The following is a 72,089-nucleotide window of genomic DNA, read 5'->3' as shown; positions in this document are numbered from 1 at the left end:
AAAAAAAAATATATATATATATATATATATATATATATATATATATATATATATATATATATATATATATATATATATATATATATATATATATATATATATATATATATATATATATATATATATATATATATATATATATATATATATATATATATATATATATATATATATATATATATATATATATATATATATATATATATATATACATAAAATAAAATAAATTTGTACAAAAATACGTATACAAAATACACATTAAATAATATAAATACGTTTAAAAATATGTATACAAAATACACATAAAATAATGTAAATTCGTTTAAAATAAATAAAGAAAGAAAATACCAATAAATTAATGTAAATTTGTATGAAAATAAATATACAAAATACACATCAAATAACGTAAATTTGTATAAAAATATATACAAAAATACTCAAAAATAATTTAAATTTGTATGAAAATAGATATACAAAATACACATATAATTAGATAAAAACTTTTTTAAATATATATACAAAATACACATCAAATGTTAATTTGTATCAAAATTAATAACCAAATACACATTAAATAACGTAAATTTGTATAAAAATATACATAAAAAATACATGTTAAATAATGTAAATACGTATGAAAAATCTAAATAAAATTCATATAAAATAATGTAAATTCGTATCAAAATAAATAAACAAACTATAAATAAAAAAATGTAAATTTGTATGAAAATAAGTATGCAAAATACCCATACATAATGCAAATTTGCATAAATATATATACAAAAATACACATTAAATAGTTTTAATTTGTATTAAAATAAATATACAAAATGCACATACAATAAGGTAAATTTGTAAGAAATATATATGCAAAATACACATAAAATAATGCAAATTTGCATCAAAATATATACAAATACACATAAAATAAAGTAAATTTGTTTAAAAATACAAAATAGATATTAGATAATATATATATATATATATATATATATATATATATATATATATATATATATATATATATATATATATATATATATATATATATATACAAAATCCATATGAAATAATGTAAATTGGAATCAAAATAAATAAACAAAATACGTATAAAATAATGTAAATTTGTATGAATATATATATAAATTACACATAAAATAACGTAAATTTGAATAAAAAAATTGTATATATCTAAAAATACATATAAAATAATTTTAATTTGTATGAAAGCAAATATAGAAAATACACATAAAATAGGTAAATTTATATATATATATATGTATATTATATATATATATATATATATATATATATATATATATATATATATATAATATAAATATATATATATATATAATATATATATATATATATATTTATATATATATATATATATATATAAATATATATATATATATATATATTATATATATATATCTATATATATATATATCTATATATATATATATATATATATATATATATATATATATATATATATATATATATATATATATATATATATATATATATAGATATATATGGCCGAAGTGATAGCGTACTGGACCCACATTCGCCGCGTGATGGACGACGCGGGTTCGAATCCTTACGCTACCACTCGGATTTTTCAGTCACCGCCGAGTGGCTTAAAACTACCCACATGCTGTCCTGAAAACCACCCATTAACCCGGACTCTAGAGGAAGACGTCCAAGCGAATCAAGAACGAGTTCCGGGGGGCAGCATGAGCCAATGCAAGATGGCGCCACTATAAACACTCGCCTGCGCCAGAACGGGCTGGGCCGACCATCAGGCCCCACCTGGAAGATGCCTTGGGCCGACCATCAGGCCCCACCGGGAAGATGCCTACCGGCGCAATAGGCAACTACGTAAAAAAAAATATATATATATATATATATATATATATCTATATATATATATATATATATATATATATACATCTCTCTCTCTCTCTCTCTCTCTCTCTCTCTCTCTCTCTCTCTCTCTCTCTCTCTCTCTCTCTCTCTCTCTCTCTCTCTCTCTCTATATATATATATATATATATATATATATATATAAATATATATATATATATATATATATATATATATATACTACTTGAACTCTAAAGTGGAGCACATCTTGACCCACTCTCCCCTCGCTGAAATCTATATCCTTGGAGGTTTCAATGATCACCCCCAGATTTGGCTTATATCCTCTTTCACTGACCAGCCTGGTGAACAAGCCTACAACTTTGCTATCCTCAACGATCTAGAGTAGTTGGTCCAGCACCCTACACGTATTCGCGACCTTGAGGTGATTGTCTCTGGAATGGAGGGATGTATTCCTCGTGCTATTTCTACGCCTCATGCTAAAAAGCCTTGGTTTAATCACACATGTTCTCGTGCTGTCAATGATAGAGAGGCAGCTCACAAAAGGTACTAGAGTTTTCGAACTAATGCTAACCATGAACTTTACATTTCTGCCCGGAATCGCGCCAAATCTACTCTCCGACTAACCAAAAAGTCTTTTATTAATAGAAAATGCCAAAACCTTGCTTTCTCTAACTCTTCCCGTGACTTATGGCATCTACCCAAAAACATCTCCTCCAACGTAATTTTTTCATCTTTCCCTCCACTCCTCAGTCCTGACGGCAACACTGCCGTCTCATCTATCTCTAAGGCTGAACTCTTCTCTCAAACTTTTTTTTTAAAAACTCCACTCTGGACGATTCTAGGCATATTCCACCTAGTCATCCACCCTCTGACTCTTTTATGCCTGTTATAAAGATTCTTCAAAATGATGTTTTCTATGTCCTGTCTGGCCTCAATCCTCAGAAGGCTTATGGACCTGATGGAGTGCCTCCTATTGTCCTAAAAAACTGTGCCTCCTTTCTGTCACCCTGCCTGGTCAAACTCTTTCGTCTCTGCCTGTCAACATCTTCTTTTCCTTCCTGCTGGAAGTATGCCTTCATACAGCCTGTGCCTAAGAAGGGTGATCGTTCCAATCTCTCAAACTACCGTCCTATAGCTTTACTTTCTTGTTTGCCTTCAGCATTTGAATCAATCCTTAACCAGAAGATTCAAAAGCACCTTACCAGTTCTGATCTTCTATCTGATCGCCAGTATGGGTTCCGCAAGGGGCGTTCTACTGGTGATCCCCTTGCCTTCCTAACTGACTCTTAGTCATCCTCTCTTAGCCGTTTCGGAGAAACCTTTGCTATTGCGCTGGACATATCAAAAGCTTTTGATATGGTCTGGCACAGATCTTTGCTTTCCGAATTACCCTCCTACGGTTTCTATCCTTCTCTCTGTACCTTTATGTCCTGTTTCCTTTCTGACCGTTCTATTTCTGCTGTGATAGACGGTCACTGTTCCTCCCTTAAACCTATTAACAGTGGTGTCCCACAGGATTCTGTCCTATATCCCACTCTCTTTCTGTTGTTCATTGATGATCTTCTTTCCAAAACGAACTGTCCTATCCATTCTTACGCCGATGACTCCACTTTGCATTACTCAACTTCTTTTAATAGAAGACCCACCCTACAGGAACTTGACGATTCAAGGCTGGCCTCAGACCTTACTATTATTTCTGATTGGGGCAAGAGGAACCTGGTGTCCTTCAACGCCTCAAAAACACAGTTTCTCCACCTATCCACTCGACACAATCCTCCAAACAACTATCCCCTATTCTTTGACAACACTCAGCTATCAAGTTCTTCAACACTAAACATCCTCGGTCTATCCTTAACTCAAAATCTCAACTGGAAACTTCTTATCTCATCTCTTACTAAATCGGCTTCCTCGAGGCTGGACGTTCTGAACCGTCTCCGCCAGTTCTTCTTCCCCGCATAGTTGCTATCCATTTACAGGGGCCTTGTCCGCCCTCGTATGGAGTATGCATCTCATGTGTGGGGGGGGGGGTCCACTCACACAGCTCTCCTTGACAGAGTGGAGTTAAAGGCTCTTCGTCTCATCAGCTCTTCTCCTCATACTGATAGTCTTCTACCTCTCAAATTACGCCCCCATGTTGCCTCTCTATCTTCTATCGATATTTTCATGCTGACTGCTCTTCTTAACTTGCTAATTGCATGCCTCCCCCCCTCCGGCCGGCCCGCTGCACACGAATTTCTGCTCATGCTCATCCCTATACTGTCCAAACCCCTTATGCAAGAGTCAACCAGCATCTTCACTCTTTCATCCCTCACGCTGGTAAACTCTGCAACAATCTTCCTTCATCTGTATTTCCTCCTGCCTACGACTTAAACTCTTTCAAGAGGAGGGTATCAGGACACCTCTCCTCCTGAAATTGACCTCTCTTTTTGGACATTCCTCTGACCTGTATTCAGAAGCAGTAAGTAGCGGTCTTTTTTTCATATTTTTCTTTACGCCCTTGAACTGTCTCCTTGGCTGTAAAAGAAAAAATAAATAAATATATATAAATATATATATATATATATATATATATATATATATATATATATATATATATATATATATATATATATATATATATATATATATATATATATATATATATATATATATATATATATATATATATATATATATATATATATATATATATATATATATATATATATATATATACACATATATATATATATATATATATATATATATATATATATATATATATATATATATATATATATATATATATATATATATTAGGGTAGGCGGTGGCCGAAGTGATAGCGTACTGGACCCACATTCGCCGTGTGATGGACGACGCGGGTTCGAATCCTCACGCTACCACTCTGATTTTTCGGTCACCGCCGAGTGGCTTAAAACTACCCACATGCTGTCCTGAAGACCACCCATCAACCCGGACTCTAGAGGAAGCCGTCCAAGCGAATCAAGTACGAGTTCCGGGGGGCAGCATGAGCCAATGCAAGATGGCGCCACTATAAACACTCGCCTGCGCCAGAACGGGCTGGGCCGACCATCAGGCCCCACCTGGAAGAAGCCTTGGGCCGACCATCAGGCCCCACCGGGAAGATGCCTACCGGCGCAATAGGCAACAACGTAAAAAAAAAAAATATATATATATATATATATATATATATATATATATATTTATATATATATAGATATGTATATATATATATATATATATATATATATATATATATATATATATATATATATATATATATATATATATATATATATATATATATATATATATCTATCGATATTTCCACGCTGACTGCTCTTCTGAACTTGCTAACTGCATGCCTCCCCCACCTCCCTGCTGCACTCGACTTTCTACTCATGCTCATCCCTATACTGTCCAAACCCCTTATGCAAGAGTTAACCAGCATCTTCACTCTTTCATCCCTCACGCTGGTAAACTCTGGAACAATCTTCCTTCATCTGTATTTCCTCCTGCCTACGACTTGAACTCTTTCAAGAGGAGGGTATCAGGACACCTCTCCTCCCGAAACTGACCTATCTTTCGGCCACCTCTTTGGATTCTTTTTAGGAGCAGCAAGTAGCGGGCTTTTTTTTATTAATGTCTACTTTTTTGTGCCCTTGAACTGTCTCCTTTGCTGAAAAAAAAAAAAATATATATATATATATATATATATATATATATATATATATATATATATATATATATATTATTGTTTTATTCTTTTTTTACGCCCTTGAACTGTCTCCTTTGCTGTGTGTGTGTGTGTGTGTGTGTGTGTGTGTGTGTATATATATATATATATATATATATATATATATATATATATATATATATATATATATATATATATATATATATATATATATATATATATATATATATATATATATATCAGTGGTGGGCACCGATAACTTTTTTTTGCTGTTCCGATCCCCGATCATCCGATCAGTTTGGGGAACTGATCCGATTTCGATCATCCGATTGTTTTTTAAGTATTGCTGTTCCGATCACCATTCCGATCACCCGATCATAAAAACTTATAATAATTACTATTATTTTTTTAAATAATAATTACATGAAACACCTATTTTATGCGTTCTTTAAGTAATAATGTCAAATACGTAATAAATTAATTATTTGCTTATAAATATCTTTATTTTTCCTCTTTCTTTTGGTATATAGGACATGGTAAAGACAAAAATGTTATCTTAAATTGTTATTTTAGGCATTTATTTAAGTCTACTCTTTTTATTCAATATCTGAAAGTATGAAAAAGGAATTATGTTCGCTATTTTAACTTTTGTTTGAAGTTGGTTTAGATTTTTGACAAACATTTTTCACTTTTTTTATATTTTATCATTGATATCTAGGAAATATTTTTTTTTTATTATTCAATAAAAACGAGCGGTAGTGATCATTAATTATTTCCTATCCTTCCTGATTAAATAGCTTTCTGAATAAAATATCTTGGTCCATAAATAAATTAGTTACAAGAAGAACATAAGCATTAAGGTTTTGATTTTAAGTGAGCCGGTGTTGTGTCATCTGCCATCCACGTATCCTCAGACATCCCATCCTGATCTGAGCATGTGCGGAACCCGATGTTTACAAACACAGTGTTGATAACGTAGTTTGTCCAGGCAAGATGGCGGCAAGACAGCATGGCAGCTTTTATGGGAAAATGGCCAAATTCAAGAATGACATGGACCCCATAATTAAGATAACCTACCATTAAATGCAGAGAATCCGAGAAATATGACCATCAATCAGAAGAAAGTGTAGGTTATCTCATTTATCATATATACTGACATACAAGGTTTCAGGTTATCTCATTTATCACATTTACCGACATACAAGGGGTGCAGGTTAACTCATTTATCACATTTACTTACATAAAAGGTTTCAGCTAACCTCATTTTTCACATTTACCGACATACAAAGGGTTTTGGTTATCTCATTTTTCACATTTACTGACATACAAGGGTAGGCGGTGGCTGAGTGATTAGCGTGCGGGGCCAGCATTCATCGCGACATGGACAATGTCGATTTGAATCCCCACGCTACCACCTGGGATTTTTTAGTCACCGCCGAGTGGCTTAAGACTACCCACAGGCTGACCAGAAGACCACCTATCATCCTGCTTTCTAGAATAAACCCCACAAGCGAATCAAAAATGAGTTCCAGGGGGCAGGATGAGCCAAGCATAACTAGCGCCACTATAAAAATTGCCTGCGCCATGACGGGCTTGGGCAGACCACCAGGCTCCTGAAGAAAGCCTACTGGCGCTATAGGCTGAGATGTAAACAAAACAAAAAGTTACCTCATTTATCACATTTACCGATATGCAAGGGGTGTAGGGTACCTCATTTATCACATTTACCGACATACTAGGGGTGTAGGGTACCTCATTTATCACATTTACCGACATTTAATGGGTGTAGGGTATCTCATTAATCACATATATCGAGATACAAGGGGTGCAGGTTATCTCATTTATCACATTTACCGACTTACATGAGATGTAGGTTATCTCATTTATCACATTTACCGACATATAAGGGGTTCAGGTTATCTCATTTCTCACATTTACCGACATACAAGCGATTCAGATTATCTCATTTATTACATTTACCGACGTACAAGGAGTGTAGGTTATCTAATTTCTCACATTTACAGACATACAAGGGGGGGTGGGGGGTAGGTTTTCTCATTTCTCACATTTACCGACATACAAGCGGTTCAGGTTATCTCATTTATCACATTTACCGACATACAAGGGGTTCAGGTTATCTCATTTATCACATTTACCGACATACAAGGGGTGTAGATTATCTCATTTCTCACATTTACCGACATACAAGGGGTGTAGGTTATCTCATTTCTCACATTTACCGACATACAAGGGGTTCAAGTTATCTCATTTATCACATATATCGACATGGAAGGGGTGCAGGTTATCTCATTTATCACATTTACCGACATACAAGAGGTGTAGGTTATCTCATTTATCACATTTACCGACATACAAGGGGTGTAAGTTATCTCATTTATCACATATATCGACATACAAGGGGTGTAGGTTATCTCATTTATCACATATACCGACATACAAGGGGTTCAAGTTATCTCATTTATCACATATATCGACATGGAAGGGGTGCAGGTTATCTCATTTATCACATTTACCGACATACAAGGGGTGCAGGTTATCTCATTTATCACATTTACCGACATACAAGGGGTGCAGGTTATCTCATTTATCACATTTACCGACATACAAGGGGTGCAGGTTATCTCATTTATCACATTTACCGACATACAAGGGGTGCAGGTTATCTCATTTATCACATTTACCGACATACAAGGGGTGTAGGTTATCTCATTAATCACATATATCGACATGGAAGGGGTGCAGGTTATCTCATTTATCACATTTACCGACATAAAAGGGGTGTAGGTTATCTCATTTATCACCAAAGCTGGGCGCGTTACTGGATATCGGGTAGTCCGGTACCGCTCCTCCGCACCTCGAAACACATATAGTCCGTACCTGTACTTCCGCGCCTAAAATTTTTTCACTCGTTCCGGTACCGCACCTCCGCACCTCCGGTACCGTACCCAAAACTATTAAAGCGCGCCTGAAAAATCTAGTCCGTACCTTAAAAAAAAGAAATACAAGGCAATACTGCAGCAGCATTATTATTATCATTATTATTATTATTATTATTATTACCATTATTTTTGTTATCATTATTGTCATTTTAACGCATAGAATCTCCACCACCTGAAGTAAAGTACCTACTTTTACACTCATCATAATTATCATACCTCAGTACACATGCAACACCGGGCCGTAAATCTGAATGAGTGACGTCACTCAAGTGGCGGGAAAACATGCCCTGCAGCACAGACCGCGTAAACGACCGGAAGTATTACTGCAGAGCGCGGACTGTTTGTCGTTTTCATTTTTTTTATCCTTGAAAACCTCAGGTGCGGAGGTACGGACTTAAAATACTGCCGTTCCGCACCTGTTACTTCCGCACTTTTGAAAAACTTTCCGCACTTCGGACCTCCGCACCTCGTTTAAAGGTCCGCAGGTCCGGAGGAGCGGAGGTGCGGACAGAGGTACGGAAGTGCCCAGCTCTGTTTATCACATATACTGACATACAAGGGGTGCAGGTTATCTCATTTATCACATTTACCGACATACAAGGGGTGTAGGTTATCTCATTTATCATATAGACTGACATACAAAGGGTGCAGGTTATCTCATTTATCACATTTACCGACATACAAGGGGTGTAGGTTATCTCATTTATCACATTTACCGACATACAAGGGGAGCAGGTTATCTCATTTATCACATTTACCGACATACAAGGGGAGCAGGTTATCTCATTTATCACATTTACCGACATACAAGGGGTGTAGGTTATCTCATTTATCACATTTACCAACATTCAAGGGGTGCAGGTTATCTCATTTATCACATTTACCGACGTACAAGGGGTGCAGGTTATCTCATATATAACATTTACCGACATACAAGGGGTGCAGGTTATCTCATTTATCACATTTATCAACATTCAAGGGTTGCAGGTTATCTCATTTGTCACATTTACCGACATACAAGGGGTGCAGGTTATCTCATTTATAACATTTACCGACGTACAAGGGGAGCAGGTTATCTCATTTATCACATTTACCGACATACAAGGGGAGCAGGTTATCTCATTTATCACATTTACCGACATACAAGGGGTGTAGGTTATCTCATTTATAACATTTACCGACGTACAAGGGGTGCAGGTTATCTCATTTATCACATTTACCGACATACAAGGGGTGTAGGTTATCTCATTTATCACATTTACCGACATACATGGGGTGCAGGTTATCTCATTTATCACATTTACCGACATACAAGGGGAGCAGGTTATCTCATTTATCACATTTACCGACATACAAGGGGTGTAGGTTATCTCATTTATCACATATACCGACATACAAGGGGTGCAGGTTATCTCATTTATCACATTTACCGACATACAAGGGGAGCAGGTTATCTCATTTATCACATTTACCGACATACAAGGGGAGCAGGTTATCTCATTTATCACATTTACCGACATACAAGGGGAGCAGGTTATCTCATTTATCACATTTACCGATATACAAGGGGAGCAGGTTATCTCATTTATCACATTTACCGACATACAAGGGGAGCAGGTTATCTCATTTATCACATTTACCGACATACAAGGGGTGTAGGTTATCTCATTTATCACATATACCGACATACAAGGGGTGCAGGTTATCTCATTTATCACATTTACCGACATACAAGGGGAGCAGGTTATCTCATTTATCACATTTACCGACATACAAGGGGAGCAGGTTATCTCATTTATCACATTTACCGACATACAAGGGGAGCAGGTTATCTCATTTATCACATTTACCGACATACAAGGGGTGCAGGTTATCTCATTTATCACATTTACCGACATACAAGGGGAGCAGGTTATCTCATTTATCACATATACCGACATACAAGGGGTGCAGGTTATCTCATTTATCACATTTACCGACATACAAGGGGTGCAGGTTATCTCATTTATCACATTTACCGACATACAAGTGGAGCAGGTTATCTCATTTATCACATTTACCGACATACAAGGGGTGCAGGTTATCTCATTTATCACATTTACCGACATACAAGGGAGCAGGTTATCTCATTTATCACATTTACCGACATACAAGGGGTGCAGGTTATCTCATTTATCACATTTACCGACATACAAGGGGTGCAGGTTATCTCATTTATCACATTTACCGACATACAAGGGGAGCAGGTTATCTCATTTATCACATTTACCGACATACAAGGGGAGCAGGTTATCTCATATATTTATCACATTTACCGACATACAAGGGGAGCAGGTTATCTCATTTATCACATTTACCGACATACAAGGGGAGCAGGTTATCTCATATATTTATCACATTTACCGACATACAAGGGGAGCAGGTTATCTCATTTATCACATTTACCGACATACAAGGGGAGCAGGTTATCTCATTTATCACATTTACCGACATACAAGGGGAGCAGGTTATCTCATTTATCACATTTACCGACATACAAGGGGAGCAGGTTATCTCATATATTTATCACATTTACCGACATACAAGGGGAGCAGGTTATCTCATTTATCACATTTACCGACATACAAGGGGTGCAGGTTATCTCATGTATTTATCACATTTACCGACATACAAGGGGAGCAGGTTATCTCATTTATCACATTTACCGACATACAAGGGGAGCAGGTTATCTCATGTATTTATCACATTTACCGACATACAAGGGGTGCAGGTTATCTCATGTATTTATCACATTTACCGACATACAAGGGGAGCAGGTTATCTCATTTATCACATTTACCGACATACAAGGGGAGCAGGTTATCTCATATATTTATCACATTTACCGACATACAAGGGGAGCAGGTTATCTCATATATTTATCACATTTACCGACATGCCTCATTTACCTCATTTACTAACATACAAAGGGTGCAGGAGGAAACTTTCATATTTCAAGCAAGCTTCAAATTCAAAACATACGTCAACATCTACTTTTAAAAAGATTTAAAAAAAACTCAAGTGGGACATATCGCGATAGGCAGTCGACAAAGACACGGTACCGTGTCGCAATGGACCGTATTGGCTATACAGCCAGCGCCACACGTGGCCACTCACTGAACTGTCAAAGCAGTACTTCCACAGAACTAAAGTTATGTACTAGAGTGCGTCTAAGGCTGCCTCCATGATATAAGGCCTTGGTGCCGCCACCGCTCCAAGCCAACGACTGCACACACTTTACTCCTACCCGATTTCCTGACTACTATTTGACATGGAAAAAAAAAATTATATCGGGCAGGAGTGAAGTGTGTGCATTCATCGGCTTGGGGCGACGGTGGTATCATGGCTGTGTATCCCTGAGACAGCCTCAAACGCACTCTAGTCTATAACTTGAACTCTATGGAACATTCACCTAAGAGTTGAGTGGCCACATGTGGCGCTTCCTGTATAGCCAATACGGTCCATTCATCAACCCTTTGTTTGTAAACAAATCCCGCGCATGCGCAGATTGGATGGGATGTCATAGGATTCGTGGATGGCAGATGACATCACACCGGATAGGACACGTAGCAATGGGTTTAAGTTGGATAAGTTCAGGTTCAACAAAGACATAGGCAAAAATTGGTTTACCAACAGTGGTGGGTGAGTGGAACAGACGTAGTTAAGTCATGTGGTGAGCGCCAACACGATAGATACATTCAAGAAGAGGTTAGATAAGTTATTGGATGGGAGAGGTATGGGGTAGGGATGGGCAAGTACCGTTAATTTGAGTACCGGTAGTACCGGTACCGAAAACTCAGGTACCGTTAGTACCGGTACCGGTACCCGAAGGAGTATTTTTTTATCTTAATGACTTCTGATGAAATTCCCAAATAAATTTCCTGTAAAGAAAACTCTCTCTCTCTCTCTCTCTCTCTCTCTCTCTCTCTGAATGAAGTGAATATTTATTTTTTCGATAAAAAAAATAGCATGTATAGTTATTATGGATGTACTCGATCATAGTCTAATAACAATAACAATATTTATTAGCAACCTAAAAAAAAATCGGACATGAAGAATTATCAATAAATCCAATAAATAAATCCGAGCAATCTGGTACCGGTACCGTACCGTTTAGCTGGTACCGTTAGTACCGGTACTGGTACCGGTACCTGCCCACCCCTACCTTCCATAATTACCGCACTAAAGGTAACCATCACATCCCCCGCTAGTGTAAAGATCCTTGTCACAACCCAGAACGAGTGTTCACTTGTCCTGAGGCTTGTTTCAACATCATTGACAACCGCTCGGAAATAGCCAGACGACCACCCCGCTACCACATTACCATCTAACCAGTGGCCGTCAGAAGGAATGTAGCGTTGCCTTGAAAAAAAAGACGTTACAGTAAATATGAAATGTTTCACCATTAAGATACAGCAAGTTTTGTTTATTTATTTTGTATTTATAAGGTTGTGAAACCAACATTAATTTTCATAATATTCCCAATAACAAATGGATATATAACTGTGTTATTGTTCCTAATAAACAAATGAATTGGGGCTCCCGTGGTCCCGTGGTAGAGTCTGTGCCTTGCGTTCCGGCGGGGTGCCGGAACGTATGGGTTCGAGACCTGCCCGGTGCAATGGGGTGGAAAGGTGGTCTCTTTCCGACACGGCCGTACCATAAGGCAGCCTCTAAACCTTCCTCTTCCTCTTCCCTTAAACGGTGTCCCCTTTCTGCCGGATACTATAAGGTGATCTCGGCCCCTTCCTCCGTTACGGCTTCTTCCGAGTTGGGTTGGTAGCCTCTGTAAACATCTCTACACGGAAATATTGATAATTGAAGCATTTTACATATATGAGTGTAATCATACATATTTTTCAATGTATAATCACGAAGAAAACGGTTGATTAAAAGGCAAATATAGGTATAATTGGGGACATAGCATGAGTGATAGGGCTGGCTTCCGTGTTACCATGCTAGCTAGGCCTACGAGAGGGGCGGCCCAGGGGAATGGGAGTGACGTCAGCCAGCACCCCTTGGTTTCCGCCTCTCTCCACGCTCACAGCCAGGAGTCCACATGTGCCCGGCGTTATCACTTCTCTGTCCCTCGCTACCATCGCGTCAAGCAAGGGGCCGTTAGAAAAGTGCTCGAGCCCCATCGGGGCTATAGGAAAAGACTACCTAGCTCCTTGAGTTGACCAAGGACGCGTGTTGACACGGCAACTCGGCAAGGGTTAAAAATCATGATACAACCCTAAAGTCTTAAACAACATTTTAAATCATATTTAAAAAAAAACTTTTGCAGATTCATATTAGATCAAATATGTTTTATTATAATTCCTGGATCATTTATTACTAAATTAATGAGAGAAGTGCAGAATTGACGCATAAAATATGCGAAAGGGCTCACGAAGATGTGCCTATCTCGACCCCTTGCCAGATTCCAACAATTTCGGCCCTCAACACCTTTCCTTCGCTTACGGAGCGGCGGGCCCCTCGAAGATTACGGTATGAGAAATTGACCGAAGAGCTTCTATAGTCGAGGAATTGGGCATCTCTCTACCAGCCGTCTGGGTGGTTGTGCGGCATGCACCGCCTTCCACCCTTGGGGTATATCCCCAACGAAATACACACACACACACAAAAAAATGTATATATATATATATATATATATATATATATATATATATATATATATATATATATATTTTTTTTTTTTTTTCCCCTCTCTCCCGGCTGTACGAAAATTTGGTTGTAAATACGATAATTTTGAGTACACTGCACGATAATTCTCTGCTGCGAGGATGGCAGCCCTGGTGTGCGCGCGCATCCAGGCAGCCTCTCCATTACCTCAACATTGCAATCCGCGGAGGCACAGCCGACGTCATCTTTAATCAGGTAATATCCATGTAAATAGTCATTTCCATGACGCGTCCATTATATAGTGAATTCTATAGGCCTTCGTGCAGGTGCCCAGGAGGGTAATGATGTCAGGGAAGCGGAAATTACGTGTAACATGTGGTTCGGTGTGGATGGTTCGGCACATGGCAGACAGATCTCGTAAACCTCCCACGCCCATGCCTTCACAAGCTGTGCGGGCGTGTCTGAAACTCGAGGTTAGGTTAGACCCAGCAAACACAAGTACGTACGTCGGGTTTCCAGCGGGCCGTCATTAGGGTTATGACTCGAAATGAAAATTTTTTGCCTGGTATGAATTTTAATGAACAATTTGCTGCTAATCACAAACTGATGATATTGTGGCATCATCCAACGTTTTCTTGTGATCAATTATCACGTATACAAAATTGAATTTTCTGAAACCTAAGTTATAAACATATTATTATATAAATGCATAAAATGCCTGAAAAATTTTCTGTTAAACTTTTTCACGCAAAACCACAATAATTGTGATTTATATAATGAACGATTAGAACCTCATCACATGGCATAGCAGGAATTTCAAATTTCGCCAAAAATTTTTTTTGTCATAACCCTAGCCGTCATGTGTTGTACGTTGCGGCGGCCCGACGGTGCAAAGCGCCGTCTGCCCGATGTCATTTTTGCTCATCGTCATAACGGAGGCCCGACGTAGTATGCCGATCATATGCCTCCCATACGCCGATCATATGCCTCCCATACGCCGATCATATGCCGCCCATATGCTGATCATATAATATGCTAGCCCCAGCCCCCACTCACCCACTTCCCCCTTCACCTTTACCACAAGCCACACTGGCTTACACACACACACACACACACACACACACATATATATATATATATATATATATATATATATATATATATATATATATATATATATATATACACACAAATACTACAGCACCACGTATACACAAGGACATAAAAAATAAATGTATTGCAACGACTGAAATTATAACTATAATTCTAAATATAGTATACTATAGTTACTTAACTAAACCAATAAAAATTAAATTTGCATGAAAAATTATACCATGCTACAAATTACTTTTGCATGTCACTTGTAAATCATACTAAGTAAGAATCTGGAAGAGTATAACAATATTAGTCACCTAATATATTTATTATTGGTGATAATGAAACTTCATTGTCCACTTTGAATTTATGAATGATTATATTACAACAGTAAAATATAATGGTCTTAACAAAAATTACAGACACCTGTAATAGTTTGAGGTGGTTCTCATATATATATATATATATATATATATAGATATATATATATATATATATATATATATATATATATATATATATATATTATGTTTAATATTCACATAATATTTGCTAGCATTGCAATTAAAGGTTAGATCTGTTAGAGTTACATACTAAAGGAAGAAAGCAAAATTTCAATTCACCAAATCCATCTGGCGCCGCTTGGTGAGCATTTTTTATTTTTTTTTTGCTTTTTTACAAATACAAATACGATAAAGTTCGCAATATCTTTTATTTACTTTGTATGTTTATTATTTCTTTTATTATTATTATTATTATTATTATTATTATTATTAGACATGGGGTAATTGTAATCTGTAATCGTAATCAGTTACAATCGATTACAGTTTTCAAGTAATCATAATTGTAATCGATTACCCTCTTGTTTTTTGCTAAGTAATCGTTATTGAATACATTAATAATGTAATTGTAATTGTGATTACTTTTGTGATTACATTAGCAAAGTTTTAGCTAATAGTTTCTCGCACAGCAAGTATGTATATTCTAAATATGTGTAGTAATTCAACCAATTTAATATTTAGTATGGTACATGTGTATGAAATTTGCAAGTTCACCTTTCAGTCCTTCCTGTAATCACGATTGTAATCACGATTAATACATCATGTAATCGTAATCGATTACACCTAATTTTATTGTAATCGTAATCGTGAAAATATGAAGTAACCGTAATCGTAATCGATTACATAACATAAGTAATCGCAACATGTCTTGTTATTATTATTATTAGTAGTAGTAGTAAAAGTTTTAGTAGTAGTAGTAGTAGTAAACGTTTTAGTAGTAGTAGTAGTAGTAGTAAAAGTGTTAGTAGTAGTAGCAGTAGTATTGTTATTAGTATCATTATAATAAGTAGGCTAGTAGTAGGGTTCACAGGAATGATACCCCCCCCCCCCAGATCTCGTGAATCTTTGAAAGGGCGCAATTTAGGTCCTTCTATTGAAAGAAGTTGAAAAATGCAGAGTGGGGTCGTCGGTGTATGAGTGGACAGGACAGTTAGTTATGGAAAGCAGATCATTGATGAATAACAGGAAGAGAGTGGGTGATAGGACAGAGCCCTGTGGAACACCATTGTTGATAGGTTTAGGGGAAGAACAGTGACCGTATACCACCACAGAGATAGAACGGCCGGAAAGGAAACTGGAGATAAAGGAACAGAGAGAGGGATAGAATCTGAAAGAGGGCAGTTTAGAAAGCAAAGACTGGTGCCAGACTCTATCGAAGGCTTTCGATATGTCCAGCGCAACTGAAAAAGTTTCACCTAAACGGCTAAGAGAGGATGACCAAGAGTCACTTTAGAGTGCAAGAAGATCGCCAGTAGAACGCCCCTTGCGGAATCCATACTGGCGATCAGATAGAAGGTTAGAAGTGGAAAGGTGCTTTTGAATCTTCCGGTTAAGGATTGATTCAAAAGCTTTAGATAGACAGGAAAGTAAAGCTTTGGGGCGGTAGTTTGAGGGATTGGAACGATCACCCTTCTTAGGCACAGACTGTACAAAGGCATACTTCCAGCAGGAAGGAAAGTTGATAAGCAGAGATGAAAGAGTTTGACCAGGCAGGGTGTCAGCACGGAAGCACAGTTTTTATGGACAATCATCTCCATCAGGTCCATATGTAATGCCCCGACGAGCTTATTTTTCCATCCTTCCTATTTCTCAACACGGCCTCTGCGTGTATCGAAATAACACGAGAAATTAATCAAGACAAAGTGAGGGTATTCCCCGGCTGCCTGGGATTGAACCCGCGACCAGCGTGACGGGAGAGCCACTCCTCCTGGGATTGAACCCGCAACCAGCGTGACGGGAGAGCCACTCCTTACCGAGTCGGCCAAAGAGGTACCCCACTGGCTAAGTGGGTTATGGGAGGCTCGTTCATCAGGCCGTCGCCGCACTACACATAAACCTTCTGAGAGTTGAGGCCAGAGAGGGCATTTAAAACATCATTATGAAGAATCTTAATAGCAGGCTTAAAGGAGTCAGAGGGGGTATGAGTAGGAGGAATATGTCCAGAATCGTCCAGGGTGGAGTTCTTACAGAAAGTTTGAGCGAAGAGTTCAGCCTTAGAGATAGACGAGACGGCAGTGCTCTTGTCAGGGTGAAGGAGAGGAGGGAAAGAGGAAGTGAAATTGGTGGAGATATTTTTGGCTAGGTGCCAGAAGTCACGGGAAGAATTGGAAAAAGCAAGGTGTTGACATTTTCTGTTGATGAAAGATGTTTTGGTAAGTCGGAGAATAGATTTGGCACGATTCTAGGCTGAAATGTAAAGTTCATGGTTAGTAGGAGTGCGAAGGCTCTGGTTCCTTTAGTGAGCTGCCTCTCTATCTTTAATTGCATGAGAACAAGCATGATTAAACCAAGGCTTTTTAGCATGGGGAGTAGAGAAAGAACGGGGGCACGGTATTTAAAAATGCTGGCTTAAACTCGGGATTTAAATGATTTTAAAGACCACGGATTAGACTGAAATGTTGGTAGATATATGTAAGGAGGCTGTTAGATAATTAAGTAAGTTTTATATGTGTACAGTAAATGAGGTATGTTAAGGGAGAGAAAGTACTGCTGGCAATTAATGCTACCAACATGCATCTTGGATTACAGGGATTAATTTATAAAAACTCTACAAAATTATCTCAACAAATTATCAATAGATTTGGAAATATACCATATAGAAACACATGAGACAAATGTAATGGTATCCTCTTATTAAAAAAAAAATATATATATATTGTCATGCTAAATTTTATAGCAAAAATAATGAAGCATGAAATAATTGAAAATAAAGAAAACATTTTGAGTAAACTAAAAGACATGATGATGCTCAATAACATAGGATTAAAGAATTATCCTCACAGCTTGAATTGAAGTACAGCACTCTCAGATCTATAAAGTTCATCCTCACAAGGGCAGATTAAAAAAAAGAAAAGAAAACTTTTAAGAAGTTATTGATGGCAAACAGTGGCGTACCGAGGGGGGGGGGGGCCATGGGGCCATGGCCTCCCCCCCTTTTGCAAAGAAAAATAATAATGAATAAATAAATGTTACAGGAAAATAATAGGAATATGTATATTAGTATTACGATTACGAATGTGTGTGTGTGTGTGTGTGTGTGTGTGTGTGTGTGTGTGTGGAGTTGAGAGCTCAGTGGCATCGACTGACCGAGTTATTTCCCCTTTGGTTTGGTTTTGAGTTAATGGTAGGATATAAGGTGTGCTCTGAGTGAAAAAAAAGTAAGATGTTAAATGATAGGTTCATAAAATTGTGTGAAGAGTGCGATGTCAAGCTGTCAACTGAAAACGGCGGAGAGGTAAACACCTCTCCGCCGTTTGTGGCGGGAGCGGGGAGACAGGAAGAAGAGGAATATGAGATTGGGATGGCTCTGGCAGAGAGAGAGAGAGAGAGCACGAAAGTCGTAAGTGTGCCTTCTCTCCTTCTTGCCTCTCGTATTTACTTGATTTTAGGTGTAAGGTGCTGTCAAAGTGATTGGAGGACTATATAACTATACTGTAGAGGCACCAAGTGAACTTGTCTGGTGACAGTGGTGAGTATGTAATGTGCTTCTGTATTATGACGGGGAGCGTGGCAGGCGACGCAACACGCGTATGGGACCTGTAAGGTCGACCTTTGCCGCTATATTACCACCTTTAATGACCGTTTTGTGCTTGACAGTGGACAGTGTAGAGTGGCTGAGTGACTATTGTGTGTTCAGCACTTCAACAATGGAGCTGCTGAGTTGAATAAGAGCAGGTGATCTATTTTGAGAAACATTCATTGACGACGTAGGCTCGCATGGCCGTAGCCTATTCATGTTATCCGTATATTTTTCTGACCACAAATTCCAAATTTCTGAAAATTATGATTGATAGACTTCATTTTCTGTTTATGTAGTACTTTTTTACTATAGCGTGTGTCATTTCTTGAATTCCCGCAGGCTTAGGATTTGTGCCTTTCCATCCTTTACATATTTCCTCCTTGGTCACAAAACGCCAGAAAACGCTTCACGTACGTACTCTATCTGGTGTAAGAAAGTCACCACTGACTCGGCTGATGCCCCGGATAATTCAGTTAATCAGGTGGGTAAATAATGAAATAATGATTAAGAATAATTACTGCAAAACACGTAGGTGAAGAATCAGCAGCCAAGCCTGATCTAAAGCAATAAGTGACCCAGGTTTTCTCATGAGTTTGGAAGTGCTCACCTTAGTTCTAAGTGTCACTAAACCCTTGCCAGAAAACTGCAGGGGTCACAACAAGAGCTGATGGGTGCTCTTGGAAGTGTAGCTACACAGAGCTGCATAGATGCATTTCAGTCCTATTGTGATGGAAATAAGTTCAACCAACTTTTTGCCCAAGCTGAGGAAAGGTACTTAGATATCATCCAGAAGCCTTGAACAATCAGTGGTCATCAGAAACATAATGAAGGCTAACCCTCCAACACCAACTCCATAGGAGTACTATCGAAGAGCTACTTTTCTCCCATTTTCGGACACTGCTATAGCACAACTCAGGGAAAGGTTTGCATCTGAACAAATTAGGAGTTTTTTGTTGGGAAATCTTGTTCCCTCTCAGTTGATACTTATTTTAGTGAACTGAAGGAGGCAGTTGAATTTTATTGAAAACTTCTTGATGGAGATGCAGATCTCGTTGAAGATGAATATCTGCGGGGGCAGAGTTATTGGAAGCGTCGTGAATCTCATGAGAGGTCAAAGCAAGTTGTTGAGACATTGGCATGTGCCAAAAAATTGGGCACATATCCAAATTTTTCACCTTATTGCAATTTTTTCAACCCTACCTGTTAGCACTTCCACCAATGAGCGATCCTTTAGTGCCCTTAAATTGCTTAAAACATACCTTAGGAACCCAATGAGTGAAAGTTGTTTAAATGGACTGGCCTTACTTTGTCTATTGTGACACAAATCTTGATCATGAAGCCCTTGATGAATTTGCACGTAAGAACAGACGCCTAAATTTGAGGTAAACCAGTTTCAATGTATTGTTGTTAACAGTAACTAATCTAATTCATCTAGTTAATTTTAATTTTATATTCATAAAATACCTGACCCAGTTTCAATGTATCTTGTTAAAATATGTTACAGCACCAGCCTGTATAAATGAAGATTATACATGTTATATAAATATAACTTTTTTTCCTTGCCAGTATATTACTTTTTTATCAGAATATGTAGTTCTAAAGTAAGCAGTGTTGTTTCGAGGGTAGGTTTTTGCAGTCCAAATTACAGAAATGAAGAAGATTTTAAAAGTAATGTTCGCTCAAGTAACATAAAATTAGTACTTTTAAGAGTATTTAAATCTCCCAGATTTATGTTGTACTTATATGCTACCAACAAACTTCTAAAATGTACAATGTATGTATATGTATGCATCAATGCAGGTATGTATAAAAAATAATAGATTTACCCTAGCGATCTAACCCGAATCCTCAAGCTGTATAGGATCCCTGCGCTTGCAATAATACTGAATACTGCAATAATACAGAATATATATATGTATATATATATATATATATATATATATATATATATATATATATATATATATATATATATATATATATATATATATATATATATATATATATATATATATATATATATATATATATATATATATATATATATATATATATATATATATATATATATATATATATATATATATATATATATATATATATATATATATATATATATATATATATATATATATATATATATATATATATATATATATATATATATATATATATATATATATATATTTATTGTCCCCCCCCTTCAATTTTCTGGGTATGCCACTGCTGACAAATATGAGTAGTGTGTGGGTCAAGAGCAAATAGTGTAACATTATTTTTACAAGTCAGTTCAATAACCTGTGGGGAACAGTGAGAAATATGCCCATCTAACAAAAGCAGGACTGGCCGTTCAGCTGTGGGACGAGTATGAGGTAGGAATAGTTGCTGAAACCATGTGAAAAAGAGATCACAATCCATAAAGCCAGATTCTTGCTTACCATAAAGGCAACCATCAGGCCCATCCTTTGCATACTTGCCTCCTGGAAAAGAATTCTTGAATATCATGAAGGGTGGTATGGCATGTCCAGCTGCTGACACACAGCAATGAATACTTATGTGTTCTGATGAGGCAACATCCCTAGAGTGAGCATGCTTCATTCTTTTGGGAGTAACTACCCTCTGTGTACATTTATTTAAATCTACAATGCTTTCATCACAATTGTAGATATCTTGAGGTCTCTCTAAATATCCACCCTTATTTAGATGTTCCTTAATTAAGAAGCTGAAAGTAGTCCCTGATAATGTCAACTGTAGAGTAGAGTGCCCTCCCTCTGTCCATCCTGTCAGGTCGTCTCATCTTGGTGGCAACGGGATGTTTGTGCCAAAATGACCTCTGCCATCCTTCACAAGGACCTGATAATCCAAACACTTCTATTTATTTTATCTATACACCAAGCAAGCATCAAAATTTTATTAATAGTCAGAGGAAATCCCCTCCCAGCCATGTAGCCAATATAGTTGCACAAGTCTCTCTCCTGTCCTGGTGTCAAAGCCCTTTTCCTCCCTGCCTTGCAATCATCACTAACTTAGCCATGTAACCTGTCAGTCAGTGTCTTCCTTGGTACGTTAAAAGTCCTGGCAGCCTCAGAAGGAGTAACTTGATCCTCCCTGCATGCTTTGAGGGCACATTGCATGCCCTCTGGAGACCATTGGGAGTGTTTTTTGCCTACTCTTATTGGCTGAGATGGCCTCTAGGGATTAGGCACGATTGTAAGCTAGAAGAGAAACATGATTAAATTTTTTAATAGAAGGCATCATGACAACCTGAGTTCTTAGGTAATTTGGTGAAAAGCATAAAATGCATTAATTTTGCCATTTATTTCGCCAGCATCATCAATTTCGCCAATTTCTTACATATAGTATCATTTATTTTGCCATTTCAGTAAATTTAAATAAACAAAATTTGGCAAACAATATCGTGATCAAAGACAGATGACACGTACCTTAACTCCTCGGCTGCCAGACAGGCACTGAATCATGATGGGAAGACGCTGTGTTACATGAAAAAATTGTCATCGCCTGAACATACTTGTGGTGGTGCGGGTGCATTGCTTGACTGCGCAGAAAACAACAGCTGACACCACTTGCCTTTTTTTTTTTATGTGCATTTCATTGACAGTACAGCATTGTGTTGTATATTTTCGAATTCCTGAGACATTCATTATGTGATAACACATTTGTATTGTGTGCTTTTAACTATTATATCAGAATGCTTGCCAAGAAAACTGTAGCCACCAATTCTCAAAATCGGGCGAAATTAGTGATGTGCACGGTACTTAATTAAAGTAAAAAAAAAAATCTAAATTATTAATTAGGGCCGCTTTCACAGTCACGTTTGTTTGTTTTGATCGTTACCGATGAGCCGCTACCAACAAGAAATCCACTTTCACAGTCGCCTTTCGCGGCGCTGTTTGTTTGTATCAGTACCAGAGATTGGAACCTCTGGTAACGGAGCTCTGGTAGCCGTGGGGGCTCCCCAATGGGGCTTACCAATGACATTAAATAGTAAATAGTACAAATTCTTGCCCTCAATTGGTTATATTTTTTCTTTAAATGGATGTAAAAAAAATATCACACTATACAGCAACACGTTGCACGGCTTCAATGGTAATATGAGAAAACAATTAGAAGACTTTGAATGACATGAACTCACTTCACCTGCTGACAGTAAACGTCCTGCTGAGAATGTCAGTTTGATTGACTGAATGTTTATTGTTGCAAAACGCACAATAAAGGAGAAGGGAGGACTTTAATACATGTCACCATTATTCACTTGTTATGCCTTCTTGGTCAAACTCTCGTATTATTCTAGATAGCCTCATATGTATGTATATGCATAGGGGCCGGCATACACATAATGAAATCAGCCATGTTATGTAATGAATAAATGTGAAGCTTGCTAAATAAGTGTGAATAATGAACAAATGTAATGAATATATACAGTTGAAGAGACACTCTTGTGACATCTGCTAAATAATAGAACTTTATTGCTTGTCACCATTATTAAATAAATTTTCATCTATTATCCCTAGGAAATATTAGGCTATCAGCAGATTTGAGCGGTGTATTACAGCGAGACACCACATTTTTCCATCATATCTGTTCTTCTCAGTTCCCAGTGGGCAAAACTCGGATAAATCTGATCAAATTCACGTGAATATGACACGTGAATATCACGAGAAAAACTGATCTAAAACGCAAAATGGAAGTCACGTGTTTTTGACACGTGAAATTCACGAGAAATTTTCACGTGAGTTTTACATGTCGTGAACACGAGTGTTTCACGTGACCAAAACACTTGAATTACTCGTGTAATTTCCAAGGTAATTTCTGTATTAATACGATAATTTCCTAGCTTATCGGCAATGCATGTCCTATATTATTTAAAGATATAAATTCCAAGGTAGGATTTGTATATCTGGATTTTTAAAATCTTGTATTGAATAGAAATATATACATCCATGTACTGCAGGATATTTGTATGTATTCCTTATAAGTACTACAACGCATAATATAGTATGGCACTATACTATGATGGTAGTACAAGGAATACATACATGAATATCTTGAAGTGAATGTATATCTTTCTATACAAAGCACAGGATTTTAGGAATGCAAATACACACATCCTACAATGACATTTACATCTTTAAACAATATAGGGTATGCATTGCTGATAAACAAGAAAATAATCAATACAGAAAATTAACATAAAGCACTACAGCATTGCAGTATGTATTGCAATGAGACATAATATAATACTATGTAAAATTTAATATCCATCAGGAGAAAGAAAAGCCACAATACAATATAATACTATGTAAAATTTAATATCCATCAGGAGAAAGAAAAGCCACAATACAATACTGTACATCATTTTCACAATTTGCTGTTATTCATGGCAGGCCTGTAGTCAAGTCACAGCAATAGTGGGTGAAAGGAGGCAGGAGGCAGTAAAGTTACCATGACTCCGACTCCAGCTGAGTTCTTGGTAGCATTATAAAGCCAGTTTCATTATCGACAACCATTTTGTGGCAGTTATTTCAAAATAAAGGAGTCAGATTTCAGATTTTAGTTTTACCTCCTCAGCCCTAACTCAAGGACTGTTCTACACAGTATGCCTTGATATTACAGGTGTGGCTCTTAATTACTAATACAAATTTCTGTTCATGCTTTGAGAATACACATCTTGTTGCTACATTTTTTTGCACACCGTACCTGGAATAAAAATGTGGGTATCAACAGTTTTCCTGAGTCTAACCAAACTGTTGGACAGATCATAGAACAGTTTTCACAGTAAGGACAGGTTTCAAATAGTGTAGTTCTACAAGAATTTATAGGCCAAAACCTTAAAAAATGTCTGAAGTTACCCGATTTTATGGTATCCCCTGACCCAGCATCACTATTTGCCCACTACCCTACATGATTTAGTTTCCACTTTACTTCATTTTTGGGACATTACACAATTGTGTTGCAATCATGTGTATTTCTGTTAAACTCACATCTCTGAATTTCTTCATAACAGTCTGTGATGACACTTCACAATCTTGTATTTTTAAAAGCTACTTTGCCCCGTTGTCCATACATGTTGTATTTACACATCAACTTCTTCGACATAATGCTGCACAATACCTTTGATATCATATCCTTCACTGAAATTCCACCTATGTGGACAAATTTTTCTGTCATTTCTTTGCAAAAAGAGGGTGTTCACAATTCATTTTCAAATGCCTCTGCATCCTCCATAGAGTCCAGCTGTTGAATTGATATATCATTGTCACTTGGTGTAGAGCCAGTAAGAGTATGCAAAGAGGTCCTCATATCCAGCAACAAATGAATGACTCGCCTCTGGAATTCTGGAAAAAATAGTGAGGAAAAGAAGTTCTAACATACACTTGGAATTTTAGAACAGGCAATATTTCAATCCTCCTCAGATATTGTTGTCCAAATGTGGTGAATCTGAGTGAGTGAACCATATTAATTATGGTGTGGAAATTATTTAGAGCTACACTCTTACTCATTGAATCTTCCTACTTACACATACCCACACAAATCAACAATCCACTCTCCACCAAATATTTATATGAAGTAGTACCTATATTATACAGATTAATGCTAATAATTTATTAACTTAATATCATAACTCCTTTACAAATCACAACACAAATCCAATAATAATCTATTGATAATGATTTTTGCAGTAATTACATGGAAGCTGAACAATAATATTTAGACTTTCAGTATTGTAATACTTTCCAAAGCCCTGGCATGTTACATTGTTGCTACATCTCTATTAATTTTTATACTTTTGGACAGATTAAAAAAAAGTATTTACAGTATACATTGTGAAAATCATAGCATTGTAAATTACAATCAGGCATGATGCTGTAAGTACATGGTATAGGACACTTGTGTAATCTTTGGAACCTGCAGGTGATGATGAGTGGTGCCACTAAGTGAAAGACAGCAGGACTTTGGTACACTCACTGTAATGTCAGGTTACCGAAAATTGTTATCACATTAATGAATGCAACCAGAAAGGATGTAAAACTGTTAAGACAACATAACTTAGTACATTTACAATATATTCATACAAGAAGAATTGGAACACCTAATTAAAAGCACTACACTGTTCAGTGTTTAAAACACTTGAGTACTACTCAGTGCACAAAAACTTTTCAACTTACTTGCCCAATCCATAGGAAATCCACTTTGACGGTTTTCTCCTTGGTTCAAGGGTTGAACATCATCAAGGTCTTCACTAGACAGATTCTGAATCCAATCACTCCCTTGTCGGTCACTGCTGTCATGTCTGCTGCGTTGGTCACTGTTGTCATGTCTGTTGTGTCAGTCACGACTGTCATGCCTGCTGCGTCGGTCACTGCTGTCATGTCGGTCACGACTGTCATGTCTTTTGTGTTGGTCACTGCTGTCACGTCTGCTGTGTTGGTCACTGCTGTCATGTCTGCTGTGTCGGTCACTGCTGTCATGTCTGCTGTGTAATCGCTGCTGTCATGTCTGTTGTGTCAATCGCTGCTGTCATGTCTGCTTTGTTGGTCACTGCTGTCATGTCTCGTCTGTCGGTCAGATCTGTTCCTTAGGCTGTGGTTGTCATGAAGGTCCAAACTGCCGTGTAGGGTATCAGGCTGACTGCCTTCATCTTGCTGTTGGTAACTACTCTTCTTTTGCCGGTTACTTTCACATCTGTGAAATATATGTAATAGGAAATATTAGTAATTATCCTGGTCGGACATTAAACTGCATCCGGTGATGGGGCCACAGTTCAGGAGATTTGTGGTTTTGGAGAGAGTGGAGTCACTCCTTTTACAGGAGAAACAGCCTCAATATATAGATACATAGATTCACAGCTACATTTTGTCATACTATATTCATCTCAGATTGAGATCACATCACAGATGACCTCATCCTATATAAGAAATACAGTAATATGACCCTTTACTGCACATGGACTGCATTCGTTTCTCTACATCAGGTCATGATCACATAAAGCAATTAGTTGTAGAATACAGCTACATCTTACCTGTCTGAATTATGTCTTTTCAGATTTTTTTCTTGCTGCACTTGGCAAGCCTTTGTGTTGATGGTTGTATGGGACAACCTTTTGTGGTGGGGGGGGAGCAACTGTTACTTGTAAAGATGGCCCTGAGGCAAAGTCTGTGAAAAAATAATAACTGTTAACAAAACAAAATTTACTATGGTAATATCTAATAATTCAAATATGCTTATCTACTACAAACCTATAATAAAGCAAGATTTGGCAGGAAGAGCAAAGCAATGTGTGCTGAGATGGTTTGGTCATGTTGAAAGAATGGAGGATGACAGGTTGGTGAAGAAGATAGTACGTTCAAACGGGAGGGGTAGGAATCTGAGAGGGTGGCCGCGAAAAGGATGGAGGCAGTTAAGGGAAGGGGACTGACACTAGAGCATAGCAGTAGAGTGATTGTGCGTGACAGGAGCACAGGAGGCAGCTCAAGGGTACACAAAAAAGAAAACAATAATAAAAAAAAGCCCGCTACTCGCTGCTCCTAGAAAAGAAACAAAAGAGGTGTCCAAAAGCAAGGTCAAATTCGTGAGGAGAGATGTCCTGATACCCTCCTCTTGAAAGAGTTCAAGTCGTAGGCAGGAGGAAATACAGATGAAGGAAGATTGTTCCAGAGTTTACCAGCGTGAGGGATGAAAGAGTGAAGATGCTGGTTAACTCTTGCATAAGGGGTTTGGACAGTATAGGGATGAGCATGAGTAGAAGATAGTGTATGTATGTAGGTACATATTTTTGTCTAGAAAAACCTTATACATGCTTGCAAATGTCAGTAACTGAATACAGACTTACGTGGACAATCCAAATCCTGACTACTAATAAAGTCCTTTGGCAGAGCTTTCTTCATACGTTTCTTCCTACCACGCAAGGTCAAACCATCTTCCCCATCCAGGTCACTGCTGCTTCTGTCACTGTCTACTGCTGATGTCAGCTGGTACTGCTCACATTCCTCATAACTGTCTGAAACCCATTTAAATGCTTGTCTATTTCAGGTTTTCACTGCAAACATGACTCAATAACTTTTTAAACTTCCAAACCCTTAAAAGTGTTACTCCTCAGGTGTATTAACCCTATTGCGAAAAATGACAGATCATATAATTTACGGAGGGAAGAAATTAAGACAACTGAAAGTGATTACAATAATCCCTCCTGTATTTGGATTAATGGGGCCAGAGACTTGTTGGATTGGATATGCAGAGTTTCCAGATAAGGGAGGATCTCTTCGATCTGCCTTAACCTCTTCGTTAGTGATGGCGTACTGTAGTACTTCATATAAAATTTTGGCTAAGGAACCGATGAAGTACAGTTACCAATGCTTTACAGTTGTGGTCAATACAATATGTATTACTTACCAGAAGCTATTTTTACTTCTATCAATGGAAATTTTCTCCGTGATTTGGGGTCTGGGTCTTCTCGACTAGTTAAGGCATTGTGAGCATCAACTTTTGATGGCCAATATAAAATCTGACTGCCTTCAACTATCCAGGTAGATGGTACCACACACTCCTCTTCTTTTCTGCCCTCCAGCCACACCGATCTTTTCCACATCCTGGAAATATTAATTTCATGCTTATTGCAATAGAATATGTTCAGTCTCCCATATAATTGACCTCCAGCAGGAACCTATAGTACCTTATGTTTTACCCATTGTTTCTTAGAGAACTTTAGCGTCATCAAGACAAAAATCAGACATGGAGACTATGAAAAAAGGTATTATTAATGGCAGTTTATAACAATACATTACCAGTGGATTTAAACATTCTGATCATTTAAATCTCATTATCAGTTGCATTTACCAGTTGGAAATAGCTTCTTGGGATCCCCCATATTAGGTTAAGTTAGGTCAGGTTAGGGTAATTATCCCACTGAGGTCCACCCTGTCTTTTTCACTAAAGAATTTCAGAATGCAATGGTTATTAGGGTTTTACATGTGATTCCAATGTTGATTTTTGTCGGAAATCATTAGTTTTATTGCTATTACCTCCGGAGGTGAGGGAGTGGAAACCAATGATTCTCGGCAGAAATTAATATTGCAATCACATGAAAAACATTAATAACCATTGCATCCTGAATTTCTTGAATGAGAAACTAATAAACAAACACCAAACACAACCTAACCTAACTAAACCTAACTGAACCTAGACTAACGTAACGTAACCTAACTTAATGTTTTGTATCCTAACCTGGCTCACCTCAATCATCTGAATCATAGTCCTCATCACTAGAGATACGAGGCGGAGCTAGGACATTTGGCACACAAGGAAGCCGTATAGCGGAACTGAATTTGAAAATGAAGCAGGATGGAATGAAGATGCTAGACACGATGTCACTGGCTGATAGAAATAAAAAAAAGGGGCGGTGATTGGTTGAAGGAATCTAGGAATTTCTCGCAAGAGTTCGCGCAGGCCCAGTGTCATGTGAGGAAGGGACGCAGCAGCCAAGAGACTCCTAGACAGCCATAATGGCGCGTCTTCTCACACACATAACTATAAATATTTTTAAAAATTGTATCTCGCTTATTACTAGTTTACGACGGATGATTACTTAGAAGAAATTGTTCTACTCAATGAGAGGATTATAAAGATGATAAGAAAATCAATACGCAACAGGGTGGACCTCAGTGGGATAAATACCCAGGTTAGTTTAGGTTACATTATGTTTCGTCTCGTTTTTAAGACATTCAGGCAACTTGCACAGCTAGACTAAAGCACAGCAGTTAATTTGGGATACATCCAAGAAATTATTTCCAACTGGCCAATTTGGGGTCAGGTTAGGATAGGTTATCCTTTACAATTTAAAAATTCATTATTTAGCAGAATTATAATATTTATATAAGTACATGATGACAGGGGGGCGCCCATGATAGCATTCACAAATAAAAAGTTAAATATAAAAAAAATCGCTGGCGGCGTTGCTATACATTTGCGATACATATATGCAGCTCAAAATGTTCAGCATAAGGAGTCTTACCCTTTGAGGTAGGTCTCCAATGTAGAAGTGAATAAGTAGTTAAACTGGAACTGTACCCTGCTATATATAGGTACTTCACGTACAGTAGTACGTACATGATGTAATTACAGTCTTGTGCAGTGTCATACTGTAAAATAAAACCCAGCTGTTTTCCTAACAGCATTCCTGCAGAAGTCGGGGCAACTCGACAGGATCTAACTCCCGCCCTGGTGACAGGACGGCCAACACAACCAACGACTCCTGATAACAACTACCACTGACGGGGCTCTAGAGGCTGTGGGCCCACAGCCTAACTAGCCCCATAAAACACCCACGAAGAAGAAGAAGAAGAAGCACTGCATTCAAGGCGAGTCAAAGGTAGGTACACCCACAATCCCACAACCCACATTCTTACCTTGTTTGCGGTGATTTCACTGTCCTTTGGTCCACGAACAGGGTCTTCAATATCTCTTAATGCACAACAGAGGGAGAGGAAAACCCGGTAACGAGACAAAACAGGGAGAAATCTGTTGTTGGCCGCTCAACACGAAGTCCCGAGTGAGGCAGTTTAGGCGGGAAAATGTTGGATTTGTTTTGTTCAGTTCAGTGTTGTCAAGAGCGCTGATTTTCAGCGCATGATGCTAAAGCCATAATTGCGGTCAATTAAGAACAAATGAAAGGCTGTTTATGCGATTTACAATTTAAAAATTCATTATTTAGCAGAATTATAATATTTATATAAGTACATGATAAGCCACAACCTTTCTGGTAATAGGGTCAATATAGCATAATATGCTATAATATCTAGCATTCTGATTGGCAACGAGCACACACAAAGTAGAGAGAGAGAGAGAGAGAGAGAGAGAGAGAGAGACATAAATAAATAAATAGATATATATATATAGATATATATATATATATATATATATATATATATATATATATATATATATATATATATATATATATATATATATATATATATATATATATATATATATATATATATATATATATATATATATATATATATATATATATATATATATATATATATATATATATATATATATATATATATATATATATATATATATATATATATATATATATATATATATATATATATATATATATATATATATATATATATATATATATATATATATATATATATATATATATATATATATATATATATATATATATATATATATATTATAACTATTAATAACTTGAGAATTACCCCGAGATATATAGAATAAGACGTAGGATACATATTTGATGTATGTACATAAAATGCAAACTCGTGTTTTACACACATAGTTTCCACCTGAATTATTGCAACAGTTATACACATGAATTTCTCTGCCAGTAATACCCGGGAAAACCACGTGAATTGGGATCCAGTTATACACGTGAATGTTAGATCAAGTTATACACGTGTTTATCTCGTGAATATCTAGTGAAAACACGTGTACACGAGTAATCCACAAGATTTCCACTAGACGTTCATGTGAAACTCACGTGTTGTGCCCACTGGGTTATTCTTTATTTATCCTTCACGTTTACTCTTTGTACGTTTATTTTTCACATTTATCCTTCATAATCCTCCGTTAGCTGATGTAATGTTGACATTTCCCTCCGCTCCGGCATACCAACACTGCCGAATCACGCGCCTTCGTCTTTTCATGATTGTTACCGCGCTGGTAGTCACCGATACCACGAAAACAACAACTGTGAAAGCGGATCGAGGCGATGGTAACGGCTGCTGCCAGGATGGTAGGGCCTTTGGTTAGGGTGCGTACCAGATGACTGTGAAAGCGGCCCTTAGTCCTTATAAAATTATCACTTTTTTATAGCCGTTAGCTGCTGCTACTATCCTGTAAATTACTGGCATAAGTAGTATGTTGTGAAGCCCTGTAGTTCAGCATCCCCATGTTTAACTGTCCGGAGCCATTCTTTCACCACCTTTTCCAGTAGGGATGTACCCATGTATCAGTATCGGTTGTATCGGCACATTTTGAGAGTACAGGAAATCCCCTATATACGAAAGGGTTAGGGACTGAAAAAACCTTTCGTTTATCGATTTTTCGTATATCGAAGCCATTTCCCCCATAGGATTGTTAATAAATAGGGGGGTTAGGGACCAGCGCCAGCAAAAAAAAAAAAAAAAAAAAAAAAGTTAAATATAACTATGCTTAAAAGCAATTTACTACTCACAATACAATGAAACGCAAGGCTCATAAATAATTAAAAACAATTACCATTTCCTGTTCTTTTACTGTTATAGAAATGCATTACATATGTTAGGACAATCCCCTCTAACTCGTCACTACAACTCATCACTTAACATTGCCAATGTTTACTTCCCAAGCTGTGAAAGGCCAGTTTCGACTCTCGTGCCCGAAACACGTGCCAAACAGTACACCACCGCACCACTCCAAGCCCCCCAACCCCTCCATCACCCTCACGTTTCCTCACGCTGGCTGGGATGTGTTTCGGATTCGAGTCGAAGCAAGGGGTTCACAAACTGGCAACGCTAAGTGATGAGCGTTGAAGTGGAGGGGACTGGACATGGACATTTGCTGCCTAATCACTGCGAGTGTGCGTGAGGCTGTTGACGGCGCGCGGCGACCGATATAGACATCGGGTACGAAACAGTGGGCGCGGAAACTGTCGTACTTTTCGTATATGCGAAGCATGTCTTTCGTGAACCGAAAATTGTCCTATATTTTTCACTTTCGTATATCCGAATTTTCGTACATCGAGCTTTCGTATATCGGGGATTTCCTGTATTGGTATCGGCTGATTTTCTGCCGATACTACCGATACTTGAAGGAGTTTTGTTCGTCGCATGTCACTTGTTGCAAATAATTTTGTTGAACAGAAATTGGATTTTCTAAATTTTTAAAAAAATATTAGAAAATGAAATTATCTAGTATCATGATACTACATAGTTTGGAATTTCCCGTGACTTAATTTTCATCACTTTAAACAATAAGATTCATATTACTTGGAATACAAGTGTATAATACTTAGTATACAGTATAGCCTTTGGTACCATGGACGCGTACAATACAGGTTTAGTAGCTTCGGCGCGGGATTGGCAGCCCCTCCACTCGCCTCATCAGCCTTGCCAGTCGTACAATAATTACCGTACAAATACGGAAATCTGACCATTTGTATGATGTACAATAACGCCTGTACGATCATACGATAATCCCAGAATTTGTACAATAATTCAATGGAGATGTAAAATAATTTTGTTATTCAATTTAAACATTTTTCTCTCTTGGCTGCTGAGCATGTAGTGTGTGGGTGACGCAGATGCTGGTCTGATACACGTACCATTCACATTCTGCTCCGTCTTCTGAGTTAGCCTCTCTACGTATCTGTCAACCTGTCAGAATTTAGCCAGCGCCCTTTGGCTGTGTTCAGTGAACGGATTGATTTTAACACTGACCAAACGTGCTTTTTGGAAGTTTATCGTAACTATAGAAATTACAGTACAGTACCCTCTCGAGTTTCGTGCTATCCGAGTTTCACAATCCACGAGTTTCCCGGTTAGTCCTAAATTCTTACCATCACGAGTTTTGCGCATTATCACCCTGAGTTTCACACTGCTTTGACATGTCACGCACGCTACCTTTGAAGGTAGTATCACACTGGACGTTTTCCTCCAAACATTGTGGCTGTGGCAAGAGAGAGAGAGAGAGAGAGAGAGAGAGAGAGAGAGAGAGAGAGAGAGAATGGGTCATTTTGAAGCCGCAGTTGAAGGCGGCTGCCTTATGATTGGCTGACAGTACTGAAAACATGCTTGTGATTCGCTGGGAGTCCGATGACGATGCTCACCTTATCAACGGCTTCACTGCCTTGAGGCGGTGTTTCCGTTCTACTGTTGGGGCTTCGGGCTACGCCTGTACACCCAACCAGAAGCGAGTTTTCGGTTATTCGTAAGCTGGTATCACACTGGTCTTTTTTCTTCCCACCGAGTTGGCGCCAGCTTGGGCAACCGGCAACTCCAACTTTTCCAGGTGTGCGTCACACATGGCCAAGGTTGGTTGCCCGTATCCACATCCACAACGTAAACAAAGCACTTGCCCTGTAGCCTATCAACTTGGTGTCATCTGCTAAAGTAAGGGCTGTTGGGCGTTGTCTGCTAGAGTAAGGGCTGTTGCGGCTTGTGCTGCCATGACCCAAGTTATGGACTTGTTGCTGCAGTTAAAATACAGTTGAGGGTGTGGCATGCCTGTGTTTCCTCCATGCCAGTTCTCATTGTCACCACTGCGTGTGCGTGGCTAACCCACCCATCTTGACTCAACCACATAAACACATGGATCGAATAACAACACACACACACACACACACACACACACACACACACACCAGACTCATTAGGAACCATTGCAGATGTTTCTGACAAACAGAAATGACTTCACCATTTCTTGAGTGTGTTAGAATGTATTTGGTGAGTGGCTCACATGAACCAAACCTAGCTCTTGGCAAGAAGAGCAGTCGTTTTTAACACTGCTCTCTTCTTGCCATTGGGTATGTTTGGTTTGTATGAACCACTCACCAAATAAGTTCTAACCCACTCTAGGAAATGGCAAAGTCATTTTTGTTTGTGAGAAACATCTGCTATGGTTCATTATGAGTCTGGTGTGTGTGTGTGTGTGTGTGTGTTGTTACTCAATCCACGTGTTTATGTGGTCAGAGTCAAGATGGGTGGGTTGGCCGCTCACGTGCAGTGGTGACAATAAGAACTGGCACGGAAGAACCACAGACACGCCACCCCCACTACAGCTTCTTCCTTCCATTTAACTGCAGCAAGTCCATAACTTGGGTAATGGCAGCACAAGCCGTGGCAGCCTTTACTTTAGCAGACAACGCCATGTTGATACAGGGCAAGTGCTTTGTTTACGTTGTGGATGTGGATACTGCCAACCGACCTTGGCCGCGTGTGACGCACACTCGGAAAAGTTGGATTTGGCGTTTGCCCAAGCTTCCGCCAACGCGGTGGGAAGGAAAGGGCCCAGTATGACATCAGGTTACGTACAACTGACAACTCGATCCCGGATGGGCGCACGGGCGTTGCCAATAGCCACAACGGTTAGAAGAAAATGGCCAGTGTGACACTGCCTTAAGGCAGCGAGGCCGCTGGCCGGGTGAGTGCCGGCGATGATGTCATCGGACTCCCAGCGAATCACAAGCATGTTTTCAGAGCTCAGCCAATCGTAAGACTTCATCTGTGGCTTTAAAACGACCCATTTTCTCTTCCTGTTTTCTTCCTTTTTCCACGGTATGTTTTTTAAATAACAAGGGAGTATAGGAGGAAAAAAGTGAGCTCCAGGGGGCAGCATGAGCCAGTTATAATGGTGCCAGTATAAACAGTTGCCTGCGCTATGACGAGCTCAGGGCCCACCATCAGGCCCAGATGGATAGTCTACCGACGCCATAGCCCACATGTAGGGGAAAAAAAAAAAAAATCTCCACGGGTCGGAACAGATAAGCTCTTTTTCAGTGTTTTCAATACCTCGAGTTTAGCGCTATACCTTCGGAACGAAGCGAGTGCGAAACTTGAGAGGGTACTGTATTTGCCTTTCGCAAAAATCCATACTCCATGTATAATCAAATAAATAGTACTACAGTCATCCCCCGCTGTTCGCGGGTATTTGCTCGGACTTCGCGATGATGAAACCGTAAACTATGGGACTATAACCCTATGGGAAAATATGCATTTGGGGAAGTCACCTCTGACACGTCATATAAAACATGTTTTTTCGTTCTTTTTAATGACTGAAATGAGACAAGACCTTGTTAGACAACAATATGTAATCAACACTCACCCTGGGGTCAAAATTTAGTAGCACAGAAGACCCAAAAGTAGCCCAATTTGCGATAAGTAGCCCAATCTGGCAACACTGCAGTGTGGCGGCGCGTGAATTTTTTTTTTTAGGATAATGTTGCTATGAGAAAATCTCGACCAGTCGTCCCTGAGTGAGCTGCTGGCCAATAGGAAAGCATGACGTCACAGTCTAACCGTGACGTCACTCAGGAGCAACCTAACGTCCATTGCCCCGCCTCCCTCCTCTCTCCCTTCCCCCCTCCTCTCTGCCTCCCTCCCTCCCTCCTCTCTCCCTTCCCCCCTCCTCTCTGCCTCCCTCCCTCCCTCCTCTTTCCCTTCCCCCCTCCTCTCTGCCTCCCTCCCTCCCTCCTCTCTGCCTTCCTCCCTCCTCTCTGCCTCCTCCTCCTCCTCTCTCCCTTCCCCTCCCTCTGCCTCCCTCCCTCCCTCCCTCCTCTGCCTTCCTCCTCTCTCTCCTTCCCTCCCTCTGCCTCCCTCCTCCCTCCTCTCTGCCTCCCTCCTCCCTCCTCTCTGCCTTCCTCCCTCCTCTCCCTCCCCCTCCTCTCTGCCTCCTCCCTCCCTCCCTCTCTGCCTCCTCCCTCCCTCCCTTCCCCTCCTCTCCTCCCTCCTCTGCCTCCTCTCCCTCCTCCCCTCCCTGCCTCCCTCCCTCCTCCTCTCCTCTCTGCCTCCTCCCTCCCTCCTCTCTGCCTCCCTCCTCCTCCTCTGCCTCCCTCCTCCTCCTCTCTCCCTTCCCCTCCTCTGCCTCCCTCCCTCCTCTCTGCCTTCCTCCCTCCTCTCTCCCTTCCCTCCTCTCTGCCTCCTCCCTCCCTCTCTGCCTTCCTATTTAGCGTCAATGCATCCGCCATACGCTGAAACTGGGGTCACAGATAAGCGGGGTCACATTAGTTGACGCCAGTGGCTCGTGACTGTTATTGATGGGGGCTGTCTCACATTCAGACATAAATGAAATCTTAAATGTTTTATTGTTATTGTTTAACATACCATTGACATAGATTATATAGATATATAGATAATTATTTAATTTCTTAGGCCTTATCTTACCAGTAAATGCTTGACTTCCTCAGTGCAGGCTTAGGCTATTTGAAAAGGAAGTCCATTCTCCTGTTCCTGTTTTGTGCAAACAGATCAATAACTTTTTCATTTAGACCTGGCATGAAAAGCTCTATCAGATGAGAAGGGTAAGTAAAGCCATCTCGAGACTGGTGTACGAGTAAAAAAAAATACCGAAAAATACTATTTTATACGATGTTTCTGTGATTTTATACCATCAACGATAATTAAAATTGAGCACAAGCCATCACTATCAATAATATTTTAAAATCATCCCTGGCAAATTGAAAAACACGATCGAAAATAAGAGCGACGCAAGAACACATACCTCCCCACAACAACAGCTGAGACAAGACCGCGTGGGAGGCAGTCCACACTCTCCATACCGCGCGGGAAGCCTCCCCCCCTTTCTCTCTCTATATCTGTATCTCTCTCCTGCTGCCTCCGCGCTTATCATTAAATCGTAAATAATTTACGTACTTCTTCATTGTTTTGCAGTATTTTTTTCATATAAATATATGAGATTGGGTGTTTCATGTGAATGATAGTCAAACATAAATAAATTAACATTATTTTCGTGAATCCAAGAAATCCACTGGGGTGGCTGCAGTCTCACAGTCCCTATTGACGAGCCGCCACTGTTGACCGCGAAACCGCGATGGGTGAGACCGCGAACGGCGGGGGGTGACTACTTTATATTACTGTTTTTTTCATTTGATTGTTTTTACCCATGTCTTTTAAGAGACCAAAGTTTATTAATAACAAACTTGATAAAAATAAATTCATGACTATGGACATCTTTTTTCAGGCCAGCTCTGATTACTTTTTTTTTCCTTCTCTTCTATGGTGGAACAAGTAGTGGGTCTTTTTTTTTCTTAACATTTGATATTGTCCTTTAGCTGCTGGAATTGTTGTATAAAAAAATTCAGTGCACAGGTATTGGTATCGGTCAAATATTGGGGTATCGGTATCGGTACATCCCTATTTTCCATCACGGCTCTCATATGCCTACTCATATGCCCATGGACACATTCTAGAAATTAATAAAAAAAGCATTATGCAATTACACTATGCAGTAGGCTACTATATTAATAAATATTATGACAACGAATCTGCCATTGACACAATATTACAGTATTAGGAACAATGTGAGAATTTAAGTAAAAAAAAAAAAAGAAAAGAGAAACCACGAGAAAACAAAGTAAAGTAGCTAGGCTATTGGGTTGTGAATGAGTCATTTCACCAGTTACAGCTAATCTTATGCACTTATTACAACTAACTACCACAGTACAGCATAAGATACATGATAAGAACTTCAGCAAACTTACCTTGCACACAAAAGTGTTTCAAAATACAGCAGGGAAGAGCAGACGCCTCACTTACCACGGGTCACACCCGCCGCCAGCTACACTGTGTCGCCGTCCAGCACTGATCGTTTGTCAGTGATCGAGATTATCTAACACATCATGATTGCCCGACTTTTTTCCTATTACATTATGGATATAGAAGTCCACTTAGTACATAATTTCATTTTAATTTACAGATATTGATAATGATAACAATGATTGATTTACAGAAAAAGTAATCGAAGAAGGATTCACGTCACTGGTGAACGTTAATAATTATTGTGTTATACACGCGTGCGCTCGTGTGTGTGTAATTGTGTGTGTGTGTGTGTGTGTGTGTGTGTGTGTACACAAAAGTGTATGTACTATATGCCCATGGTAATTTGCAGTTTATGGAAAGACTGATCGACTCATTATCCATCGCATAGATATCATTGGGCCACAATCATAAACAACGTCTTTTACACACGCATTTACAGCATGTTACTGCATGAGATGATAACTGAAGTTGTTCGAGTACGGAGGCCCTCTGTCGATTTGACGTCAGAAATTTTGTTGACGGTGGCCGACCTTCTGCTGACGGAGGCCCGACGGTTATGTTTGCTGGGAGTACAGAGGCTCTCTGTCGAATTGATGTCACAAATTTTGCCGACGGAGGCCCGACGGTGACGGTTTGCTGGGTTGGGTTTTCTTTCACGTGTAGCCCCTGTTCGCCTAGCAGTGAGTTGGTACGCAACGTGAGGCGAGGAGTTGTGACCTCGTTGTTGTGGTGTGTTGTGTGTGAATGGTCTCAGTCCTACCCAAAGATCGGTCACTGAGCTCTGAGCTCCTTCCGTAGGGGAACGGCTGGCTGTCTCGAGAAAGACCCGCAGCAGACCAAGTGGTGAATTACACACACACACACACACACACATACATACACACACAGTATATTAACAAATAGTCAATTCGGATTTAGAGGAGGACGATCCTGTGTAACTGAATTCGATGCTGTTTGCTGATGACACATTGTTCATTGCAGAAAATGAAAGTGACTCACAAAATTTGGTCAGTGTTTTTTATAGTGTCTGTAAAAGGAGAAAGCTGAAAGTAAATGTCAACAAAAGTAAAGTGATGGTTTGTGAGCGAAATAGAAGTGAGGTTGTAGATTTTGTATGCCCATATAGCGTGGGAATTGAATGTGAAAAAGAATGCAAAATAATTTTGAATGGTGAAGAAATGGAGGTCAATGAGTTTAAGTACCTTGGATCAGTTATATGTAAGCATAGTGATGTGGAAGGAGAGATAAGAGAAAGGGCATTGCAAGGAAGAAGGGTTGGAGGGTCTTTGGGACGAATCATGATTGGCAGAAGTGTGAGCATGGAGGTAAAGAGGGATTTGAGAAATGCATTGAATGCAGTTAAAGCTTTACGTATTGAAAACGCAGAGTTATTTATGGCAACATTTCACTCGCCCCAACCATCACGGAGCGCGAGACGCCCTGTATGATGATGATAAAAAAAATGCGTGTCACGCGCGCCATGATGGTTGGGGTGAGTGACATGTTGCTATAAACAACCCTGTGCTCTCAATTGGTGGAGCTTCATCTGCATTCTGATCACACTATCGTGTTCACGAGAGATTTCCCTACGTCATGTAATAATATACTTCTTCAGTCAATGAACAACTGTTGAAAACAGTGAGCATAAGTAAAACATGTTACAAACATTTTTTTAACATCTTCACGGTTCAACTGATCGTAATACCATTTTCTTTTTTGTTTTGTCGAGTTTTTAAAATACATCTTGATTCTACAGTCACTGCTGAGTCTGATGGTGTCAACCAAAACTGGCTAGCTCGTATATGAGTTGAGCTATGGCATATAATAAAGAAACATGTCTCACTCGAGCATGCAAGATGTGGTCCGACATGAGTGTTAGCGGGAGAGCAGAGCAGCCAATCAGCTGCAAGCTTACCAACCTGCCTAGGCGCCAGGAATCTAGCTTAAGTGAACAGACTATAGTACCAACCCTCACATATGTAGTGGTGTGAGTAGAATGGATGGAATGAGTAATGAAAGTGTGTATGAGCGTTTTGGAATGTGTCACGGTGGTGAAGGGAAGAAGTGTGGAGTGGTGGAAGAAGTTAAGCGACAGACTTTAAAGTGGTTTGTCCACATGGAGCGAATGGAGGAGAGTAAGATGACCAGAAGTGTGTATGTGAGTGAGATGGAGGGAATGCTAGAGGACGACCTCCAGTGAAGTGGAGGTATAGGGTGCAAGAGTACTTTAGGGAAAGGGGGAAAGATCTTTGAGAAACTTTGAGCAGGCAAGGAGGAAGTGTCTGGATAGTGAAAGTTGGAAACTTCTGCTGTGGCCATCCCCTGGTGGGAGCTCCTAGGAGCAGGCGTTGATGAAATGATGATGAGAGAGAAACAATTTATATAACAGTATATTAATGCTGTTACGACTGCCAATGTATTTATATGATTTTTATGTGAATATTTATCTCTCTCCTTATACTATATCTTATTTATTTCCTTTGTTTTATGTCTACTTTGATATTTATAAGATAATAATGTTAGAAAACCTTTATTTATCACAGAAAAATATGCGGGTTCTTCGGAGCAGCAAGCCACGCTCCTACAATTCCTCAAACTCCCGTGAATCAAGTGTCAACAAACAGCGTCCGTTCAAAATGCCACTTCCTGACCTGGTGAGTTACCGCTTATCAGGTTTATTTTGCTGCCTACACACCTTCAGGAGACACAGGGCTGATGGTGGTAGGCTGTGGGTGTGTAGACGTGTAGGGGAAAGGAGAAAATGAGTAGTGATGGACACGGAATAGAAGGTAAAGAGCTGTGCCCTATGTCTTCGTCCTCATCTTTCCCTTTCTCTGCCTCTCTTTCGGCCCATATATTTCATTGACTACCTACCTTCAGGAGACACGGCTGGAGGATGTGGTGGTGGTAGGCTGTGGTCGTGTAGGGGAAGGGAGGGAATAGGTGGTTGAAGACGAGTAAGAGATGGAAAAGAGCCGCAGCCTTTCTCTACCTCTCTCGGCCAGTATGTTTCATTACTACACACCTTCAGGAGATACAGGGCTGGAGGATATGGTGGTGGTAGGCTGTGGGCGTGGCAGCGTGTAGGGGAAGGGAGGGAATAGGTGGTCGAAGACAAGGAATAGACGGAAAAGAGCCACCTGTAGCCTTTCTCTACCTCTCTTGGACAATAATTTTGTTGACTCTACACCTTCAGGAGTAAAGTGATGGTTTGTGAGTGAAGTAGAAGTGAGGTTGTAGATCTTGTATGCCCATATAGAGTGGGAATTGAATGTGAAAAAGAATGCAAAATAATTTTGAATGGTGAAGAAATGGAAGTCAATGAGTTTAAGTACCTTGGATCAGTTAGGTGTAAGCATGGTGATACAAAGGGTAAGATAAGAGAAAGGGCATTGCAAGGAAGAAGGGTGGTAGGGTCTTTGGGACGAATCATGGCTGGCAGAAGTGTGAACCTGGAGGTAAAAAGGGATTTGAGAAATACAATAATAGTACCAACCCTCACATATGCAAGTGAAATGTGGGCCTGGAATGAGAGTCAGAGGTCTTGAGTGCAGGCAGTGGAAAATGAGTTATTTGAGGAGTGCTTGTGGTGTGAGTAGAATGGATGGAATGAGTAATGAAAGTGTGTATGAGCCTTTTGGAATGTGTCACGGGGGTGAAGGGAAGAAGTGTGGAGTGGTGGAAGAAGTGAAGCGACAGACTTTAAAGTGGTTTGTCCACATGAAGCGAATGGAGGAGAGTAAGATGACCAGAAGGGTGTATGTGAGTGAGATAGAGGGAGGGAATGCTAGAGGATGACCTCCAGTGAAATGAAGAGATATGGTGCAGGAGTATATCAGGAAAAAGGGTGAAAGATCCTTGAGAAACTTTGAGCAGGCAGGGAGGGAGTGTCTGGATAGTGAAAGGTGGAAACTTCTGCCGTAGCCATCCCCTGATGGGAGCTCCTTGGAGCAGGCGTCGATGAAATGATGATGAGAGAGAAACCATTTATTTAACAATATCTTAATACTCTGTTACGACTGTCAATGTATTTATATGATTTTTATGTGAATATTTCTCCCTCTCCTTATACTGTATCTTATTTATATCCTCTGTGTTATGTCTACTTTGATGATGTTTATAAGATAATAATGTTGGAAAACCTTTATTTATCACAGAAAAATATGCGTGTTCTTCGGAGCAGCAAGCCACGCTCCTACAATTCCTCAAACTCCCGTGAATCAAGTGTCAACAAACAGCGTCCGTTCAAAATGCCGCTTCCCGTCCTGGTGAGTTACCGCTTATCAAGTTTATTTTGCTGCCTACACACCTTCAGGAGACACAGGGCTGATGGTGGTAGGCTGTGGGTGTGTAGACGTGTAGGGGAAAGGAGAAAATGAGTAGTGATGGAGAGCAGCATGAGCCAATCATAATAGCGCCACTGCGCCATGACAGGCTTGGGGCTGACCATCAGGCCCAGATGGATAGTCTACTAGTGCCACAGCCCACACATATATATATATATATATATATATATATATATATATATATATATATATATATATATATATATATATATATATAAACACGGGTTGGAACAGATAAGCGCTTTTTCAGTGTTTTCAATATCTTGAGTTTCGCGATCCTTGAGTTAAGTGCTATACCTTCGGAACGATAACACTACTGCCAGTTTTGAAGGAGAACGGGCCCTTCAAGACAATACAGCAGCAGCATTGAAGGTGATGATAGTAGGCTACCTATAAAGTAATGCACACTTTCCGCCATTATTTCATTATTTCCGACATTGCTTGTTCACATAGGCATACTAAATATACAATACTGTCTCCAAGTTTGCGATAAATAGGTCGATGTTGTGGGTCGCAAACGTTCAAATCGCAAACTTTGAACCATTATTCTTATGGGGAAAACTGAAAACCGTCGACATCTTGCGCTTGGCCACCAATCCGGGTGGCCAAGCACATGTGTGCAGATGGCCCGAGCTGCGTGCTGAGCCCAAGCAGCTGACGGGCGGCTGATGAGGGTGTCGGCGGCATGGCCTTTGCATCAGCGCCGCCTGAACGGTGTTTTTGCCGGGGCCCGTGGGTGTGTGGCTATGTTTGTTGTGGGTTTGGGCTTTTCAATTTGCCGATTCTTGTTTTCCACATGTTGCACGGGACCCCTTTCTTTTCTTCCATCTCTTCTTTTTGAAAAAGAGATGGAAGAAAGGAAAGGGGTCCCACGCAACATGTGGAAAGTGAGAATTGGCAAACTGAGGAGCCTGGTCCCACAATGGGCACAGCCACTCACACGTGGGCCCCTGTGAAAATGCCGTTTGGGTCTCGCCGATGCCGGGGCCACGCCGCCGACTCATCACCATCGCCATCATCAGCCGCCCGTCAGCTGCTCGGGCCCACCGCACGGTCGGGGCTACTCGCACACATGCGCCTGGCTGCCCGGATCCCACTCACCATGCTTATCGCGGCCAATGGAAAGGCCCAGGGGGTGGATAAGGGTGAGAATGGGAGTCAAGGTTTAATGACGAGATTTTCTATTCTCTTTTTTTCTATTACTCTCCCAGTCCCACACGTCCTCTGCGTGTATCGAAACACACTAGAAATTAATCACAACAAGGAGAGGGTATTCCCTGGCTGCCTGGGATTGAACCCGCGACCAGCGTGACGGGAGAGCCACTCCTTACCGAGTCGGCCAAAGAGGTACCCCACTGGCTAAGTGGGTTATGGGAGGCTCGTTCATCAGGCCGTCGCCGCACTACAAAGGACCACAACTAGGTGTGAAAAAACCTGGTTTTAGCAGCCTTTTCCTTTTCCTTTCGGGTCATATTGCAATTTCAGTTTTCAATAAAATATATTTTTGGGGGTCCCTATCGCAAACTCGGTGAATCGCAAATTTGAAACTCGCAATCCTGGAGACAGTACTGTTATCACATAAAATGTATCTTCTACAGTAACTTCATACAAGTAGGAATCATTGTATTGAGGAGTAAGTTTTGTTATTTGTGGCTTGGAGAGACGGGTGGTGCGTCTGCAGCGCTCTCCGTCACCCGCTATCCCGCCAAGCGTACATAGCCTACCAGCCCCTCTATGCCACAAATACAAAACTTACTCATTAATACAATGATTCCTACCTGTATGAGGTTACTGTTGAAGATACTTTTTATGTGATATTTAGTATGCCTATGTGAATGAGCTATGTAGGAAATAATCACGGAAAGTGTGCATTACTTTATAGGTAGCCTACTGTCATTGCCTTCAGTGCTGCTGCCGTATTGCCTTGAAGGCCCCGTTCTCCCTTGAAAACTGGTAGTATTATTATTGTACTTTGATTCTTAGGTGATGTCATTGATTGTTAAATTAGCGTGCCGTCATTCAATTAAATTACAAATATTTTTTAATCATGAAACTAGCTAGATTATCTCAATCATATATATTTGGTACATGTCTCTGAAACAATGCATGATGTCATGAACAGCCAATCAGGTGAAAGGGGGGTGGAGCTTAGCCAGTATGAGGGAGGGGCTTCTCGGTGCAAATTGGCCAAGTTAATTTGGACAGACTATAGACACTCTCTCTAAACATTAAATAATAGTAACATTTTAATAAAAAACTAATGCATATACTTTCTGCTCAAATAATCTCTTCCTTTCAAAAATAAATACTAGCAACTCTGTAAACATGAAAATTAATAAGTGACATTTTAATCAGACCTGATAAGTAAGAATATAAAAGAAAATAAATTACACACACACACACACACACACACACACACACACACACACATACATCTGTCGATGGTACTTAGATGTGTTATCTAGGTAGCATCGACAGATGGTCCATTGCACTGGTCCACTGGTCCATTGCAGCTGCCTGCTTGCAGCTGTTGAGTTGAGCCCCACAGTAGAGTCTGGCAAGATGCCCTGCCAGTCAGCTTAGGGACTGCTGATACTGAAATTAAAGTTATAAAAACAAAGTTAATGTAATGTATAATAGAATAAATTTGTCACATACACAAAGTTACAGTAATATATGGAAGATTATGACTCCTTCCAAATCAGATTACACAAAATAAGATTTTGTAACCATTACAACTATTGTTGATGATAGAATTTATCAGTTATATAAATATGATTAAGTTATGTATATAAGCTAAATTACAAATTCTTCTGAGACAGACTCCACAAAATATGATTCTGTACCCATTGCAATAACCAAATACAAGATTCAGAGGAGAAGACAAGCCATTTAGATTGGACTTGAGAATCACCAGGGAGCCAGATATCATAGAGGAGATGAACTATAAGAGCCCTATAGGGAAGAGCGATCACGTACTTATCGAGTACATATTACGAGAAGGAGGTAAAATAATCAGGAATGGGGACTACAGGAAAGAATGGTTTAACTTTAATAAGGCAAATTTTGATCAACTTGGGAAACATTTTGAGGAAGCACAATGGGATCCCTTTTTTGAGGCTGATAATGTGGAGGAAAAATGGGCTATCTTTCTATAGATTTACAACGAAGGAGTGGAAAAGTGGGTACCAAGGATGAAAGAAGGCCAGAAATCAAGAGAAGAGTGGTATAATAGAAAGTGTGTAGATGCCAAGCAGGATAAGGAGAAGGCATGGAACAAATGGAGAAAAAATAGGAGGATGGATCTATGGAATGAGTACAAAAGGAAGAGGAATGCTTATGTCAAAGTAAGAAGAGAAGAAAAAAGAAATTTTGAGAAAAATATTGTAGATAAGTGCAAAGACCAGCCAAAGCTGTTTTATAAGTTCATAAATGGAAAGTTGAAAAATAGAGATGAGATTCAGAAAGTTAAAGTTAATGGTGAAACTTTTGATAGTATCAGTGAAATAGTAGAAGTGATGAATAATTGTTTCCAAACAGTGTTCACAAGGGAGAGTGAGTTTGAAGGTGTAGATGCAGTGCCGGGAAATAGAGTGGATGGGTCTGGAGAGAATACAAACATCAGCAGATGAAGTTAGAAAATTATTTGAAGAATTGGATATTAACAAATAGCCAATTCTGATTCAGAGGAGGACGGTCTTGTGTAACTAATCTGATCAGCTTCTATTCAAGAGTAATTGATATAATACAGGAAAGGGACGGTTGGGCAGATTGTGTGTATCTGGACTTAATGAAGGCGTTTGATAAAGTACCACACAAGTGATTAATATGGAAACGTAATCATGTTGGAGGTCTGGGTGGTTCAATATTGGATTGGATTATGGACTTTTTGACGAAGAGAGAAATGAGAACAGTAATCAGGAACAATAAATCGAGCTGGATGGATGTAACTAGTGGAGTCCCCCAAGGATCGGTGTTGGCTCCGATTATGCTTGTAATATATGTTAATGACATGACAAGGGGTGACAAGCTATATGAATATGTTTGCTGATGATGCTAAAATAATGAGGAGGGTGGCTAATGAAGAAGGCTGTGTAGCCCTGAGCCAAGATCTCGATAGAATAAGTGAATGGTCACGCAAATGGGAAATGACATTCAATACAGAGAAGTGTAGTGTGATGGAGTTTGGTAAGAGCAGTAGACGAATATTGGGGAACTACTCTCTGAGTAATGAAAGAATCATGAAAAAAACTGAAGAAAAAGATCTGGGAGTGATCATAACAGATAAGTTATCCTTTGGAAAACATATAGACCGGATAACTGGGGAAACATACAATCTTCTTTGAAACATAAAAGCAGCATTTACTTATTTAGATGAAGAAATGGTGAAGCAACTAATAACATCGATGATACGTCCAAGACTGGAATATGCAGCATTAGTGTGGTCACCTAGATTGAAGAAAGAAATTAGAAAGTTGGAAAGAATACAAAGAGCAGCGACTAAATTACCGGAAACTCTGAGAGAACATACTTATGAAGAAAGACTGGAGAAATTGGGACTAACAACACTGGAGAGAAGAGAGAGAGGGGACCTATAGCATTGTACAGGATACAAGAGGGATTGGAGAAATTGGACAGGGAAGACCTAGTGGTACATGACAGAAGTGTGACAAGAGGCAGTGGTAAGAAATTGAAGAAGAGTGACTATAGGAGAGACATCAAGAAATACAGTTTTCCATACAGAAGCATAACATGGAACGGACTTGATGAGGAGACTGTGTGCAAAAACAGTTCATGAATCTAAAGCCAAACTGGATAATAAGCGTTATGGAGACTGGACAGCAAGAGCCTAGTACGGCTCTTTTCCTGTATTTCACAACTAGGTAAATACACACACACACACACACACACACACACACACACACACTACTCACTTAGCCCACTTAAGCTCCAGGTGAGTAGGGGTGGAGCCAAATTAATGATAGTCTGTTCACTTAAGTCTGACCTAAGCTGACAATATAAACCTAAGTGTGTTTGCAAGCTGAGTGCTGATTGGCTGCTGCTATGGCTTCCAAGTTTTCTTTAACCTCTGCTTGTGTTTATCTCACGCAGCACTTTCTGCTAATCTGCACTGTGCTTACGAACCGCTTAGGTCTGTGTTGTCAGCTTGGGTCAGACTTAAGTGAACAGACTTTTTTTTATAATCAATAACATTTCCAGTAAACATGACTCCACCCAATTTGTAGATCTGACCCCCTCCATGTGCACAGGGACATGTGCCACACATACCAAAGGGATTTTCACAGCCAGGCCCAACAGCAGTGCTGGTTTACCTCAGCTGCTGCATTATGGTTTCCAACTCACCCCACCCCTGATTGGACCAGGAGCAGGGACAACTCGCCAAGAGGCTGCTGAACTGTGTCAGAAATAACAAAAAACTAAATCCATTATTACATAACTATCAGTAACCAAATACTTGCCCCTCCCTCCTCTGTCAGTGTCACTACCATAGCAGTCATCAGAGTCACTGTCACTTTGATTCGCCTGCGCTCTACTTCCGCCTGGAGCAGAGGAACTACTTGACGCGTCACGAGACATGACTTGTATTCCGAACAAAAGGAGAAAATGATCTGTTGCCTTCGGTAGGCTGCGCGCTGGAGACCAGTGAAAGTGTGTACGGATGCCAGATGCCTCCACCATTCTGCTGAGCTGTGTCAGAATCATGCATACACCACTTTCCTCCATTCATTTCTATACACACAAGCACTCTACCTTGCTCCACAGGCTACCTCTTTTCTTCAGTGCATTCTTCATGCCATTTATGATAATTATGAGCATTTTAATAATTTTAGGAAACAACTATATGAGTAATTACATGACAGTTGTTACTAAAGTGTTTGCATTAAATTGCTATTTTCCTACTTTCTGAATCCTCTTCCATAATCTCCATCACTCTGGACATCTGAAAGATATTCTGCTTTTTCAGCCAGCTTCCATGCCTGAATATAGGTATCTGAAATTGAAGGTTGGCATCAAACAAACTGATTTATCTACTGTTTTCACATTACTGGCTCAAATGAAATACAGTCGTCCCTCAAATAGTATGGTTTCCAATAGTACGGTTTCGGTTTTATACGGATTGTCATGGAAGATTTTTTTTAGGATTTTTAAATTTTCCACTTGTCGCACCAAGTAGCCCTGGCATGAGTGGCAACACTGTTCTTCCAAAACACCTGCTGAAAGCACCCCAATGCGTTTGAGATAGGTGTTCACCTTGGAGAAGAATTCAGATTTAGGAGAAGTTACGTTTTGGGATGAGTTACTTTGCCGTAGGGAGAGCATACCACGTGAATGAGAGCAGTGTTCACTGTATCTATCATCTTGGGTCTTGGTCTTAGTTCGGAAGGTAGTTGTCCCTTTCGGTCCCAACTGCAGCTTTTGAAATGGCTTATTCCCTTAGGGCAAACACCCTGAAAATCTTAGTGTAACGTCTTTTTTTTTTTTTTTTTTTTTTTTTTTTCAAGGCAACGCTACATTCCTTCTGACAGCCACTGATTTGATGGTAATGTGGTAGCGGTGTGGTCGTCTGGCTATTTCCGAGCGGTTGTCAATGATGTTGAGACAAGCCTCAGGACAAGTGAACACTCGTTCTGGGTTGTGATGGTTACCTTTAGTGCGGTAATGATGGAAGGTGGGTGGATTCCCGTGTGAACCACTCTGAGACAATGTGTCGTGCCGTTCATGGGCACTCTTTTAATTAATTATGTAGGCTCATTATACCTCAAAGTAGAATTAATTGTTGATCATTTAAACCACAGAGTAAAATTAGTAGTTTATTCACCCAGTCTTATATGAGGCATCATTATCGCACACAGGATCATCACCTGCCCAAGTAATATAGGTAACACGACTTTAAGAAAGTTACTTGAGGTAATTACTGTTTAGAGATTCTGATGGTGAGCTAAGGGTCATAGGACAGGGTCCACTTATTAGAGGTTAGCTTACGTATCTTACATCACTAATTACATTTGTAAATACCATGAACACAGGTTAACATTAACACCTTAAACTAACATGCACACATGGCAATAAGGAGCACCAACATAATAACTGTTTCCACCCACACGGGGAAACACAGACTCCACCATTCCACACCTTAATTAAGTCCTAACTAAACTAGTGAGTGTTTGCGCTTATCCATTGTTACCCCTGAGAACGACACACATACCACCCTTTTGGCCTTCTCCTTTCCTTCCTCTCTTCACACACCCTGCCACCGGCAATCCCCCACAATGCAGCTTCAAAAGTGTTTACTGCTGCATGTTGGCCTTGGTCTGGGCGACGCCCAGCTTCCTATCTGTCAGGCTTGCCTTTGGCAAACCTGAAAGAGGTGATGTCGCTCGTGAGAATCCCAGTCTCAGTTATAGTATTATAGCCAAAGTGAGTTGAACACCGTGAACAGCTCTTTCCTCACCTGAAAGGGGCGATGTCGCTCGTGAGAATGAGCTCGCTCCCACAACCTAGTGCGAGGAAGGGGCGTTAGTCTCGGCCCCAAAATGCCTTGGTGTGACGTCACGGAGTGACAAACTGGTCGCGGGGTAGGCCTGCTTGAGACCTGAGATTTCCTTGGTAGGCCTCCAATATCAATATAAGGTCACTGGTATTTTATTTCCATTATAAATATTTACCGTTCTCCCGCAATAATTAAAAGAAGGCAGATTGACCACTTTTGGCAACGATACCCTGTTTTGACCCCTGACACCTCTGAATTTTGTTGACACTACAGATTGTAGGGGAGATATGGGAGCACAACAGGCCTCTTTGTTTCAACACCCATCTCTTCCCTCTCGCTCTCTCTCTCTCTCCCTTCTCTCTCAAACTTCTTTCTCTCTCTCTCCTCTCATACTTTTCATTTTTTTCTCCTTCTCTTGTGTACTTCCTTCTTTCCTTTCTCTCTCTCTCTCTCTCTCTCTCTCTCTCTCTCTCTCTCTCTCTCTCTCTCTCTCTCTCTCACATGAGAAACCCACATACATATATAACTGGTTGCGCAAACACCCCAGGTTAACTCTATTTACATGGGGAAAAATGTAATGCCCCGACGAGCTTCTTTTTCCATCCTTCCTATTTCTCAACACGGCCTCTGCGTGTATTGAAATAACACGAGAAATTAATCAAGATCAGGGTATTCGCCGGCTGCCTGGGATCGAACCCGCGACCAGCGTGACGGGAGAGCCACTCCTTACCGAGTCGGCCAAAGAGGTACCCCACTGGCTAAGTGGGTTATGGGAGGCTCATTCATCAGGCCGTCGCCGCACTACACGATACCATTACAATTGTAGTACATTTCGGGCCATTACGAATGTTTAGTTAAGGGGGGAGTGGTGATAATTCACTAATGTGCGTGTGTGGGTGTGGGTGTGTGTTCAGTAATGTCCAAATGGCAGGTTGACAGACTTGAAATTATAGCCCTTACAGTAACTTAATAACTTTTCTTGTGTATGAATATAGTTACAGCCCCTGGGCGGTTAGCGGAGTGACATTTTTAAATGAATACATACATAAATGAATATTATTGAACCTAACTAACTATCTATCAGGGAGATTGGGGAACATTTGAATGCTTATATCTGTATTGAAGACCCTTGAAGTTATGACTGATGCAGGATGGAGGAAGGCACTGGGGCGAGTGAGGCGCCGGCGGGTGTAGACTGCCGGGGGCCGGTAACTGTAGCAGCGTTGTTGATGAGGTCGGGGTTGTGTTGTTTAAGAGCTGAGGCGTGGTTGAAGAGGCCATGGAGGTGGTTATGAGCTGAGCGTGATTGAGGAGGCCGAGGATGTGGTTATGAGCTGAGCGTGATTGAGGAGGCCGAGGATGTGGTTATGGGCTGAGCGTGATTGAGGAGGCCGAGGATGTGGTTATGGGCTGAGCGTGATTGAGGAGGCCGAGGATGTGGTTATGGGCTGAGCGTGATTGCAGAGGCTGAGGATGTGGTTATGGGCTGAGCGTGATTGAGGAGGCCGAGGATGTGGTTATGGGCTGAGCGTGATTGCAGAGGCTGAGGATGTGGTTATGGGCTGAGCGTGATTGAGGAGGCTGAGGATGTGGTTATGGGCTGAGCGTGATTGCAGAGGCTGAGGATGTGGTTATGGGCTGAGCGTGATTGCAGAGGCTGAGGATGTGGTTATGGGCTGAGCGTGATTGCAGAGGCTGAGGATGTGGTTATGGGCTGAGCGTGATTGCAGAGGCTGAGGATGTGGTTATAGGCTGAGTGTGATTGCAGAGGCTGAGGATGTGGTTATAGGCTGAGCGTGATTGCAGAGGCTGAGGATGTGGTTATGGGCTGAGCGTGATTGCAGAGGCTGAGGATGTGGTTATAGGCTGAGCGTGATTGCAGAGGCTGAGGATGTGGTTATAGGCTGAGCGTGATTGCAGAGGCTGAGGATGTGGTTATGGGCTGAGGCTTGTTGTGGTGCTGCTCCTGTCCTTCTGGTTTCGCCTTGCCAAATCGTGCTTTGTTTCGCCTCGCCTTGCTGTGTTTTGCTCTGCCTTGCCTTGCTGTGCTCTGCTGTGCCTTAGCTCCAGCCTGTTCTCGTTTACCCTTTGAAACATTAGAATTATCAGATATTGCTGAATCATTTTCATGCTGCAGAGATTTAATTTTCTCTACAACTTCATGGATTACATTAAAGTTAAACTTCTCACAGTCATCCAACTCCTGAGTAATTTGTTCATTACTTTCAGGATCAGCTCCAATTAATTCCTCACAAGCACTGTAAAACTCTTCAAACTTTGTATCCATAACTTTTATACATTCCTGTAATTCATTAGTACAACTTGACCCCTGTACTTTGGCATAGATACCGTTTGCTGACCTCTTCCAAGCACGCTTATTTGTTGAACACCTACTCTTGTACACCTGAATTGTATACTCTTTACCCTTCTCTGTTTGTGTTCTCTGTCTTTCACTGCGTGCTGCCTCGTCCACCTGCTCATCCTGGCCCTTACCTGGGTCACCCTTAATAACTGTGGCATCCTCATTAGAACTCATTGTAAGAAGATTTATACTTATTATCACCTAAGTGAATCTTTATGTAACACTGAGTTTACTTCTTACTTCTTGAATGCCGGTGACCTAGAGAACTTGGAAACCCCTCACTTGCAGGTGATGAGTGGATGTAGACAGGTTGTAAGTGCTTGCTAGGAGTGTTGCCTCACCTGTCCATGGAGATGGAAACATTGAAGTGACCAGTGTGAAGTTACATACATGGCAGGCCACTGCAGGGTCGCTGGAGTTTACTGCAGATCGTTGGTGGTTACTGCAGGTCACTGCAGAGCCGTGCTTCCTTATGACTGCAGCTTGATTGTAGCTGCAGTATCTTGGAGTTTCACTGAAGCGCACATGGAACAGTCACCCCTTAGGGCTGGTTTACACAGACACGCAGACATGCATGGACTGCCAGCAGGACATGGAAACTTCGTTGGTATAATTTTCCTTTATTCCTATGATGTGGCTTTGGACAAAGAGTCCTCCATCTTGTGCGCCATACATGCCCCAGTCGTGCCGTGAAACTATGGGAAAAGTGATGACATAATCAATTTACACATCCCAAACTTTCTGGCTCCTTGCACTGAAGCCTAAGTCATATATTGTTGCATTCATAGGTTAAACTATTCTAAACACTCTTATACACAGTATGTTAACATTACATAGCTTAACATTGTGTTATAACATAGAAATATTAGCAAAATATATTGACCTCCAGTGCCATAGATTGAATCACCGCTCCATATCGCTGAGTCTACAATTCATATCCACTTATAAGCGACAGACTCGCTGCCCGCGTAACCCAAACAAACGAACATCGGCAGCTGCGTGTAAGCGTTCTTAACGGCACCTATGTTACCTTCTAATAGCACCATACAAGTTTATCCTTTTAGCACCATATAAATTCCTTACACATTAATATTTTACGTAATAACAATGAGGTATAATGAGGTATATTGATACCACAGTTACACCCTCTATACTATAAAACAGACAAATCACAGCATCATGGTGAGATACATCTCTCCCTCTATACTATAAAACAGGCAAATCACAGCATCATGGTGAGATACATCTCTCCCTCTATACTATAAAACAGGCAAATCACAGCATCATGGTGAGATACATCTCTCCCTCTATACTATAAAACAGGCAAATCACAGCATCATGGTGAGATACATCTCTCCCTCTATACTATAAAACAGGCAAATCACAGCATCATGGTGAGATACATCTTTCCCTCTATACTATAAAACAGGCAAATCACAGCATCATGGTGAGATACATCTCTCCCTCTATACTATAAAACAGGCAAATCACAGCATCATGGTGAGATACATCTTACATATTAGGGAAGTAAAAACTGAATTGAAAAAAAAAAAAAAATGAACAAGAGTAATAATAATAATGATAATAATAATGATAGCAACAATAATGATAATGATAATAATAATAATGATAATAATAATAGTAATAATAATAATAGTGATGAATACAGTATTAACTACATGAAACATTGCAAGAAGTTAAGGGGATTCAAACAGAAACTGAAAATAACAAATCCAGTAATCTTTTCCTTGGAGAATCTTTTGTAATGCATGAGATGAAATTCCTTCCATTACTTTCCCAGTAAAAAAGAAATGTATACAAATACTTAAACATGGCTATTGTGATCAATCATCTAATTAAGATCTAGCTATCTATGTCTGACAAAACACCATCTTGTGATGAATGTGCTGAATCATTTGACTGGGATTTCAACCTTTGTGCTCTACCTCCACAACGATTGCCGGAACAACGGAGATATTTCATAATTGTTTGACCTATCTCCTTCTCGTTTGTAGAAAATTGTGGCTTCATGAGCAGCACTCCTGTCAACAAATAATGTGATGTAAATATATTAACTATACATTATTAATTCTGTAAAATCTAATGGCCACTGAAAGGTTGCTGTACCCCTACACTAAACCTTCTCATCACCTCCTCATTGGTCACCCTGTCTTCCCAGTCAGGTGTTAGTTAAATAGGGAAGGTTACAGTGGCGTAGCTATGGGTGGGTGAGAAGCTAATAACCCCCAGGTGCCTAACCACTGGCCAGTGGGCACAGCTGCCGTATGGCAAGGGAACAGTGTTCCACCATGTAGGACTGAGGAAGCATGCATGGAACATTATGAATAATTTCTACTCATGACTTACTCTCGAACTCAAGTACAATAAATATTTCTCCTCTGCTTGAAAGAAAGTATAAGATTTATGTAACTATCTCAGATGCCTCCTCACTCCATTCGGGAACGTCTAACAAAGAGGTGGCCACAACAGAAGAGCTTCCACCTTTTCTTTATTCACCTGGAGGATAGTTTCTTTGAATTGTTTATGGGAAGAAAACAATATATTCAATGTTTGTGATAACCAACATAGCAGTCTTCTAATACCAACATCAAGTATCATTTAGCATTTCTTAAGTTGGACTGTTCTAAATACATGATTCATATATACTTGAAATTGTACTCACCACACACCAGTTGACAAAGCTTTGTTGATTTGAATCCTATCTTGGTGAAATTCTCCTTTGTTTTCCAACACTTCTTGCCCTCCCAATTGAATCTCTGTTGCAGTCGATTTGACATGACAGTATCCAAAATTGACTTTACTGCAACTTTCAATGTAGTTCCTCCCAAAACCTTCAGCTGTTGTACCTAAAACATATAACTTTGATAATAATATGTTCTTTGTTATTTTGTATCATACATTTGAAGTATTTTCCCAACATTCAGGTCGCTTGATTTAACGACTAGAGTGTGATCAACTAGTTTTGCAAACTCAAACTAAAAGAACCTGACTACACAGTTAGTGTAAAATATGTAAAACATTATTCCAGTTTATTTTATCATTCATTGTTACACAACCTTAAGTAATCATTACCAAGGGGCCTCTAGATGCATAAACACAATAAAAAAAAATAAAAGGGATCACTTAAATAAACTTAAAACAAGGGACAAAAAAGGAAAAAAGGAAAACTTTAAATAGTTTCTTGATTTAATAACAAAAGAAATTATATTAATACAACAAAAATGAAAGTGAAATATTTACAAGTTCCAAAAGATAAGTCCAGTTACTACTTTAAAATAAAATAAGCACAACACGTTAAATAAATAAAATCACAAATATAAAAACACAAATAAATCCTACAACATAACACCTAACCCGCAGACACACACACACTAAGTTACCGAGGAAATTCACATTATATTGTACTTACACAAGATGAGAGAGGAGCGGCAGGGGAAGGGAGGGACCAAGGCACCTGGAATGTTGAAGTGAAGAAGGCAAGAGAAGGACTTTTTATACAATTTAAAAGAGGGAGGGAAAGAAACACAAAGGGGTGGAACAAAACATTATTTTACACATAATTTAGGGCAGGGATTGGTCAAAATTAGTGGGCGGAGAAAATACAAATTAGGGAGTGGACACGATAACAGGGTACTATGGGCAGTGTATGGAGGTCATTGTAGGTCACACCCAAACATGGATAGTGTTCTGTGAGTGGCTTTTTTTAGAATAGTTAACAATGAATTAATAGCTGTGAGATAATTGAGTATCAACAGCCCATCGTCGCAGCTGGCTTTGTGCATTTTCTGAAACAACTGGAGCTACTTTTGGATAACTTGTGGTTTCACTGTCACAATCAAATACCTTTACTTTATTACTAAATAAAGAACAAATTTCAGTTTGCTTTCGTATGTGATCATCTGTATTTAACACCTGCTGAACTCCAAAATCTACATCCTGCTTCCTCTCACATGACAATATCACATCATCATCACCATCACTCAGAGAGTCAGTAGTAGTGTGGGCAAGATTGACACATTGACGAGGGATAGATCGTTGTGCGTGTTTGGGTTGGCTTGTATATGGATTCTGAGAACATTTTCTCTTAGCTTTTTCGGGCTAATGTTCACTTTGAAGACTTCGTCTTTCTTAAATTTATCAAAGAATACTCACCACCTGTGTGTAGAGAAATTTTCAAGGATGACGGGACGGCTTCTTGTATGAGCAGCTTACAACGTAAACAAAATTTAAGCGGGATCTTGATCTTGATCTTGATGTCACAAGTGGCTTGATCTCGGACGTTCGCTACCTGTAATCCCGATCAGAAAACGGATAATCCATTTTTTTGTTGGCCGGTTGGTTTTACTTAAGGACCATCCTTGATTTTATTTCTTGTAGGACAACATACACACGCACACACATACACACAACACATATACATACATTATATATATATATATATATATATATATATATATATATATATATATATATATATATATATATATATATATATATATATATACAGTCGGCGCCACAGGTATTGGCGCGGTATGTTTTTCTCTTGTAACACTTAGAAAAAGAATTAAAAAAAAATATTCAAGGGGTACTTACCGGCCTCTAATACTTAGTGGGGAGTCCTTTTCTCTTTAGACAACTCTCCAGGCGTCGAGGAACGGATTCAGCAAGTCTTTGGAGCATGGTGGGTTCCAAATTGTCCCAGATGTCCTGAATCTCCTTCACGAGCTTTGGCAGAGTTGCGGTGTCACGTCCTCGTAGCCGTCGCTTTATGAGTCCCCAAAGATTTTCGATTGGGTTAAAATCTGGACTATTACCAGGCCAGTCCTGTATGTAGTCCACTGCTACAAACTCAAACCATTCCTTGATTAATTTTGCTGTGTGTGCAGGGGCTCCGTCCTGCATGAACACCTCACTCTTGCAGGCATCAAAGCAATCCTCCAGATGATCACACAACAGTTCCAAATATCTTTCCTTGTTCACTGTAATGTTTTTAGGTAACACAACAAGCTTGCCCTTACCATAGTACCCAAAGGCACCCCATACCATGACACTATCCGGGTGCTTGACTGTCCCCTGAGTGTACTTGGGATGGTACGGGTCTGCACCCTTAGGTAGCCTCACCTTACCTCCTCGGTTCCCAGTGACACAAAACGTAGCCTCATCACTCCATAATACCTTCTTCCACTTCTCACTGTCCCACTTCAGATATTTCCTACAAAACTGAACCCGTTTTTGCTTCTGTTTCTCAGTTAGAATGGGTTTACGTCGTGGCGCCCGATGCTCATAGCAGAGGTCGTCTCTGAGGCGTCGTTGGATGGTTCTAACAGAAACAGTTTGCAAGAGTAGCGGGTTCTTTTCTTTTAATTCCTTAGCTGTTATTCTAGGTTCAGCTTCCACCTGTCGCTGAATCACTTTGAGAGTCCTCTTAGATGTTTTCCTAGCCGGTCCAGTCCTCTTAATCTGAAGTGGCGGGACAGAGCCTCCCGCATCCTTACATTTTCTTGTCCATCTTTGCACACTGCGTAGTGGTATGCCGGTCTGGCTTGAAATATCTTTGTTACATTTTCCTGCCACACAGAGTGATGATATCGCTGTAATTTGCTCACTTGTCAGCTCAGGACCTCGTGGCATTATCCCAAAATAATAATAAAAAAACACCGCAAGGTACAGTCAGAAAAACACGTGGGTCGCGTGACAAAAAAAATCGATACTTCCCCTGTCAATCACAGCGCGTAACTGAGAGCTTCATTGTCTGTCTGGGACTTAAGCTCCGCCCACTCTACCTCATGATAGCGCGCCAATAATGTTGTCGTTTTTCTTGGGTGTATTCTTTGGGTCTTTGATAAATCGTCACGGATATTGAAGATGATTTTCGCCAATACCTGTGCGCTGACTGTATATATATATGTATATATATATATATATATATATATATATATATATATATATATATATATATATATATATATATATATATATATATAGATATATATATATATATATATATATATATATATATATATATATATATATATATATATATATATATATATATATGTATATATATATATATATATATATATATATATATATATATATATATATATATATATATATATATATATATATACATATATATATACATACATACAAATGCAATTAATGTACGTTATACAAGAGCTCCATGATTGAGGCAAACCGTTTCGGGCCAATTTGGTTTTAGTAGTAATTGGTTCAATTAGCATTTACTGATGTAAGACCGACACTGCTAACGAAGCTGTTTGCCGCAACAGTCACTCAGCTGCCGCTGCCGACACGACCCCGACGGTAGCCAATGCTGGCCCAATAAGCCCATGTTTGCTGGGATACCACGTGAATGAGAGCAGTGTTCGCTGTATCTATCATAGTGTGAAAAAAAATTCTTAGCGCAGTAACTGCGAGTGCTCCAAGAGTGGAGATAAACCCCGTCCTTTTCTATTTGTTCATGAATTAACCTATTATAAACACATAAATAGGCATTTTCTTTCCTTAAACAAGAAATTGGCAGGCAGGAGTGGGCACTCCTACGGAATCCGGGTTTCCCGCCTGGCTCAGTTTCTACTCGCTGGCCAAAGTTGCCAGTTATGCATTTTCTGCTGTATTGTTACCAAGTTGGACAAGTGAGCCATCCTGGCAGAGCTGCCTTCCACATTGTCAGCGAGCGAGCCATGTCATACACTCACACTCTCTCTTACTCTCAACCACAATTTCTATTATTGCTCTCTAAATCATACTTTAAATAAGATACGAAACAGTAATTGTGGAGATTGACTCCGCGCCTCCAAAATACGACATTACGCCTCCATATTATATTGTTAAGGGATGCATATTTAAACTACTCCAACCGAACTTTAACCCAGTAGCAGCGTCAGGCCATTTTGTGGCTTTACCGTGTATCAGCAACGGGCCAAATTTGTGCCATGATATAAACCCCCCAAAATAGATGATACATAATCTGATCACAAATGCTTTGATATATATTATGAAATGGTTTGTGTGAGGGGTAATTTTTTCTCATTTTTCTCGCTTGGAGGGACCATTAAGAAACATGATCCGCGCTGCTACTGGGTTAAATAACCTGACCTCTAACGGGGGGGCCTCGCCTCCCTCAACCCCCCAGCGTGGTAACACTGCACTGAGACTGAAGCAGAAAGTGCATAACTGGCAACTTGGGCCCATGGGTAACAGCTGAGCCAGGCAGGACCCGGATTCCATAGTATTTCTAGGGGGGCACTAATTTTATACGGATTTTCGAATAGTACGGGGGTCCTGGGTCCCTAACCCCCGTACTATTTGAGGGACGACTGTATATCAAAATACCTCTACCGCAAAATCCCGCGATATAGCGAAAAATCTGCGATACGAAACTAAATATTTACAATTTAAAAATCCGCGATACAGTGAGACCGCGATAAGTGAACTGTGATATGGCGAGGGATTACTGTAAACCGTAAAACATTAACCGGTCCACTACTCCAACTACAACAAAAAGACATAATGTAGGCTACTTAGTACTGGCCCGATGTACATTTCCTTCTTGTAGCCTGATTGCAGAATATTTATGTTGGCCTTATAGAGGGGTTGCACGTGACGTCATCATCAGCGATCAGCTGATCACTTCTCAGCTGCCCTGCAAAGGCCTGCCATTTTGGGAGGCACATATTTACCTCAAGAGAGCTCCTCAGCTTTTGCCCGCCATGTTACTGTACGTGTTGGTGTTTGTGTTAGTGTCCATCTATTACTGTGTTGGTGTGGGTGTTAGTGTCCATCTGTTACTGTGTTGGTGTTTGTGTTAGTGTCCATCTATTACTGTGTGGGTGGGTGTTAGTGTCCATCTGTTACTGTGTTGGTGTTTGTGTTAGTGTCCATCTATTACTGTGTTGGTGTGGGTGTTAGTGTCCATCTATTACTGTGTTGGTGTGGGTGTTAGTGTCCATCTATTACTGTGTTGGTGTTTGTGTTAGTGTCCATCTATTACTGTGTTGGTGTGGGTGTTAGTGTCCATCTATTACTGTGTTGGTGTGGGTGTTAGTGTCCATCTATTACTGTGTTGGTGTGGGTGTTAGTGTCCATCTATTACTGTGTTGGTGTGGGTGTTAGTGTCCATCTATTACTGTGTGGGTGTGGGTGTTAGTGTCCATCTATTACTGTGTTGGTGTTTGTGTTAGTGTCCATCTATTACTGTGTTGGTGTGGGTGTTAGTGTCCATCTGTTACTGTGTTGGTGTTTGTGTTAGTGTCCATCTATTACTGTGTGGGTGTGGGTGTTAGTGTCCATCTATTACTGTGTTGGTGTGGGTGTTAGTGTCCATCTGTTACTGTGTTGGTGTGGGTGTTAGTGTCCATCTATTACTGTGTTGGTGTTTGTGTTAGTGTCCATCTATTACTGTGTTGGTGTGGGTGTTAGTGTCCATCTATTACTGTGTTGGGTGTTAGTGTCCATCTATTACTGTGTGGGTGGGTGTTAGTGTCCATCTATTACTGTGTGGGTGTGGGTGTTAGTGTCCATCTATTACTGTGTTGGTGTGGGTGTTAGTGTCCATCTATTACTGTGTGGGTGTGGGTGTTAGTGTCCATCTATTACTGTGTTGGTGTGGGTGTTAGTGTCCATCTATTACTGTGTTGGTGTGGGTGTTAGTGTCCATCTATTACTGTGTTGGTGTGGGTGTTAGTGTCCATCTGTTACTGTGTTGGTGTTTGTGTTAGTGTCCATCTATTACTGTGTGGGTGTGGGTGTTAGTGTCCATCTGTTACTGTGTTGGTGTTTGTGTTAGTGTCCATCTATTACTGTGTTGGTGTGGGTGTTAGTGTCCATCTATTACTGTGTTGGTGTGGGTGTTAGTGTCCATCTATTACTGTGTGGGTGTGTGTTAGTGTCCATCTATTACTGTGTTGGTGTGGGTGTTAGTGTCCATCTATTACTGTGTGGTTGTGTGTGTTAGTGTCCATCTATTACTGTGTTGGTGTGGGTGTTAGTGTCCATCTATTACTGTGTTGGTGTGGGTGTTAGTGTCCATCTATTACTGTGTGGGTGTGGGTGTTAGTGTCCATCTATTACTGTGTTGGTGTTTGTGTTAGTGTCCATCTATTACTGTGTGGGTGTGGGTGTTAGTGTCCATCTATTACTGTGTTGGTGTGGGTGTTAGTGTCCATCTATTACTGTGTTGGTGTGGGTGTTAGTGTCCATCTATTACTGTGTGGGTGTGGGTGTTAGTGTCCATCTATTACTGTGTGGGTGTGGGTGTTAGTGTCCATCTATTACTGTGTGGGTGTGGGTGTTAGTGTCCATCTATTACTGTGTGGGTGTGGGTGTTAGTGTCCATCTATTACTGTGTGGGTGTGGGTGTTAGTGTCCATCTATTACTGTGTTGGTGTGGGTGTTAGTGTCCATCTATTACTGTGTTGGTGTGGGTGTTAGTGTCCATCTGTTACTGTGTGGGTGGGTGTGTTAGTGTCCACCTGTTACTGTGTGGGTGTGTGTGTTAGTGTCCATCTGTTACTGTGTGGGTGTGTGTGTTAGTGTCCATCTATTACTGTGTGGGTGGGTGTGTTAGTGTCCATCTATTACTGTGTGGGTGTGGGTGTTAGTGTCCATCTATTACTGTGTGGGTGTGGGTGTTAGTGTCCATCTGTTACTGTGTGGGTGTGGGTGTTAGTGTCCATCTGTTACTGTGTGGGTGTGTGTGTTAGTGTCCATCTGTTACTGTGTGGGTGTGTGTGTTAGTGTCCATCTGTTACTGTGTGGGTGTGTGTGTTAGTGTCCATCTATTACTGTGTGGGTGGGTGTGTTAGTGTATCTATTACAGTATGGGTGTGGGTGTTAGTGTCCATCTGTTACTGTGTGGGTGTGGGTGTTAGTGTCCATCTGTTACTGTGTGGGTGTGTGTGTTAGTGTCCACCTGTTACTGTGTGGGTGTGTGTGTTAGTGTCCATCTGTTACTGTGTGGGTGTGTGTGTTAGTGTCCACCTGTTACTGTGTGGGTGTGTGTGTTAGTGTCCATCTGTTACTGTGTGGGTGTGTGTGTTAGTGTCCATCTATTACTGTGTGGGTGTGTGTGTTAGTGTCCATCTGTTACTGTGTGGGTGGGTGTGTTAGTGTCCATCTGTTACTGTGTGGGTGGGTGTGTTAGTGTCCATCTGTTACTGTGTGGGTGTGTTAGTGTTCATCTGTTACTGTGTGGGTGTGTTAGTTTTCATCTGTTACTGTGTGGGTGTGTTAGTGTCCATCTGTTACTGTGTGGGTGTGTGTGTTAGTGTCAATCTGTAACTGTGTGGGTGTGTGTTATTGAAAAACTGTAACTGTGTGGGTGTGTGTGTTAGTGTCCATCTGTTACTGTGTGGGTGGGTGTGTTAGTGTCCATCTGTTACTGTGTGGGTGGGTGTGTTAGTGTCCATCTGTTACTGTGTGGGTGTGTGTGTTAGTGTCCATCTGTTACTGTGTGGGTGTGTGTGTTAGTGTCCATCTGTTACTGTGTGGGTGTGGGTGTTAGTGTCCATCTGTTACTGTGTGGGTGGGTGTGTTAGTGTCCATCTGTTACTGTGTGGGTGGGTGTGTTAGTGTCCACCTGTTACTGTGTGGGTGTGTGTGTTAGTGTCCATCTGTTACTGTGTGGGTGTGTGTGTTAGTGTATCTATTACTGTGTGGGTGTGTGTGTTAGTGTCCATCTGTTACTGTGTGGGTGTGTGTGTTAGTGTCCATCTGTTACTGTGTGGGTGGGTGTGTTAGTGTCCATCTGTTACTGTGTGGGTGAGTTAGAGTTCATCTGTTACTGTGTGGGTGTGGGTGTTAGTGTCCAGCTATTACTGTGTGGGTGTGTGTGTTAGTGTCCATCTGTTACTGTGTGGGTGTGTGTGTTAGTGTCCATCTGTTACTGTGTGGGTGTGGGTGTTAGTGTCCATCTATTACTGTGTGGGTGTGGGTGTTAGTGTCCATCTATTACTGTGTGGGTGGGTGTGTTAGTGTATCTATTACAGTATGGGTGTGGGTGTTAGTGTCCATCTATTACTGTGTGGGTGTGGGTGTTAGTGGCCCATCTATTACTGTTACTGATAGGTGCTACACTGCCACTCACAGTAGGTAGACAGGGGCTGCCAAGTATAGGTCATTGGGCTTTTTGCGAACCCCTTATGTTCTTACTAAACACCCCCCGGGGATGCCCGGGGTTAAATTAGTCATATATTCATTGTTCTTATCATCAAATATATCTTGAAGTTTGATAATAAGTGTATATACTGTATGTCCATCATCATTTGGCAGCCTAATGGATAGTTATATAATGAAGCCTAGCTTCACTGTCCAGATTATTTGCATATTCACTTAGATTGTGTCATGAAGACGGGAGGCACAGGCCAGCCATCATCAGGGGGCAGGGGCTCAGCTGATTGCTCATGCCTCCCAAAATGGCTGACAGTTTTTTTCCTAAAACAAAAGCGAAGCGGTGTGACGTCAGTGCAACCCCTCTACAGTACCCTCTCGAGTTTTGCGCTCGCTTCGTTCCGAAGGTATGGCGCTAAACTCAAGGATCACGAAACTCGAGGTATTGAAAACACTGAGAAAGCGCTTATTGTTCCGACCCGTAGAGTTTTTATTTTTTATTTATTTATTTATTTAATTTTTTACATGTGGGCTATGGCGCCGGTAGACTATCCATCTGGGCCTGATGGTTAGCCCCCAGCCCGTCATGGCACTGGCAACTGTTTATAATGACGCCATTATAATTGGCTCATGCTGCTCCCAGGAGCTCACATTTTTTCCTCCTTTACTCCCTTGTTATCTCAAAATATGGACCTTGTAAAAAGGAAGAAAACAGGAAGAGAGAACGGGTCGTTTTAAAGCCACAGATGAAGCCTGAGGCTGAGCTCTGAAAATCCGCTTGTGATTTGCTGGGAGTCCAATGACGTCATCGCTGGAGCTCACCCGGTCAGCAGCCTTGCTGATTTGGGGCAGTGTCACACTGGCTGTTTTCCTCTAACCATTGTGGCTACTGGCAACGCCCGTGCGCCCATCCGGGAGTGAGTTGTCGGTTGTCCTTAACCTGGAGTCACACTGGGCATTTTTCTTCCCACCGCGTTTGCGGAAGTTTGGGCAACCGGCAAATCCAACTTTTCCGGGTGTACGTCACACCCGGCCAAGGTCGGTTGCCCGTATCCACATCCACAACGTAAACAAAACACTTGCCCTGTATCGACATGGCGTCGTCTACTAAAGTAAAGGCTGCCGCAGCTTGTGCTGCCATTACCCAAGTTATGGACGTGTTGCTGCAGTTAAATGGAAGGAAGAAGCTGTTGTGGGTGTGGCGTGTCTGTGGTTTCTCCATGCCAGTTCTCATTGTCACCACTGCGCGTGAGCGGCCAACCCACCCATATAGACTCTGACCACATAAACACGTGGATCGAGTAACAACAGAGATACACACACACACACACGCACACACCAGACTCATCGTGAACCATGGCAGATGTTTCTCACAAACAAAAATGGCTTTGCCATTTCCTAGTGTGTGTTAGAACTTATTTGGTGAGTGGTTCATACAAACCAAACATACCCAATGGCAAGAAGAGAGCAGTGTTAAAGATGACTGCTCTCTTCTTGCCAAGAGCTAGGTTTGGTTCATGTGAGCCACTCACCAAATACATTCTAACACACTCAAGAAATGGTGAAGTCGTTTCTGTTTGTCAGAAAATCTGCAATGTGTGTGTGTGTGTTGTTATTTGATCCATATATTTATGTGGTTAAGTCAAGATGGGTGGGTTGGCCGTGCACGTGCAGTGGTGACAATGAGAACAGCCATGGAGGAACCACAGGCATGCCACACCCACAACTGTTTCTTCCTTATATTTAACTGCAGCAACAAGTTTATTACTTGGTTAATGGCAGCACAAGTCGCGACAGCCCTTACTTTAGCAGACGACGCCATGTTGATACGGGGCAAGTGCTTTATATACGTTGTGGATATGGATACTGGCACCCAACCTTGGCCGTGTGTGACGCACACCTGTAAAAGTTGGAGTTGCCGGTTGCCTAGCTGGCACCAAAGCGGTGGGAAGAAAAAGCCCTCTGTGACACCAGCTTATGGATAACCGTGAACTCGCTCCTGCTTGGGCGTACAGGCATTGCCTGTAGCCCCAACGGTTGGACGAAAACAACCATTGTGACACCGCCTTAAGGTGGTAGTTCGGGTTTTCCAAGAAATATTTGTCAAAAATAAACTATTGGAAATATAGAGTTCAAACTTTACAGCTAACTTGCACTTTTGGGTATCTTTGTTCTCCCTGGATTAGAATGCTGTCGGTATGTCATGTCATGTCATACTCGATGACATGACATGTCAGGCAAAATAATTGTTCTACATTAAATATTTTTCATCTTAGATGTACGAAATTATAGGTGGTAATGGTTTAATGGTTGCGTAAAGATACGGTGTCAATTTTTAAAAAATTATAATTCATCTATTTAAAAAAAAAAATTGAAATTATATCTGAACTCAGTATGATTCCGTATCCACGTTTTACATCATAAATTTATTTTTCTTTATTTTACATTAAGAAATGTTTTAAATTAAAGACCGTAACTTTCAAGAGCATAAAATTATCCATGTATACACACAGTTTCATGGAAATATCATCTGATTTGGAATGTACAAAAATTTTTGAAGCTGAATATTCATGTTTTGAGATATTGGCCATCAAACACTTTGGTTGGTAGTAACTCATTTTTATTCTCTCTGAATGAGCTTTTTCCAGTATATAGTGATATTTACACAATAAACAAGAAGTAAACACTTCTTTATAGAAATATAGAAAAATAAATATATCCATTGTCAAAAAAAAAAAAAAAAACTACACGGTTCGTGTCGCACGTGTCAGCTACAGGTCACCTCCTCCTGCCTCATAGGTGATGCCTTCTTGTCTTTTCTTGCTCTCTTCTTCTTCTTCTGCCTTTTCTGCCTTCTTTTTCCTTCTTAGCTTCATACCCTTCATAGCCAGCGCCGCGCGACACTTGCACGTCGCTATGTCAGCAAGCACTGGCCTTGAGCAGTGACTGTGTCTCCACCCCTCCCCTGTCAACGTGCCATAAATAGGATAACTTGTAAAAGTTTCACTGTTCAGTTGTCACCCTACTGGAGCGAGTAAATAAGAACTAAAACGCCTCACCCTCTGACATCCAGGGCATACGTCCTTCTCGTATACTGCTGATGTTGCCACCCCAAGATGTTTTTCTACCATTTTCATTACTCATAACATGTTTTGAAGAGTTTATAGAACAACTTTAAATGTTTTTTGAAAAAATTTTTTTGTCACTCCTGAACCCGAACCCTGGCCTTAAGGCAGTGAAGCCGCTGATAGGGTAAGCATCGGCGATGACATCATCGGACTCCCAGCGAATCACAGGATTATTTTCAGCACTGTCAGCCAATCATACGTAAGGCAGCTGCCTTCAACTGCGGCTTCAAAACGACCCGTTCTCTCTCTCTCTCTCTCTCTCTCTCTCTCACCATAGCCACAATGTTTGGAGGAAAACGTCCAGTGTGATATACTACCTTTAAAGGTAGCGTGCGTGACGGCGATGGTAAGTAGACGTAACCCGTACGTGTCAAAGCAGTGCGAAACTCGGGGTGATAATGCGCGAAACTCGGGATGGTAAGAATTTAGGACTAACCGCGAAACTCGTGGATAGAGAAACTCAGATAGCACGAAACTCGAGAGGGTACTATATATTGGCCCGATAAACAAATCCTTTATGCCATAGTTCCGTTATTTGCCGGTATCGGTCTGGACTTTCGATGTTTGCTGGGTGCAATGGAAATGAGTTATTTGAGGAGTGCTTGTGGTGTGAGTAAAATGGAGAGAATGAGTAATGAAAGTGTGTACGAGCATTTTGGAATGTGTCACAGGGTTGAAGGGAAGAAGTGTGGAGTGGTGGAAGAAGTGAAGCAACTGACTTTAAGGGGGGCGACTACCCCCCCCCCTACAGCTCTTTTGGTAGGTCCAATAGCCTTGAAATTTTATTATGTTGTTTGTTGGTGTTAATGAGGAGTGTATAGTGAATTTCATGGAGATTGGGTGAATGATAGGGGGCACTGAGGTAAAACGCGTTTTTTTTCAATTTGTTTCACAGGCTTTATTTTTAAGTCAATCACTTTGAAAAAATTACCAATGAAACTTCGATTATATATCTACATTTTGTCGGGAACAGATTTTTGATTTTTTATTTTATCTTTGAGAGAAAATTTTAAATTTTTTTTTTCACACTTGATTTTCTCCGCTCTGTATCCCGTTTTCTATGGCCATATTGAAAAATCTATTCCAATAAAAAAATCGGCCTTTGATTGAAGTTTTTATTGATACCTAACAATTGTCAGTCAGATGATTTACTGATTTTTTGAAATTTTTTGAAGTGTAAAAAACCAACTTTTGAGAAATCGGCTCCTAATTTTTTTTTTGCATTTACCCCTGTCATGCCCTTCATAATTGTCCGATTGAGATGAAATTTTCACACATGATTGTGCAAACCTTGCTGATTGACTGGAGATATTGATAAGGCATCTGGTCCCCCTTTATCAGTGTTGAGAAAGTATTATTCACTGGTATGTGAGGGTGTCAAAAGGCGCCACCTTTCTCATTGTCGCCAGATTTTATCAATATTCTCCAGGCTGGTATTCTTCATCCTTCTTCTGCTGTTTTCTTTTCTTTTAGGACTTGGGTGTTGCATGTCTGGCTCTTTCAAGGTCTTGCCAGTGAAGAGATTCTTGTAATCTTTCTTGAGAACCAAACATATGTAATATTATGTTCCCATCCTCATAGCCAAAGTTGTGACGCGTGATCTACAGTCCTCTCGGCCCTCGGGCAGCATGACTCACTCCATCCACCCTCTCTGAGATGCCAAGTGATGCAGATTCATAAAGAAGAAATCATTTTTTATTGAAAATTTACGCGTATATAAGCATTGAATGACACCACGTGTGTAACCGCGTGACTCAGGCCTCTGACGCAACCGCGCGGGGTATTTAAACATGGCTTCCCGGCCGTAAGGGATTTAATTTGACCAAAACAAACCTTACCACTTGATAATTTAGGCTATCTCGGCCACAGTGAGCGAAGAAAAAGAATTTCTCAGATTTCAAAAATATTCGGCCAAAAATACCCCGTAGCCGCCCCCCTTAAAGTGGTTTGTCCACATGGAGCAAATGGAGGAAAGTAAGATGACCAGAAGGGTGTATGTGAGTGAGATAGAGGGAGGGAATGCTAGAGGACGACCTTCAGTGAAATGGAGGGATAGAGTGCAAGAGTATTTTAGGGAGAGAGGGGAAAGATCTTTGAGAAGGCAAGGAGGGAGTGTCTGGATAGAGAAAGTTGGAAACTTCTGCTGTCGATGAAATATTGATGATGAAGAGAGAGAAACAATTTATATAACAGTATATTAATACTTTGTTACGACTGTCAATGTATTTATATGATTTTTATGTGAATATATGTCCCTCTCCTTATACTGTATCTTATTTATTTCCTCTGTTTTATGTCTACTATGATGATGTTTATAAGATATTAATGTTGGAAAACCTTTATTTATCACAGAAAAATGTGCGGGTTCTTCGGAGCAGCAAGCCCCTCCTATCGCTACGCTCCTTCAATTCCTCAAACTCATGCAAATCAAGTATCAACAAACAGCGTCCATTCAAAATGCAGCTGCCCGACCTGGTGAGTTACCGCTTATCAAATTTATTTTGCTGCCTACACACCTTCAGGAGACACGGGGCTGATGGTGGTAGGCTGTGGGTGTGTAAATGTGTAGGGGAAAGGAGAAAATGAGTAGTGATGGACAAGGAATAGAAGGTAAAGATGGCGCAAAAGAAGTGCAGTACTTGTTCTGGGAGTTTCTCAGCTCACTTTTTTACATGGCGTTCTGTTCTCTGTCAACTGTGTCTCACCAGGCAGCATCTTGAGACAAGACTGAAGGAGCAAGAAGAGAAAATGGAAGCAGGTCAGAATAAAATAATAGAGCTTTCTCGCACTGTTGCCTCCTTGTGGGAATTCATCCAGGCTAACGTTACTGTTGTGCCTAACCCTTCTGTCATGAAGAGATTTTCTGTTCTCTTTTTCTATTACTCTCTCGGTCTGACACGTCCTCTATGCATATTGAAACACACGAGAAATTAATCACAACAATTAAGGAGAGGTTATTCCCTGGCGACCAGCGTGACGGGAGAGCCACTCCTTACTGAGTCAGCCAAAGAGGTACCCCATTCACTTAATGGGTTATGGGAGGCTCGCTCATCTGGCTGTTGCTGCACTACACTTCTCCTATCGCCCCCTTGCCTCCAGCAGTACTGTCGACACCAGCGGACGACACCACGCAGCGGGAGGGTGGTAGTGGCACTGCCCATGTTGGCTTCACCGTCGTGAAGGGAGGAGCCAAACCAGCCAGACAAGCAATTTATCCTGTTCATTGCTTCAACAGGTTTGCCATTCTGGAGGAGGAGGACGAGCAGGAAAGCACCTTCCTGGTGGGCGACTCCATGATTCGCCAGCAGGTTGTTGAGTTCTGCGGCAGAGTTCCTTGTCAAAGATGGAACTATTGCTATCCTGGTGCTGGGATCGACGATGTAACAGCTGCTCCTGAGATCTTCCCCCAGGCTACTAATGATTCACTGTTTGTTATTCACACAGATACCAATGATGTCTGCAATGTCCGGTCTGAGGAACTGCTGGAGAAGTATCGTAGAATTATCCAGCAGTACAAGGTGAAATCAAATAATGTTCTCATTTCATGTGTTCTCCCCAGAATGTTGGCTGCTTTGGTCTTTTACAGTAAGGCCTTTAGCCTAAATAACAGACTTCAAACTCTTTGCAGGGAAATGGACGCCGGCTACGTAAACTTTTGGGATCAATTTTATGGCATGAGGAGTCTGTTTTAGAAAGAAGGACTCTATTTGTCTGCAGTTGGAGTGGCAACATTTGGGAGGCTGCTTCACGGCACTGTTCGAAACTTTAGAGCAAAAAATGAGTCGCGCGTTCAGACCCCGTCCACTTAAATATAGATAGTTGTCATGCGGCCACCACTTCACTAAATCGTAAAACAACTAACAACTCTGTTTCTCGAGTTATAACAAAAGACAATTTAAGGGTTCTTAGCTTTAATGCTTGAAGCTTAAAGAAATAAGATCGATGAATTGCAGTGCCTAACTAAAACAGAAGACTTTGATGTAATTGCCGTAACTGAAACGTTTATTGACACCGCTAATAATAGCTTAATTTCTTAATACAATACAGATAATTTTATATTTTTCAGTGAAGACCGAGTTAATCGTAGAGGTGGAGGAGTGGCTCTTTATGTCAAAAGTAGTTTACAGCCCGTTGATAAAACACCAGAGGACAGTACCGTAGAACACTTGAGCGTGAGTACAAATACCGATCAATTGAAAATCAACATATCCGTCACTTATAGGCCTCCAGGCCAATCACTCGAAGATGATGAAATAATGTATAATGTTTTGCAAAGAACTCTCCAAAACACCAGTGATGAGTTGATTTTGGGCGATTTTAATCTACGGCATATAGACTGGCAGACACTCACGGGATCTGAGGGTGAATTGCACAGGATGTTAGACTTCATTGAAAATAACTGCCTTAGCCAAATGGTTAGTGATCCAACGCGCGATAATAATGTTCTTGATCTTGTATTAGTAACCCAAGAGAACTTAGTTGACAATGTTAGCATTGGCGAACACCTCGGATCATGCGATCATAGACTGGTGCGTCTCGACATAAGAGCTCAAACAAGGATTGCAAAGAATAAGGTATTGGTTCCCAATTTTAAAAGAGCGGATTTTGAAAGAATAAGACAGTCATTAATGAACTTTCAATTAGTATCCAACATCGACGTCGAAGAATCTTGGCAAGACTTTAAAGCTCGATTACTAACTGAACAAAATAAATCCGTGCAATCTTGTGAAAAACGCCGTAAAGTTAAAAATCCTCCGTGGTTTGATAATGAAATTAAATTGCTCTCCAAAAGAGAGGAACTTGTTATATAGGCAAAAGAAAACTGATAACTACCGAAAATAGTAAATGGTACTACGAAGCAAGACGACAAGTCAAAAGTTAAATCA

General features: G+C 40.3%; 2 long non-coding RNA genes across 2 annotated transcripts; one reads left to right on the top strand and one right to left on the bottom strand.

Moving 5' to 3' along the window:
• Positions 1–14,387: 14,387 nt before the first annotated feature.
• LOC126985658 (uncharacterized) lies at positions 14,388–69,678 on the top strand. The gene is made up of 5 exons (XR_007738840.1): positions 14,388–14,470; positions 30,580–30,776; positions 41,244–41,354; positions 42,858–42,968; positions 69,556–69,678. It is a non-coding gene; the product is annotated as an uncharacterized LOC126985658 (long non-coding RNA).
• On the bottom strand, positions 24,741–31,070 carry LOC126985657 (uncharacterized). Its single transcript, XR_007738839.1, has 6 exons — positions 30,814–31,070; positions 28,802–28,998; positions 28,242–28,409; positions 27,432–27,565; positions 26,578–27,094; positions 24,741–25,746 (listed from the first exon to the last, which is right to left on the bottom strand). It is a non-coding gene; the product is annotated as an uncharacterized LOC126985657 (long non-coding RNA).
• Positions 69,679–72,089: the final 2,411 nt, after the last annotated feature.

Source organism: Eriocheir sinensis, chromosome 60 (assembly GCF_024679095.1).
Source record: "Eriocheir sinensis breed Jianghai 21 chromosome 60, ASM2467909v1, whole genome shotgun sequence".
Lineage (NCBI taxonomy): Eukaryota > Metazoa > Arthropoda > Malacostraca > Decapoda > Varunidae > Eriocheir > Eriocheir sinensis.
This window is presented reverse-complemented; position numbering and strand designations above follow the sequence as displayed.